The sequence below is a fragment of the Schistocerca gregaria genome, chromosome 10 (genome assembly GCF_023897955.1).
Source record: "Schistocerca gregaria isolate iqSchGreg1 chromosome 10, iqSchGreg1.2, whole genome shotgun sequence".
Taxonomy (NCBI): Eukaryota; Metazoa; Arthropoda; class Insecta; order Orthoptera; family Acrididae; genus Schistocerca; species Schistocerca gregaria.
Genome location: NC_064929.1, coordinates 62,242,693 through 62,314,781, shown reverse-complemented (window position 1 = coordinate 62,314,781; position 72,089 = coordinate 62,242,693).

The window sequence follows — 72,089 nt, the reverse complement described above, 5'->3', positions numbered from 1 at the left end:
CTCTGAAGGTCCACAGATTACAAAATTATTAAACATGTGCTTCGGAACCTACTACTGGTCTTCCAGGTGACCATCAAAACGTAGACAGTTTGAGACATTACTCCCATAGAGAAAAGTCCGTATGGTGTCTGTTGTATTCAATCTCGATGCAATTATGTGTTCCATCAACACTCTGAAGGTCCAAAGCTTACAGAATGCCTCCAGATGTGCTTCGGAAACTACTACTGGTTTACAGGAGTCGATAAAAGCGTAGACAGTTCGAGACATTACTCTCATGGAGAAAAGTCCGTATGGTGTCTGTTAAATTCAATCCCGATGCAATATCTGTGTTTCATCAACACTCTGAAGGTCCACAGATTACCGAATGCCTCCAGATTTGTTTCCGAAACTACTACTTGCCTACCACATATCGGTCTAAAAGTAGAATGTTTGAGACATAACTCACATGGAGTAAAGTCCGCATGGTGCCTGTTGTTTTCAATCCCGGTGCAGTTTCTGTGTTTCATCAATACTCTGGAGGTCCACAGATTACTGGATGCCTCCTGATGGGCTTCGGAACCTACAACTGGTCTTCCAGGGAACGATCAAAGCGTAGGCAGTATGAGACATTACTCCCATGGAAAAACGTCCGCATGGTGCCTGTTGTATTCAGTCCCGATGTAATTTCTGTGTATCATCAACACTCTGAAGGTCCAAAGATTACAGAATGCCTCCAGATTTGCTTCCGAAACTACTACTTGGCTTCCAGTAATAGGTCAAAACGTATACTGTTTGAGACATAACTCCTATGGAGTAAAGTCCGCATGCTGCCTGTTGTATTCAAGCCCGATGCAATTTCTGTGTTTCATCAACACTCCGAAGGTCCACAGATTACAGAATGCCTCCAGATGTGCTTCGGAAGCTACTACTGATCTTCCATGGAACGATCAAAGCGTAGTCATTTCTAGACATTACTCCCACGGAGAAAGGTCTGCATGCTGCGTGTTGTAATCAATCCAGATGCAATTTCTGTGTTTCATCAACACTCTGAAGGTTCACAGATTACAGAATGCCTCCAGATGTGCTTCGGAAACTACTACTGGTCTTCAAGGGAGCGATCACTGCGTAGACAGTTAGAGACATTACGCCCATGGAGAAAAGTCCGCATGGTGCCTGTTGTATTCAATCCCGATGCAATAGTTGTGCTTCATCAACACTCTGAATGTTCACAGATTACTGAATGCCTCCAGATGAGATTCGGAAACTACTACTGGTCCTACAAACTTCGATCAAAACGTAGACAGTTTGTGACATTACTTCCATGGAGAATAGTCTGCATGGTGCCTGTTGTATTCAATCACGTTGCAATTTGAGTGTATTATCAACACTGCTAAAGTCCACAGATTACAGAATGTCAGATGTGCATCGGATACTAGTACTGGTCTTCCATAAATCGATAAAAGAGTAGGCAGTTTGGGACATTACTCCCATGGAGAAAAGTGCGCTATATGCCTGTTGTATTCAATCCCGATGCAATTTCTGTGTTTCATCAACACACTGAAGGTCCACAGATTACAGAATGCCTCCAGATTTGTTTCCAAAACTACTACTTGCCTTCCAGATATCGGTCAAAACGTGGACTGTTTGAGACATAAGTCCCATGGAGTAAAGTCCGCATGGTGCCTGTTGTATTCAATACCGATGCAATATCTGTGTATCATCAACACTCTGAAGGTCCACAGATTACAGAGTGCCTCCAGATGTGCTTCGGAAACTACTACTGGACATCCAGGGAACGATCAAAACGTAATTATTTCTAGACATTACTCCCATGGAGAAAGGTCTGCATGTTGCCTGTTGTAACCAATCCCAATGCAGTTTCAGTGTTTCATCAACACTCTTACGGTCCGCAGATTACAGAATGCCAGATGTGCTTCGGAAACTACTACTGGTCTTCCAGATATCGATCAAAGCGGAGACAGTTTGAGACATTACTCCGATGGAGAAATGTCCACATGTTTCCTGTTGTATTCAATCCCGATGCAATTTCTGTGTTTTATCAACACCCTAAAGGTATACAGAATACAGAATGCCTCCAGATGTGCTTCGGAAACTGCTACTGGTCTTACAGTTAACGATCAAATCGTAGACCGTTTGAGAGATTACTCCCATGGAGAAAAGTCCACATGGTGGCTGTTGTATTCAATCCCGATAGATTTTCTGTGTTTCATCAACACTTTGAAGGACCACAGACTACAGAATGCCTCCAGATGCGCTTCGGAATCTACTACTGGTATTTCAGGTATCGACCAAAGCGTAGACAGTTTGAGACATTACTCCCATTGAGAAAAGTCCGCATGTCGCCTGTTGTATTCAATCCCGATGCAATTTCTGTGTTTCGTCAACACTCTGAAGGTCCACACTGTACAGAATGCCTCCAGATGTACTTGCTTAACTACTACTGCTCTTCCAGGGAACGATCAAAGCGTAGACAGTTTGAGACATTACTCAAATGAGGGAATGTCCGCATGGTGACTGTTGTATTCATTCCCGCTGCAATTTCTGTGTTTCATGAAAACTCTGAAGGTCCACAGATTACAGAATGCCTCCAGATGTGCATCGGAAACTACTACTGGTCTTCCAGGGAACGATTAAAGTGTAGTGATTTGTAGACATTACTCCCATGGAGAAAAGTTAGCATGGTGCCTGTTGTAATCAATCATGATGCAATTTCTGTGTTTTGTCAAAACTCTGAAGGTCCACAGATTTCAGAATGAATCCAGATGTGCCTCTGAAACTACTACTGGTCTTCCAGAAATCTATCAAAACATAGACATTTAGAGACATTACTCCCATACAGAAAAGTCTGCATGGTGCCTGTTGTATTCAAGCCTTGTTCAATTTCTGTCTTTTATCAACACTCTAAAGGTATACAGATTACAGAATGCCTCCAGATGTCCTTCGGAAACTACTACTGGTCTTACAGTTAACGATCAAATCGTAGACAGTGTGAGAGATTACTCCCATGGAGAAAAGTCCACATGTTGGCTGTTGTATTCAAACCCGATACATTTTCTGTGTTTCATCAACACTCTGAAGGACCACAGACTACAGAATGCCTCCAGATATGCTTCGGAAACTACTACTGGTATTTCAGGTATCGACCAGAGCGGAGACAGTTTGAAACATTACTCCCATGGCGAAACGTCCGCATGGTGCCTGTTGTATGCAGTCTCGATGCAATTTCTGTGTTTCATCAACACTCTGAAGCTCCAAAGATTACAGAATGCCTCCGGATTAGCTTCGGAAACCACTACTGGTATTTCAGGTATCGACCAAAGCGTAGACAGTTTGAGACATTACTCCCATTGAGAAAAGTCCGCATGGCGCAAGTTGTATTCAATCCCGATGCAATTTCTGTGTTTCATGAACACTCTGTAGGTAGTTAGATTACAGAATGCCTACAGATGTGTTTCCGAAACTACTACTGGTCTTCCAGAAATCGATCAAAGCGTAGACAGTTGGAGATATTACTCCCAAGGGGAATAGTACGATTGGTGCCTGTTGTATTCAGTCCCGATGCAATTTCTGTGTTTCATCAACACTCTGAAGGTCCACAGTTTACAGAATGCCTCCAGATGTGCTTGCTAAACTACTACTGGTCTTCCAGGGAACGATCAAAGCGTAGACAGTTTGAGACATTACTGAAATGCGGGAATGTCCGAATGGTGCCTGTTGTATTCAATCCCGATGCAATTTCTGTGTTTCATGAAATCTCTGAAGGTCCACAGATTACAGAATGCCTCCAGATGTGCTTCGGAAACTACTACTGGTCTCCCAGGGGACGATCAAAGAGTAGTGATTTGTAGACATTACTCCCATGGAGAAAAGTTTGCATGGTGCCTGTTGTAATCAATCAAGATGCTATTTCTGTGTTTCGTCAACACACTGAAGGTCAACAGATTACAGAATGCATCCAGATGTGCCTCTGAAACTAGTACTGGTCTTCCAGAAATCCATCAATGCATAGACATTTTGAGACAGTACTCCAAGTGAGAAAAGTACGGATGGTGCCTTTGTATTCAATCCCGACGCAATTTCTGTCTTTCATCAACACTCTGAAGCTCCACAGGTTACAGAATGCCTCCAGATGTGCTTCGGAAACTACTACTATTCTTCCAGAATTCGTTCAAAGCATAGACACTTTTGACATTACTCTCATGGAGAAAAGTCCACATGATGCCTGTTGGATTTAATCCCAATGCAATTTCTGTGTTTCATCAACACTCTGAAGGTCCACAGATTACAGAATGCCTCCAGATTTGTTTCCGAAACTACTACTTGCCTACCAGATATCGGTCAAAACGTGGACTGTTTGAGACATAAGTCCCATGGAGTAAAGTCCGCATGGTGCCTGTTGTATTCAATACAGATGCAAATTCTGTGTTTCATAAACACTCTGAAGGTCCACAGATTACAGAATGCCTCCAGATGTGCTTCGGAAACTAGTCCTTGTCTTCCAGAAATCGATAAAAGAGTAGGCAGTTTGGGACATTACTCGCATGGAGAAAAGTGCGCAATATGCCTGTTGTATTCAATCCCGATGCAATTTCTGTGTTTCATCAACACTCTGAAGGTCCACAGATTACAGATTGCCTCCAGATTTGTTTCCGAAACTACTACTTCCAGATATCGGTCAAAACGTGGACTGTTTGAGACATAAGTCCCATGGAGTAAAGTCCGCATGGTGCCTGTTGTATTCAATACCGATGCAATTTCTGTGTTTCATCAACACTCTGAAGGTCCACAGATTACAGAGTGCCTCCAGATGTGCTTCGGAAAGTACTACTGGTCTTCCAGGGAACGATCAAAGCGTAGTTATTTCTAGACATTAGTCCCATGGAGAAAGGTCTGCATGATGCCTGTTGTAATCAATCCCAATGCAGTTTCAATGTTTCATCAACACTCTTACGGTCCACAGATTACAGAATGCCAGATGTGCTTCGGAAACTACTACTGGTCATCCAGATATCGATCAAAGCGGAGACAGTTTGAGACATTACTCCCATGGAGAAATGTCCACATGTTTCCTGTTGTATTCAATACCGATGCAATTTCTGTGTTTTATCAACACTCTAAAGGTATACAGAATACAGAATGCCTCCAGATGCGCTTGCTTAACTACTACTGGTCTTCCAGGGAACGATCAAAGCGTAGACAGTTTGAGACATTACTCAAATGAGGGAATGTCCGCATGGTGCCTGTTGTATTCAATCCCGCTGCAATTTCTGTGTTTCATGAAAACTCTGAAGGCCCACAGATTACAGAATGCCTCCAGATGTGCTTCGGAAACTACTACTGGTCTTCCAGGGAACGACTAAATTGTAGTGATTTGTAGACATTACTCCCATGGAGAAAAGTTAGCATGGTGCCTGTTGTATTCAATCCCTGTTCAATTTCTGTACTACATGAACACTCTGAAGATCCATAGATTACAGAATGCCTACAAATGTGCTTCGGATACTACTACTGGTCATCTAGTAATCGATCAAAACGTAGACAGTTTGAGGCATTACTCCCATGGAGAAATGTCCACATTGTTCCTGTTGTATTCAATCCCGATGCAATTTCTGTGTTTTATCAACACTCAAAAGGTATACAGATTACAGAATGCTCCCAGATGTGCTTCGGAAACTACTACTGGTCTTACAGTTAACGATCAAATCGTAGACAGTTTGAGAGATTACTCCCATGGAGAAAAGTCCACATGTTGGCTGTTGTATTCAAACCCGATGCATTTTCTGTGTTTCATCAACACTCTGAAGGACCACAGACTACAGAATGCATCCAGATGTGCTTCGCAAACTATTACTGGTATTTTAGGTATCGTCAAAAGCGGAGACAGTTTGAAACATTACTCCCATGGCGAAACGTCCGCATGGTGCCTGTTGTATTCAGTCCCGATGCAATTTCTGTGTTTCATCAACACTCTGAAGCTCCAAAGATTACAGAATGCCTCCAGATTTGCTTCCGAAACTACTACATGTCTTCCAGAAATAGGTCAAAACGAAGACAGTTTGAGACACTACTCCCATGGAGAAAAGTCCGCATGGTGCCTGTTGTATTTATTCCCGATGCATTTTCTGTGTTTCATCAACTCTCTGAAGGTCCACAGTTTACAGAATGATTCCAGATATGCTTGCTAAACTACTACTGGTCTTCCAGAGAACGAACAAAGCGTAGACAGTTTGAGACATTACTCAAATGGGGGAATGTCCGCATGGTGCTTGTTGTATTCAATCCCGATGCAATTATTATGTTTCATGAAAACTCTGAAACTCCACAGATTATAGCATGCCTCCAGATGTGCTTCGGAAACTACTACTATTCTTCCAGAATTCGATCAAAGCGTAGACACTTTGTCACATTACTCTCATGGAGAAAAGTCCGCATGGTGCTGTTGGATTCAATCCAGATGCAATTTCTGTGTTTCATCAACACTCTGAAGGTCCACATCAAACAGACTGCATCCAGATATGCTTCGGAAACTATTACTGGACTTCCAGGGAACTATCAGAGCGTAGACCGTTTGAGACAGTAGTCCCAGTGAGAAAAGTACGCATGGTGCCTTTTGTATTCAATCCCGATGCAATTTCTGTGTTTCATCGACACTCTGAATGTTCACAGATTACTGAATGTTTCCAGATGAGATTCGGAAACTACTACTGATCTTCCAGAATGCGATCAAAACGTAGACAGTTTCTGACATTACTTCCATGGAGAATAGTCTGCATGATGCCTGTTGTATTCAATCACGTTGCAATTTCAGTGTATCATCAACACTGCTAAGGTCCTCAGATTACAGAATTACAGACGTGCTTCCGAAACTAGTACTCTTCTTCCAGAAATCGATAAAAGCGTAATCAGTTTGGGACATTACTCCCATGGAGAAAAGTGCGCAATATGGCTGTTGTATTCAATCCTGATGAAAATTCTGTGTTTCATTAACAATCTGGAGGTCCACAGTTTACGGGATGCCTCCAGATGGGCTTCGGAACCTACTAATGGACTTCCAGGGAACGATCAAAGCGTAGGCAGTTTGAAACATTACTCCCATGGAGAAATGTCCACATGGTTCCTGTTGTATTCAATCCCGATGCAATTGCTGTGTTTCATCAACACTCTGAAGGGCCAAAGATTACTGAATGCCTCCAGATTTGCTTCCGACACTACTACTTGTCTTCCAGAAATAGGCCAAAACGAAGCAGTTTGAGATACTACTCCCATGGAGAAAAGTCGGCATTGGGCCTGTTGTATTTAATCCCGATGCAATTTCTGTGTTTCATCAACACTCTGAAGGTCCACAGATTACAGAGTGCCTCCAGATGTGCTTCGGAAAGTACTACTGGTCTTCCAGGGAACGATCAAAGCGTAGTTATTTCTAGACATTAGTCCCATGGAGAAAGGTCTGCATGATGCCTGTTGTAATCAATCCCAATGCAGTTTCAGTGTTTCATCAACACTCTTACGGTCCACAGATTACAGAATGCCAGATGTGCTTCGGAAACTACTACTGGTCATCCAGATATCGATCAAAGCGGAGACAGTTTGAGACATTACTCCCATGGAGAAATGTCCACATGTTTCCTGTTGTATTCAATACCGATGCAATTTCTGTGTTTTATCAACACTCTAAAGGTATACAGAATACAGAATGCCTCCAGATGCGCTTGCTTAACTACTACTGGTCTTCCAGGGAACGATCAAAGCGTAGACAGTTTGAGACATTACTGAAATGAGGGAATGTCCGCTTGGTGCCTGTTGTATTCAATCCCGCTGCAATTTCTGTGTTTCATGAAAACTCTGAAGGCCCACAGATTACAGAATGCCTCCAGATGTGCTTCGGAAACTACTACTGGTCTTCCAGGGAACGATTAAAGTGTAGTGATTTGTAGACATTACTCCCATGGAGAAAAGTTAGCATGGTGCCTGTTGTATTCAAACCCTGTTCAATTTCTGTACTACATGAACACTCTGAAGGTCCATAGATTACAGAATGCCTACAAATGTGCTTCGGATACTACTACTGGTCATCCAGTAATCGATCAAAACGTAGACAGTTTGAGGCATTACTCCCATGGAGAAATGTCCACATTGTTCCTGTTGTATTCAATCCCGATGCAATTTCTGTGTTTTATCAACACTCTAAAGGTATACAGATTACAGAATGCTCCCAGATGTGCTTCGGAAACTACTGCTGGTCTTACAGTTAACGATCAAATCGTAGACAGTTTGAGAGATTACTCCCATGGAGAAAAGTCCACATGTTGGCTGTTGTATTCAAACTCGATGCATTTTCTGTGTTTCATCAACACTCTGAAGGACCACAGACTACAGAATGCATCCAGATGTGCTTCGCAAACTATTACTGGTATTTTAGGTATCGTCAAAAGCGGAGACAGTTTGAAACATTACTCCCATGGCGAAACGTCCGCATGGTGCCTGTTGTATTCAGTCCCGATGCAATTTCTGTGTTTCATCAACACTCTGAAGGTCCACAGATTACACAATGCCTCCAGATTTGATTCCGAAACTACTACTTGCCTTCCAGATATCGGTCAAAACGTAGACTGTTAGAGACATAACTCCCATGGAGTAAAGTCCGCATGGTGCCTGTTGTATTCAATCCCGATGGAATTTCTGTGTTTCATCAACACTCTGAAGGTCCACAGATTACAGAATGCCTCCAGATGTGCTTCGGAAACTACTACTGGTCTACCAGGGAACGATCAAAGCGTAGTCATTTCTAGACATTACTCCCATGGAGAAAGGTCTACATGGTGCCTGTTGTAATCAATCCCGATGCAATTTCTGTCTTTCATCAACACTCTGAAGATTTACAGATTACAGAATGCCTCCAGATGTGCTTCGGAAACTACTACTGGTATTAAATGGAAATTTCAAAGCGTAGACCGTTTGAGACAGTACTCCCAGTGAGAAAAGTACGGATGGTGCCTTTTGTACTCAATCCTGATGCAATTTCTGTCTTTCATCAACACTGTGAAGCTCCACAGGTTACAGAATGCCTCCAGATTTTCTTCGGAAACTACTACTATTCTTCTAGAATTCGATCAAACCTTGACACTTTGTGACATTACTGTCATGGAGAAAAGTCCGCATGGTGCCTGTTGGATTTAATCCCGATGCAATTTCTGTGTTTCATCAACACTCTGAAGGTCCACAGATTACAGAATGCCTCCAGATTTGTTTCCGAAACTACTACTTGCCTTCCAGATATCGGTCAAAATGTGGACTGTTTGAGACATAAGTCCCATGGAGTAAAGTCCGCATGGTGCCTGTTGTATTCAATCCCGATGCAATTTCTGTGTTTCATTAACACTCTGGAGGTCCACAGATTACGGGATTCCTCCTGATGGGCTTCGGAACCTACTACTGGTCTTCCAGGGAACGATCAAAGCGAAGGCAGTTTGAGACATTACTCCCATGGAGATATACGTCCGCATGGTGCCTGTTGTATTCAATCCCGATGCAGTTTCAGTGTTTCATCAACACTCTTATGGTCCGCAGATTATAGAATGCCAGATGTGCTTCGAAAACTACTACTGGCCTTCCAGAAATCGATCAAAACGTAGAAAGTTTTAGACATTACTCCCATGGAGAAATGTCCACATGTTTCCAGTTGTATTCAATCCCGATGCAATTTCTGTGTTTCATCAACACTCTGAAGGTCCACAGTTTACAGAATGCCTCCAGATGTGCTTGCTAAACTACTACTGGTCTTCCAGGGAACGATCAAAGCGTAGAGAGTTTGAGACATTACTCAAATGCGGGAATGTCCGCATGGTGCCTGTTGTATTCAATCCCTATGCAATTTCTGTGTTTCATGAAAACTCTGAAGGTCCACAGATTACAGAATGCCTCCAGATGTGCTTCGGAAACTACTACTGGTCTCCCAGGGAACGATCAAAGAGTAGTGATTTGTAGACATTACTCCCATGGAGAAAAGTTTGCATGATTCCTGTTGTAATCAATGAAGATGCTATTTCTGTGTATCGTCAACACACTGAAGGTCAACAGATTACAGAATGCATCAAGATGTGCCTCTGAAACTAGTACTGGTCTTCCAGACATCCATCAATGCATAGACATTTTGAGACATTACGCCCAATGCAGAAAAGTCTGCATGATGCCTGTTGTATTCAATCCCTGTTCAATTTCTGTACTACATCAACACTCTGAAGGTCCATAGATTACAGAATGCCTCCAGATGTGCTTCGAAACTACTACTGATCTTCCAGAATGCGATCAAAACGTAGACAGTTTGTGACATTACTTCCTTGGAGAATAGTCTGCATGATGCCTGTTGTATTCAATCACGTTGCAATTTCAGTGTATCATCAACACTGCTAAGGTCCTCAGATTACAGTATGACAGATGTGCTTCGGAAACTAGTACTCATCTTCCAGAAATCGATAAAAGCGTAGGCAGTTTGGGACATTACTCCCATGGAGAAAAGTGCGCAATATGGCCTTTGTATTCAATCCTGATGAAAATTCTGTGTTTCATCAACAATCTGGAGGTCCACAGATTACGGGATGCCTCCTGATGGGCTTCGGAACCTACTAATGGTCTTCCAGGGAACGATCAAAGCGTAGGCAGTTTAAACATTACTCCCATGGAGAAATGTCCACATGGTTCCTGTTGTATTCAATCCCGATGCAATTTCTGTGTTTCATGAACACTCTGTAGGTCATTAGATTACAGAATGCCTCCAGATGTGTTTCCGAAACTACTACTTGTCTTCCAGAAATCGATGAAAGCGTAGACAGTTGGAGACATTACTCCGAAGGAGAATAGTCCGATTGGTGCCTGTTGTATTCAGTCCCGATGCAATTTCTGTGTTTCATCAACACTCTGAAGGTCCACAGTTTACAGAATGTCTCGAGATATGCTTGCTAAACTACTACAGGTCCTCCGGGGAACTATCAAAGCCTAGTCAGTTTGAGACATTACTCAAATGGGGGAATGTTCGCATGGTGCCTGTTGTATTCAATCCCGATGGAATTTCTGTGTTTCATGAAAACTCTGAAGGTCCACAGATTACAGAATGCCTCCAGTTGTGCTTCGGAAACTACTACTGGCCTTCCAGTGAACGATCAGGTGTAGAGGGTTTGTGACATTATTCCAATGGGGAAAAGTCAGCATGGTGCCTGTTGTATTCAATCACGATGCAATTTCTGTGTTTCAACAACACTCTGAAGGACGACAGGTTACAGAATGCCTCCAGATGTGCCTCTGAAACTAGTACTAGTCTTACAGAAATCCATCAAAGAATAGACAGTTTGGGACATTACTCCATGGAGAAAAGGCCGTATGGTGAAAGTTGTATTCAATCCCGATGCAATTTTGTGTTCCATCAACACTCTGAAGGTCCACAGCTTACAGAATGCCTCCAGATGTGCTCCGGAAACTACTACTGGTCTACAGGAATCGATCAAAGCGTAGACAGATTGAGACATTACTCCCATGGAGAAACGTCCGCATGGTGCCTGTTGTATTCATTCCCGATGCAATTGCTGTGTTTCATCAACACTCTGAAGGGCCAAAGATTACTGAATGCCTCCAGATTTGCTTCCGACACTACTACTTGTCTTCCAGAAATAGGCCAAAACGAAGACAGTTTGAGACACTACTCCCATGGAGAAAAGTCGGCATTGGGCCTGTTGTATTTAATCCCGATGCAATTTCTGTGTTTCATTAACACTCTGGAGGTCCACAGATTACCGGATTCCTCCTGATGGGCTTCGGAACCTACTACTGGTCTTCCAGGGAACGATCAAAGCGTAGGCAGTTTGAGACATTACTCCCATGGAGATACGTCCGCATGGTGCCTGTTGTATTCAATCCCGATGCAGTTTCAGTGTTTCATGAACACTCTTATGGTCCGCAGATTATAGAATGCCAGATGTGCTTCGTAAACTACTACTGGCCTTCCAGAAATCGATCAAAATTTCTGTGTTTCATCAACACTCTGTAGGTCCACATTAAACAGACTGCATAAAGATATGCTTCGGAAACTACTACTGGTCTACCAGGGAACGATCAAAGCGTAGTCATTTCTAGACATTACTCCCTTGGAGAAAGGTCTGCATGGTGCCTGTTGTAATCAATCCCGATGCAATTTCTGTCTTTCATCAACACTCTGAAGATTTACAGATTACAGAATGCCTCCAGATGTGCTTCGGAAACTACTACTGGTCTTCCAGGGAAATTTCAAAGCGTAGACAGTTTGAGACAGTACTCCCAGTGAGAAAAGTACGGATGGTGCCTTTTGTACTCAATCCTGATGCAGTTTCTGTCTTTCATCAACACTGTGAAGCTCCACAGTTTACAGAATGCCTCCAGTTGTGCTTCGGAAACTACTTCTGGTTTTCCAGGGAACGATCAAAGCGTAGTCACTTCTAGACATTACTCCCATATAGAAATGTCCACATGGTTCCTGTTGTATTCAATCCCGATGCAATTTCTGTGTTTTATCAACACTCTAAAGGTATACAGATTACAGAATGCCTCCAGATGTGCTTCGGAAACTACTACTGCTCTTACAGTTAACGATCAAATCGTAGACAGTTTGAGAGATTACTCCCATGGAGAAAAGTCCACATGGTGGCAGTTGTATTCAATCTCGAAGCATTTTCTGTGTTTCATCAACACTCTGAAGGACCACAGACTACAGAATTCCTCCAGATGTGCTTCGGAAACTACTACTGGTATTTCATGTATCGACGAAAGCGTAGACAGTTTGAAACGTTACTCTCATGGCGAAACGTCCGCATGGTGCCTGTTGTATTCAGTCTGGATGCAATTTCTGTGTTTCATCAACACTCTGAAGCTCCAAAGATTGCAGAATGCTTCCAGATTTGTTTCCGAAACTACTACTTGTCTTCAGGAAATAGGGCAAAACGAAGACAGTTTGAGACACTACTCCCATGGAGAAGAGTCTGCATGGTGCCTGTTGTATTTAATCCCGATGCAATTTCTGTGTTTCATCAACACTCTGAAGGTCCACATTAAACAGACTGCATCCAGATATGCTTCGGAAACTACGACTGGTCTTCCAGGGAACTATCAAAGCGTAGACAGTTTGAGACATTATTCCCATGGAGAAAAGTCCGCATGGTGCCTGTTTTATTCAGTCCCGGTGCAATTGCTGTGTTTCATCAACACTCTGAAGGTCCAGAGATAATAGAATGCCTCCAGATGTGCTTCGGAAACTACTACAGATCTTCCAGAATTCGATTAAAACATAGACAGTTTGTGACATTACTTCCATGGAGAATAGTCTGCATGGTGCCTGTTGTATTCAATGACGTTGCAATTTCAGTGTATCATCAACACTGCTAAGGTCCTCCGATTACAGAATGACAGATGTGCTTAGGAAACTAGTACTGTTCTTCCAGAAATCGATAAAAGCGTAGGCAGTTTGGACATTACTCCCATGGAGAAACGTCCGCATGTTGCCTGTTGTATTCAATCCCGATGCAGTTTCAGTGTTTCACCAACACTCTTATGGTCCGCAGATTATAGAATGCCAGATGTGCTTCGGAAACAACTACTGGTCTTGCAGAAATCGATCAAAGCGTAGACAGTTTGAGACATTACTCCCATGGAGAAATGTCCACATGGTTCCTGTTGTATTCAATCCCGATGCAATTTATGTGTTTCATGAACACTCTGTAGGTCATTAGATTACAGAATGCCTCCAGATGTGTTTCCGAAACTACTACTTGTCTTCCAGAAATCGATGAAAGCGTAGACAGTTGGAGACAGTACTCCGAAGGAGAATAGTCCGATTGGTTCCTGTTGTATTCAGTCCCGATGCAATTTCTGTGTTTCATCAACACTCTGAAGGTCCACAGTTTACAGAATGACTCGAGATATGCTTGCTAAACTACTACTGGTCTTCCGGGGAACTATCAAAGCGTAGTCAGTTTGAGACATTACTCAAATTGGGGAATGTTCGTATGGTGCCTGTTGTATACAATCCCGATGGAATTTCTGTGTTTCATGAAAACTCTGAAGGTCCACAGATTACAGAATGCCTCCAGTTGTGCTTCGGAAACTACTACTGGTCTTCCAGGGAACGATCAAAGCGTAGTTATTTCTAGACATTACTCCCATGGAGAAAGGTCTGCATGATGCCTGTTGTAATCAATCCCAATGCAGTTTCAGTGTTTCATCAACACTTTTACGGTCCGCAGATTACAGAATGCCAGATGTGCTTCGGAAACTACTACTGGTCTTCCAGATATCGATCAAAACGTAGACAGTTTGAGGCATTACTCCCATGGAGAAATGTCCACATTGTTCCTGTTGTATTCAATCCCGATGCAATTTCTGTGTTTTATCAACACTCTAAAGGTATACAGATTACAGATTTCTCTCAGATGTGCTTCGGAAACTACTACTGGTCTTACAGTTAACGATCAAATCGTATACAGTTTGAGAGATTACTCCCATGAGAAAAGTCCACATGTTGGCTGTTGTATTCAAACCCGATGCATTTTCTGTGTTTCATCAACACTCTGAAGGACCACAGACTACAGAATGCATCCAGATGTGCTTCGCAAACCATTACTGGTATTTTAGGTATCGTCAAAAGCGGAGACAGTTTGAAACATTACTCCCATGGCGAAACGTCCGCATGGTGCCTGTTGTATTCAGTCCCGATGCAATTTCTGTTTTTCATCAACACTCTGAAGCTCCAAAGATCACAGAATGCCTCCAGATTTGCTTCCGAAACTACTACATGTCTTCCAGAAATAGGTCAAAACGAAGACAGTTTGAGACACTACTCCCATGGAGAAAAGTCCGCATGGTGCCTGTTGTATTTATTCCCGATGCATTTTCTGTGTTTCATCAACTCTCTGAAGGTCCACAGTTTACAGAATGATTCCAGATATGCTTGCTAAACTACTACTGGTCTTCCAGAGAACGAACAAAGCGTAGACAGTTTGAGACATTACTCAAATGGGGGAATGTCCGCATGGTGCCTGTTGTATTCAATCCCGATGCAATTTCTATGTTTCATGAAAACTCTGAAACTCCACAGATTATAGCATGCGTCCAGATGTGTTTCCGAAACTACTACTTGTCTTCCAGAAATCGATGAAAGCGTAGACAGTAGGAGACATTACTCCGAAGGAGAATAGTCCGATTGGTGCCTGTTGTATTCAGTCCCGATGCAATTTCTGTGTTTCACCAACACTCTGAAGGTCCACATTAAACAGACTGCATCCAGATATGCTTCGGTAACTAGTACTGGTCTTCCAGGGATCTATCAAAACGTAGACCGTTTGAGACAGTACACCCAGTGAGAAAAGTCCGCATTGTGCCTGTTGTATTCAATCCCGATGCAATTTCTGTGTTATATCAACACCCTAAAGGTATACAGATTACAGAATGCCTCCAGATGTGCTTCGGAAACTACTACTGGTCTTACAGTTAACGATCAAAGGAGAATAGTCCGATTGGTGCCTGTTGTATTCAGTCCCGATGCAATTTCTGTGTTTCATCAATACTCTGAAGGTCCACAGTTTACAGAATGACTCGAGATATGCTTGCTAAACTACTACTGGTCTTCCGGGGAACTATCAAAGCCTAGTCAGTTTGAGACATTACTCAAATGGGGGAATGTTCGCATGATGCCTGTTGTATTCAATCCCGATGCAATTTCTGTGTTTCATGAAAACTCTGAAGGTCCACAGATTACAGAATGCCTCCAGTTGTGCTTCGGAAACTACTACTGGTCTTCCAGTGAACGATCAGGGGTAGACGGTTTGCGACATTATTCCAATAAAGAAAAGTCAGCATGGTGCCTGTTGTATTCAATCACGATGCAATTTCTGTGTTTCATCAACACTCTGAAGGACGACAGGTTACAGAATGCCTCCAGATGTGCCTCTGAAACTAGTACTAGTCTTCCAGAAATCCATCAAAGCATAGACAGTTTGGGAGATTACTCCATGGAGAAAAGGCCGTATGGTGCCAGTTGTATTCAATCCCGATGCAATTTTGTGTTCCATCAACACTCTGAAGGTCCACAGCTTACAGAATGCCTCCAGATGTGCTCCGGAAACTACTACTGGTCTACAGGAATCGATCAAAGCGTAGACAGTTTGAGACATTACTCCCATGGAGAAACGTCCGCATGGTGCCTGTTGTATTCATTCCCGATGCAATTGCTGTGTTTCATCAACACTCTGAAGGGCCAAAGATTACAGAATGCCTCCAGATTTGCTTCCGACACTACTACTTGTCTTCCAGAAATAGGCCAAAACGAAGACAGTTTGAGACACTACTCCCATGGAGAAAACTCGGCATTGGGCCTGTTGTATTGAATCCCGATGCAATTTCTGTGTTTCATCAACACTCTGAAGGTCAACATTAAACAGACTGCATAAAGATATGCTTCGGAAACTACTACTGGTGTTCCAGGGAAATATCAAAGCGTAGACCGTTTGAGGCAGTACTCCCAGTGAGAAAAGTAGGCATGGTGCTTTTTGTATTCTATCCCGATGCAATTTCTTTCTTTCATCAACACTCTGAACTCCACAGGTTACAGAATGCCTCCAGACGTGCTTCGGAAACTACTACTCATCTTCCAGAATTCGATCAAAGCGTAGACACTTTGTAACATTACTCCCATGGAGAAATGTCTGCATGGTGCCTGTTGTAATCAATCCCGATGCAATTTCTGTGTTTCATTAACACTCTGGAAGTCCACAGATTACGGGATTCCTCCTGATGTGCTTCGGAAACTACTACTGGTCTCCCAGGGAACGATCAAAGAGTAGTGATTTGTAGACATTACTCCCATGGAGAAAAGTTTGCATGGTGCCTGTTGTAATCAATGAAGATGCTATTTCTGTGTTTCGTCCACACGCTGAAGGTCAACAGATTACAGAATGCATCCAGATGTGCCTCTGAAACTAGTACTGGTCTTCCAGACATCCATCAATGCATAGACATTTTGAGACATTACTCCCATGCAGAAAAGTCTGCATGGTGCCTGTTGTATTCAATCCCTGTTCAATTTCTGTACTACATCAACACTCTGAAGGTCCATAGATTACAGAATGCCTCCAGATATGCTTCGGAAACTACTACTGATCTTCCAGAATGCGATCAAAACGTAGACAGTTTGTGACATTACTTCCATGGAGAATAGTCTGCATGATGCCTGTTGTATTCAATCACGTTTCAATTTCAGTGTATCATCAACACTGTTAAGGTCCTCAGATTACAGAATGACAGATGTGCTTCGGAAACTAGTACTCATCTTCCAGAAATCGATAAAAGCGTAGGCAGTTTGGGACATTACTCCCATGGAGAAAAGTGCGCAATATGGCTGTTGTATTCAATTCTGATGAAAATTCTGTGTTTCATCAACAATCTGGAGGTCCACAGATTACGGGATGCCTCCTGATGGGCTTCGGAACCTACTAATGGTCTTCCAGGGAACGATCAAAGCGTTGGCAGTTTAAACATTACTCCCATGGAGAAATGTCCACATGGTTCCTGTTGTATTCAATCCCGATGCAATTTCTGTGTTTCATGAACACTCTGTAGGTCATTAGATTACAGAATGCCTCCAGATGTGTTTCCGAAACTACTACTTGTCTTCCAGTGAACGATCAGGTGTAGACGGTTTGTGACATTATTCCAATGGGGAAAAGTCAGCATGGTGCCTGTTGTATTCAATCACGATGGAATTTCTGTGTTTCATCAACACTCTGAAGGTCCACAGATTACAGAATGCCTCCAGATGTGCTTCGGAAACTACTACTGGTCTACCAGGGAACATTCAAAGCGTAGTCATTTCTAGACATTACTCCCATGGAGAAAGGTCTGCATGGTGCCTGTTGTAATCAATCCCGATGCAATTTCTGTGTTTCATCAACACTCTGAAGCTAAACAGGTTACAGAATGCCTCCAGATTTTCTTCGGAAACTACTACTATTCTTCTAGAATTCGATCAAACCTAGACACTTTGTGACATTACTCTCATGGAGAAAAGTCCGCATGGTGCCTGTTGGATTTAATCCCGATGCAATTTCTGTGTTTCATCAACACTCTGAAGGTCCACAGATTACAGAATGCCTCCAGATTTGTTTCCGAAACTACTACTTGCGTTCCAGATATCGGTCAAAACGTGGACTGTTTGAGACATAAGTCCCATGGAGTAAAGTCCGCATGGTGCCTGTTGTATTCAATCCCGATGCAATTTCTGTGTTTCATCAACACTCTGAAGGTCCACAGATTACAGAATGCCTCCAGATGTGCGTCGGAAACTACTTCTGGTTTTCCAGGGAACGATCAAAACGTAGTCACTTCTAGACATTACTCCCATGGAGAAATCTCTGCATGGTGCCTGTAGTAATCAATCCCGATGCAATTTCTGTGTTTCATTAACTCTCTGGAGGTCCACAGATCACGGGATTCCTTCCTGATGGGCTTCGGAACCTACTACTGGTCTTCCAGGGAACGATCAAAGCGTAGGCAGTTTGAGACATTACTCCCATGGAGATACGTCCGCATGGTGCCTGCTGTATTCAATCCCGATGCAGTTTCAGTGTTTCATCAACACTCTTATGGTCCGCATATTATAGAAAGCCAGATGTGCTTCGAAAACTACTACTGGTCTTCCAGAAATCGATCAAAACGTAGAAAGTTTGAGACATTACTCCCATGGAGAAATGTCCACATGTTTCCAGTTGTATTCAATCCCGATGCAATTTCTGTGTTTCATCAACACTCTGAATGTCCACAGTTTACAGAATGCCTCCAGATGTGCTTGCTTAACTACTACTGGTCTTCCAGGGAACGATCAAAGCGTAGACAGTTTGAGACATTACTCAAATGGGGGAATGTCCGCATGGTGCCCGTTGTATTCAATCGCGATGCAATTTCTGTGTTTCATGAAAACTCTGAAGGTGCACAGATTACAGAATGCCTCCAGATTTGCGTCGGGAACTACTTCTGGTTTTCCAGGGAACGATCAAAGCGTAGTCACTTCTAGACATTACTCCCATGGAGAAATGTCCACATGGTTCCTGTTGTATTCAATCCCGATGCAATTTCTGTGTTATATCAACACTATAAAGGTATACAGATTACAGAATGCCTCCAGATGTGCTTCGGAAACTACTACTGCTCTTACAGTTAACGATCAAATCGTAGACAGTTTGAGAGATTACTCCCATGGAGAAAAGTCCACATGGTGGCAGTTGTATTCAATCTCGAAGCATTTTCTGTGTTTCATCAACACTCTGAAGGACCACAGACTACAGAATTCCTCCAGATGTGCTTCGGAAACTACTACTGGTATTTCATGTATCGACGAAAGCGTAGACAGTTTGAAAATTACTCTCATGGCGAAACGTCCGCATGGTGCCTGTTGTATTCAGTCTTGATGCAATTTCTGTGTTTCATCAACACTCTGAAGCTCCAAAGATTGCAGAATGCTTCCAGATTTGTTTCCGAAACTACTACATTTCTTCCAGAAATAGGGCAAAACGCAGACAGTTTGAGAAACTACTCCCATGGAGAAGAGTCTGCATGGTGCCTGTTGTATTTAATCCCGATGCAATTTCTGTGTTCCATCAACACTCTGAAGGTCCACATTAAACAGACTGCATCCAGATATGCTTCGGAAACTTCGACTTGTCTTCCAGGGAACTATCAAAGCGTAGACAATTTGAGACATTATTCCCATGGAGAAAAGTCCGCATCGTGCCTGTTTTATTCAATCCCGATGCAATTGCTCTGAAGGTCCAGAGATAACAGAATGCCTCCAGATGTGCTTCGGAGACTACTACTGATCTTTCAGAATTCGATTAAAACATAGACAGTTTGTGACATTACTTCCATGGAGAATAGTCTGCTTGGTGCCTGTTGTATTCAATGACGTTGCAATTTCAGTGTATCATCAACACTGCTAAGGTCCTCCGATTACAGAATGACAGATGTGCTAAGGAAACTAGTACTGTTCTTCCAGAAATCGATAAAAGCGTAGGCAGTTTGGGACATTACTCCCATGGAGAAAAGTGCGCAATATGGCTGTTGTATTCAATCCCGATGAAATTTCTGTGTTTCATCAACACTCTGGAGGTCCACAGATTAAGTGATGCCTCCTGATAGGCTTCGGAACTACTGGTCTTCCAGGGAATTATCAATGCGAAGGCAATTTGAAACATTACTCCCATGGAGAAACGTCCGCATGGTGCCTGTTGTATTCAATCCCGATGCAGTTTCAGTGTTTCATCAACACTCTAATGGTCCGATGATTACAGAATGCCAGATGCGCTTCGGAAAATACTACTGGTCTTCCAGAAATCGATCAAAGCGTAGACAGTTTGAGACATTACTCCCATGGAGAATAGTCTACATGGTGACTGTTGTATTCAATGACGTTGCAATTTCAGTGTATCATCAACACTGCTAAGGTCCTCCGATTACAAAATGACAGATGTGCTTAGGAAACTAGTACTGTTTTTCCAGAAATCGATGAAAGCGTAGACAGTTGGAGACATTACTCCGAAAGAGAATAGTCCGATTGGTGCCTGTTGTATTCAGTCCCGATGCAATTTCTGTGTTTCATCAACACTCTGAAGGTCCACAGTTTACAGAATGACTCGAGATATGCTTGCTAAACTACTACTGGTCTTCCGGGGAACTATCAAAGCGTAGTCAGTTTGAGACATTACTCAAATGGGGGAATGTTCGCATGGTGCCTGTTGTATTCAATCCCGATGGAATTTCTGTGTTTCATGAAAACTCTGAAGGTCCACAGATTACAGAATGCCTCCAGTTCTGCTTCGGAAACTACTACTGGTCTTCCAGTGAACGATCAGGGGTAGACGGTTTGTGACATTATTCCAATGGAGAAAAGTCAGCATGGTGCCTGTTGTATTCAATCACCATGCAATTTCTGTGTTTCATCAACACTCTGAAGGACGACAGGTTGCAGAATGCTTCCAGATGTGCCTCTGAAACTAGTACTAGTCTTCCAGAAATCCATCAAAGCATAGACAGTTTGGGACATTACTCCATGGAGAAAAGGCCGTATGGTGCCAGTTGTATTCAATCCCGATGCAATTTTGTGTTCCATCAACACTCTGAAGGTCCACAGCTTACAGAATGCCTCCAGATGTGCTCCGGAAACTACTACTGGTCTACAGGAATCGATCAAATCCTAGACATTTTGAGACATTACTCCCATGGAGAAAAGTCCGCATGGCGCCTGTTGTAATCAATCAAGATTCAATTTCTGTGTTTCGTCAACACTCTGAAGGTCCACAGGTTACAGAATGCCTCCAGATTTGTTTCCGAAACTACTACTTGCCTTCCAGATATCGGTCAAAACGTAGACTGTTTAAGACATAACTCCCATGGAGTAATGTCCGCATGGTGCCTGTTGTATTCAATCCCGATGCAATTTCTGTGTTTCATCGACACTCTGAAGGTCCACAGATTACAGAATGCCTCCAGATGTGCTTGGGAAACTAATACTGGTCTTCCAGGGAACGATCAAAGCGTAGTCATTTCTAGACATTACTCCCATGGAGAAACGTCTGCATGGTGCCTGTTGTAATCAATCCCAAAGCAATTTCTGTGTTTCACAACACTCTGAAGTTTCACAGACTACAGAATGCCTCCAGATATGCTTCGGAAATTACTACAGGTCTTCCAGAGAGCGATCAAAGCGTAGACAGTTTGAGACATTACGCCCATGGAGGAAAGTCCGCATTGTGGCTGTTGTATTCAATCCCGATGCAATTTATGTGTTTCATCAACACTCTGAATGTTCACAGACTACGGAATGCTTCCAGATGAGATTCCTAAACTACTACTGATCTTCCAGAGTTCGATCATAACGTAGACAGTTTGTGACATTACTTCCAATGAGAATAGTCTGCATGATGCCTGTTGTATTCAATCAATTTGCAATTTCAGTGTATCATCAACACTGCTAAGGTCCTCAGATTACAGAATGACAGATGTGCTTCGGAAACTAGTACTGTTCTTCCAGATATCGATAAAAGCGTAGGCAGTTTGAGAGATTACTCCCATGGAGAAAAGTGCACATGGTGGCTGTTGTATTCAATCCCGATGCATTTTCTGTGTTTCATCAACACTCTGATGGACCACAGACTACAGAATGCCCCCAGATGTGCTTCGGAAACTACTACTGGTATTTCAGGTATCGATCAAAGCGTAGACAGTTTGAGACATTACTCCCATAGAGAAAAGTCCGCATGGTGCCTGTTGTATTCAATCCCGATGCAATTTCTGTGTTTCATGAACACTCTGTAGGTCATTAGATTACAGAATGCCTCCAGGTGTGTTTCCGAAACTACTACTTGTATTCCAGAAATCGATCAAGGAGTAGACAGTTGGAGACATTACTCCCAAGGGGAATAGTCCGATTGGTGCCTGTTGTATTCAGTCCCGATGCAATTTCTGTGGTTCATCAATACTCTGAAGGTCCACAGTTTACAGAATGCCTCGAGATGTGCTTGCTAATCTATTACTGGTCTTCCAGGGAACCATCAAAGCGTAGTCAGTTTGAGACATTACTCAAATGGGGGAATGTTCGCATGGTGCCTGTTGTATTCAATCCCGATGCAATTTCTGTGTTTCATGAAAACTCTGAAGGTCCACAGATTACAGAATGCCTCCAGTTGTGCTTCGGAAATTACTACTGGTCTTCCAGGGAACGATCAAGTGTAGACAGTTTGCGACATTACTCCAATGGAGAAAAGTCAGCATGGTGCCTGTTGTATTCAATCCCGATGCTATTTCCGTGTTTCATCAACACTCTGAAGGTCCAAAGATTACAGAATGCCTCCTGATGTGCTTTGGAAACTACTACTGGTCTTGCAGGAATCGATGAAAGCGTAGACAGTTTGAGACACCACTCCCATGGAGAAAAGTCTGCATGTTGCCTGTTGTATTTAATCCCGATGCTATTTCCGTGTTTCATCAACACTCTGAAGGTCCAAAGATTACAGAATGCCTCCAGATTTGCTTCCGACACTATTACTTGTCTTCCAGAAATAGGTCAAAACGAAGACAGTTTGAGACAATACTCCCATGGAGAAAAGTCTGCATGGTGCCTGTTGTATTTAATCCCGATGCAATTTCCGTGTTTCATCAACACTCTGAAGGTCCACATTAAACACACTGCATCCAGATATGCTTCGGAAACTACTACTGGTCTTCCAGGGAACTATAAAAGCGTAGACCGTTTGAGACAGTACTCCCAGTGAGAAAAGTACGCATGGTGCCTTTTGTATTCAATCCCGAAGCAATTTCTTTCTTTCATCAACACTCTGAACTCCACAGGTTACAGAATGCCTCCAGATGTGCTTCGGAAATTACTACTGGTCTTCCAGGGAACGATCAAAGCGTAGTCATTTCTAGACATTACTCCCATTTAGAAAGGTCTGCATGGTGCCTGTTGTAATCAATCCCGATGCAATTAATATGTTTCATCAACACTCTGAATGTTCACAGATTACTGAATGCTTCCAGATGAGATTCGGAAACTACTACTGATCTTCCAGAATTCGATCAAAACGTAGACAGTTTGTGACATTACTTCCATGGAGAATATTCGGCATGGTGCCTGTTGTATTCAATCACGTTGCAATTTCAGTCTATCATCAACACTGCTAAGTTCCTCAGATTAGAGAATGACAGACGTGCTTCGGAAACTAGTACTGTTCTTCCAGAAATCGATAAAAGCATAGGCAGTTTGGGACATTACTCCGAAGGAGAAAAGTGCGCAATATGGCTGTTGTATTCAATCCCGATGTGAATTCTGTGTTTCATCAACACTCTGGAGGTCCACAGATTACGGGATGCCTCCTGATGGGCTTCGGAACATCAACACTCTGAATGTTCACATATTACTGAATGCTTCCAGATGAGATTCGGAAACTACTACTGATCTTCCAGTATTCGATCAAAACGTAGACAGTTTGTGACATTACTTCCATGAAGAACAGTCTGCATGATGCCTGTTGTATTCAATCACGTTGCAATTTCAGTGTATCATCAACACTCTGAAGGTCCACAGATTACAGAATGCCTCCAGTTTTGTTTCCGAAACTACTACTTGCCTTCCAGATACCGGTCAAAACATAGACAGTTTGAGACTTTACTCCCATGGAGTAAAGTCCGAATGGTGCCTGTTTTATTCAAACCCGATGCAAATTCTGTGTTTCATCAACACTCTATAGGTCCACAGATTACAGAATGCCTCCAAATGTGCTTCAGAAACTACTACTGGTCTTCCAGGGAACGATCAAAGAGTAGTGATTTGTAGACATTACTCCCATGGAGAAAAGTCTGCATGGTGCCTGTTGTAATCAATCAGGATGCAATTTCTGTGTTTCTTCAACACTCTGAAGGTCCACAGACTACAGAATGCCTCCAGATGTGCCTCTGAAACTAGTACTAGTCTTCCAGAAATCCATCAAAGCATAGACAGTTTGGGACATTACTCCCATGAAGAAAAGTTCGTATGGTGCCTGTTTTATTCAATCCCGATGCAATTTTGTGTTCCATCATCACTCTGAAGGTTTACAGCTTACAGAATGCCTCCAGATGTGCTTCTGAAACTACTACTGGTCTACAGGAATCGATCAAAGCGTAGACAGTTTGAGACATTACTCCCATGGAGAAACGTCCGCATGGTGCGTGTTGTATTCATTCCTGATGCAATTTCTGTGTTTCATCAGCACACTGAAGGTCCAAAGATTACAGAATGCCTCCAGATTTGCTTCCGACACTACTACTTGTCTTCCAGATATAGGTCAAAACGAAGACAGTTTGAGACAATACTCCCATGGAGAAAAGTCCGCATGGTGCCTGTTGTATTTAATCCCGATGCAATTTCCGTGTTTCATCAACACTCTGAAGGTCCACATTAAACAGACTGCATCCAGATATGCTTCGGAAACTACTACTGGTCTTCCAGGGAACTATAAAAGCGTAGACCGTTTGAAACAGTACTCCCAGTGAGAAAAGTACGCATGGTGCCTTTGGTATTAAATCCCGATGCAATTTCTTTCTTTCATCAACACTCTGAACTCCACAGGTTACAGAATGCCTCCAGATGTGCTTCGGAAACTACTACTGGTCTTCCAGGGAACGATCAAAGCTTAGTCATTTCTAGACATTACTCCCATGGAGAAAGGTCTGCATGGTGCCTGTTGTAATCAATCCCGATGCAATTTATGTGTTTCATCAACACTCTGAATGTTCACAGATTACTGAATGCTTCCAGATGAGATTCGGAAACTAATACTGATCTTCCAGAATTCGATCAAAACGTAGACAGTTAGTAACATTACTTCCATGGTGAATAGTCGGAATGGTGAATGTTGTATTCAATCACATTGCAATTACAGTGTATCATCAACACTGCTAAGGCCCTCAGATTACAGAATGACAGATGTGCTTCGGAAACTAGTACTGTTCTTCCAGAAAACGATAAAAGCGTAGGCATTTTGATACATTACTCCCATGGTGAAAAGTGCGCAATATGGCTGTTGTATTCAATCCTGATGAAAATTCTGTGTTTCATCCACACTCTGGAGGTCCACAGATTACGGGATGCCTCCTGATGGGCTTCGGAACCGACTACTGGTCTTCAAGGGAACGATCAAAGCGTAGGCAGTTCGAAACTTTACTCCCATGGAGAAATGTCCACATGGTTCCTGTTGTATTCAATCCCGATGCAATTTCTGTGTTTTATCAACACCCTAAAGGTATACAGATTACAGAATGCCTCCAGATGTGCTTCGGAAACTACTACTGGTCTTACAGTTAACGATCAAAGCGTAGACAGTTTGAGAGATTACTCCAATGGAGAAAAGTCCACATGGTGGCTTTTGTATTCAATCCCGATGCAATTTCTGTGTTTCGTGAACACTCTGTAGGTCCTTAGATTACAGAATTCCACCAAATGTGTTTCCGAAACTACTACTACTCTTCCAGAAATCGATCAAAGCGTAGACTGTTGGAGACATTACTCCCAAGGGGAATAGTCCGATTGGTACCTGTTGTATTCAGTCCCGGTGCAATTTCTGTGTTTCATCAACACTCTGAAAGTCCACAGTTTACAGAATGATTCCAGATGTGCTTGCTAAACCACTACTGGTCTTCCAGAGAACGAACAAAGCGTAGACAGTTTGAGACATTACTCAAATGCGTGAATGTCCGCATGGTGCCTGTTGTATTCAATCCCGATACAATTTCTATGTTTCATGAAAACTCTGAAGGTCCACAGATTACAGAATGCCTCCAGATGTGCTTCGGAAACTACTACTGGTCTTCCAGGGATCGATCAAAGAGTAGGATTTGTAGACATTACTCCCATGGAGAAAAGTTTGCATGGTGCCTGTTGTAATCAATCAAGATGCAATTTATGTGTTTCGGCAACAGTCTGAAGGACCACAGATTACAGAATGCATCCAGGTGTTCCTCTGAAACTAGTACTGGTCTTCCAGAAATCCATCAAAGCATAGACATTTTTAGACATTACTACCATGCAGAAAAGTCTTCATGGTGCCTGTTGTACTTAATCCCCGTTCAATTTCTGTGCTTCATCAACACTCTGAAGGTCCACAGATTACAGAATGCCTGCAGATGTGCTTCGGATACTACTACTGGTCATCCAGGAATCGATCAAATAGTAGACAATCCCAATGCAATTTTGTGTTCCATCAACACTCTGAAGGTCCACAGCTTACAGAATGCCTCCAGATGTGCTTCGGAAACTACTACTGGTCTACAGGAATCGATCAAAGCGTAGACAGTTTGAGACATTACTCCCATGGAGAAACGTCCGCATTGTGCCTGTTGTATTCATTCCCGATGCAATTTCTGTGTTACATCAACAGTCTGAAGGTCCACAGATTACAGAATGCCTCCAGATTTGTTTCCGACACTAATTCATGTCTTCCAGAAATAGGTCAAAAAAGAAGACAGTTTGAGACACTACTCCCATGGAGAAAAGTCCGCATGGTGCCTGTTGTATTTAATCTCGATGCAATTTCTGTGTTTCATCAACACTCTGAGGTCCACATTAAACAGACTGTCTCCAGATATGCTTCGAAAACTACTACTGGTCTTCCAGGGATCTATCAAAACGTAGACCGTTTGAGACAGTACTCCCAGTGAGAGAAGTGCGCATAGTGCCTGTTGTATTCAATCCCGATGCAATTTCTGTGTTTTATCAACACCCTAAAGGTATACAGATTACAGAATGCCTCCAGATGTGCTTCGGAATCTACTACTGGTCTTACAGTTAACGATCAAATCGTAGACACTTTGAGAGATTACTCCCATGGAGAAAAGTCCGTATGGTACCTGTTGTATTCAATCCCGATGCAATTTTGTGTTCCATCAACACTCTGAAGGTCCACAGTTTAGAGAATGCCTCCAGATGTGCTTGCTAAATTACTACTGGTCTTCCAGAGAACGATCAAAGCGTAGACAGTTTGAGACATTACTCAAATGGGGGAATGCCGCATGTTGCCTGTTGTATTCAATCCCGATGCAATTACTGTGTTTCATGAAAAATCTGAAGGTCCACAGATTACAGAATGCCTCCATATGTGCTTCGGGAACTACTACTGGTCTTACAGGGAATGATCAAAGAATAGTGATTTGTAGACATTACTTCAATGGAGAAAATTTTGCGTGGTGAATGTTGCAATCAATCAAGATATAATTTCTATGTTTCTTCAACACTCTGAAGGTCCACAGATTACAGAATGCATCCAGGTGTGCCTCTGAAACTAGTACTGGTCTTCCAGAAATCCATTAAGGCATAGACATTTTGAGACATTACTCCCATGCAGAAACGTCTGCATGGTGCTTGTTGTATTCAATCCCCGTTCCATTTCTGTGCTTCATCAACACTCTGAAGGTCCACAGATTACAGAATGCCTCCAGATGTGCTTCGTAAACCACTACTGTGCTTCCAGGGAACGATCAAACCGTAGACCGTTTGAGACAGTACTCCCAGTGAGAGAAGTGCGCATAGTGCCTGTTGTATTCAGTCCCGATGCAATTTCTGTGTTTTATCAACACCCTAAAGGTATACAAATTACAGAAGGCCTCCAGATGTGCTTCGGAATCTACTACTGGTCTTACAGTTAACGATCAAATCATAGACACTTTGAGAGATTACTCCCATATAGAAAATTCCGTATGGTGCCTGTTGTATTCAATCCCAATGCAATTTTGTGTTCCATCAACACTCTGAAGGTCCACAGTTTACAGAATGCCTCCAGATGTGCTTGCTAAACTACTACTGGTCTTCCAGAGAACGATCAAAGCGTAGACAGTTTGAGACATTACTCAAATGGGGGAATGCCTGCATGTTGCCTGTTGTATTCAATCCCGATGCAATTTCTGTGTTTCATGAAAACTTTGAAGGTCCACAGATTACAGAATGCCTCCATATGTGCTTCGGGAACTACTACTTGTCTTACAAGGAATGATCAAAGAATAGTGATTTGTAGACATTACTCCCATGGAGAAAAGTTAGCATGGTGCCTGTTGTAATCAATAAACATATAATTTCTATGTTTCCTCAACACTCTGAAGGTCCACAGATTACAGAATGCATCCAGGTGTGCCTCTGAAACTAGTACTGGTCTTCCAGAAATCCATTAAAGCATAGACATTTTGAGACATTACTCCCATGCAGAAAAGTCTGCATGGTGCTTGTTGTATTCAATCCCTGTTCCATTTCTGTGCTTCATCAACACTCTGAAGGTCCACAGATTACAGAATGCCTACAGATGTGCTTCGGATACTACTACTGGTCATCCAGGAATCGATCAAATCGTAGACAGTTTGAGACATTACTCAAATGGGGGAATGCCTGCATGTTGCCTGTTGTATTCAATCCCGATGCAATTTCTGTGTTTTATCAAGACTCTAAAGGTATACAGATTACAGAATGCCTCCAGATGTGCTTCGGAAACTACTACTGGTCTTACAGTTAACGATCAAATCGTAGACAGTTTGAGAGATTACTCCCTTGGTGAAAAGTCAACATGGTGGCTGTTGTATTCAATCCCGATGCATTTTCTGTGTTTCATCAACACTCTGAAGGACCACAGAATACAGAATGCCTCCAGACGTGCTTCGGAAACTACTACTGGTCTTCCAGGAATCGATCAAAAACTATACAGTTTGAGACATTAATCACATGGAGAAAAGTACGCAAGGTGCTTCTTGTATTCAATCCCGATGCAGTTTCTGTGTTTCTACAACACTCTGAATGTCCACAGATTACAGAATGCCTCCAGATGTGCTTTGGAAAACACTAGTGGTCTTCCAGGGAACGATGAAACCGTAAACAGTTTGAGACTTTATTCCCATGGAGAAAAGTCCGCATGGTGCCTGTTGTATTCGATCCCGATGGAATTTCTTTGTTGCATCAACACTCTGAAAGCTCACAGATTACAGAATCCATGCAGAAGTTCATCGGAAAGTAGTACTGGTAATCCAGGAACCGATCAAACCGTAGACAGTTTGAGACATTACTCCCATGGAGAAAAGTCCGCATGTTGCCTGTTGTATTCCATCCCGGTGCAATTTCATTGTTTCATCAACACTCTGAAGGTCCACAGATTACAGAATGCCTCCAGATGTCCTTCGGAAACTACTACTGGTCTTTCAGGAATCGATGAAAGCGTTGACAGTTTGAGACATTACACCGATGGAGAAAAGAACTCATGGTGCCTGTTGGATTCAATCCCGATGCAATTTCTGTGTTTTATCAACACCCTAAAGGTGTACAGTTTATAGAATGCCTCCAGATGTGCTTCGGAAACTACTACTGGTCTTACAGTTAACGATCAAAGCGTAGGCAGTTTGAGATATTACTCCAATGGAGAAAAGTCCACATGGTGGCTATTGTATTCAATCCCGATGCAATTTCTGTGTTTCGTGAACACACTGTAGGTCCTTAGATTACTGAATTCCACCAAATGTGTTTCCGAAACCACTACTACTCTTCCAGAAATCGATCAAAGCGTAGACTGTTGGAGACATTACTCCCAAGGGGAATAGTCCGATTGGTGCCTGTTTTATTCAATCCCGATGCAATTGCTGTGTTTCATCAACACTCTGAAGGTCCAGAGATAACAGAATGCCTCCAGATGTGCTTCGGAAACTACTACTGATCTTCCAGAATTCGATTAAAACATAGACAGTTTGTGACATTACTTCCATGGAGAATAGTCTGGATGGTGCCTGTTGTATTCAATGACGTTGCAATTTCAGTGTATCATCAACACTGCTAAGGTCCTCAGATTACAGAATGACAGATGTGCTTAGGAAACTAGTACTGTTCTTCCAGAAATCGACAAAAGCGTAGGCAGTTTGGGACATTACTCCCAAGGAGAGAAGTACGCAATATGGCTGTTGTATTCAATCCCGATGAAATTTCTGTGTTTCGTCAACACTCTGGAGGTCCACAGATTAAGTGATGCCTCCTGATAGGCTTCGGAACCTACTACTGGTCTTCCAGGGAATTATCAAAGCGAAGGCAATTTGAAACATTACTCCCATGGAGAAACGTCCGCATGGTGCCTGTTGTATTCAATCCCGATGCAGTTTCAGTGTTTCATCAACACTCTAATGTTCCGCTGATTACAGAATGCCAGATGCGCTTCGGAAAATACTACTGGTCTTCCAGAAATCGATCAAAGCGTAGACAGTTTGAGACATTACTCCCATGGAGATACGTCCGCATGGTGCCTGTTGTATTCAATCCCGATGCAGTTTCAGTGTTTCACCAACACTCTTATGGTCCGCAGATTATAGAATGCCTTTTGTGCTTCGGAAACTACTACTGGTCTTGCAGAAATCGATCAAAGCGTAGACAGTTTGAGACATTACTCCCATGGTTCCTGTTGTATTCAATCCTGATGCAATTTCTGTGTTTTATCAACACCCTAAAGGTGTACAGATTATAGAATGCCCCCAGATGTGCTTCGGAAACTACTACTGGTCTTACATTTAACGATCAAAGCGTAGACAGTTTGAGAGATTACTCCAATGGAGAAAAGTCCACATGGTGGCTATTGTATTCAATCCCGATACAATTTCTGTGTTTCGTGAACACTCTGTAGGTCCTTAGATTACTGAATTCCACCAAATGTGTTTCCGAAACTACTACTACTCTTCCAGAAATCGATCACAGCGTAGACTGTTGGAGACATTACTCCCAAGGGGAATAGTCCGATTGGTGCCTGTTTTATTCAATCCCGATGCAATTTATGTGTTTCATCAACACTCTGAATGTTCACAGATTACGGAATGCTTCCAGATGAGATTCGGAAACTACTACTGATCTTCCAGAGTTCGATCAAAACGTAGACAGTTTGTGACATTACTTCCAATGAGAATAGTCTGCATGATGCCTGTTGTATTCAATCACTTTGCAATTTCAGTGTATCATCAACACTGCTAAGGTCCTCAGATTACAGAATGACAGATGTGCTTCGGCAACTAGTACTGTTCTTCCAGAAATCGATAAAAGCGTAGGCAGTTTGGGAGATTACTCCCATGGAGAATAGTGCACATGGTGGCTGTTGTATTCAATCCCGATGCATTTTCTGTGTTTCATCAACACTCTGATGGACCACAGACTACAGAATGCCCCCAGATGTGCTTCGGAAACTACTACTGGTATTTCAGGTATCGATCAAAGCGTAGACAGTTTGAGACATTACTCCCATAGAGAAAAGTCCGCATGGTGCCTGTTGTATTCAATCCCGATGCAATTTCTGTGTTTCATGAACACTCTGTAGGTCATTAGATTACAGTATGCCTCCAGGTGTGTTTCCAAAACTACTACTTGTATTCCAGAAATCGATCAAAGTGTAGACAGTTGGAGACATTACTCCCAAGGGGAATAGTCCGATTGGTGCCTGTTGTATTCAGTCCCGATACAATTTCTGTTTTTTATCAACTCTCTGAAGGTCCACAGGTTTCAGAATGCCTCCAGATGTGCTTTGGAAACTACTACTGGTCTTGCAGGAATCGATGAAAGCGTAGACAGTTTGAGACATTACTCCCATGGAGAAAAGTCTGCATGGTGCCTGTTGTATTTAATCCCGATGCAATTTCCGTGTTTCACCAACACTCTGAAGGTCCAAAGATTACAGAATGCCTCCAGATTTGCTTCCGACACTACTACTTGTCTTCCAGAAATAGGTCAAAACGAAGACAGTTTGAGACAATACTCCCATGGAGAAAAGTCTGCGTGGTGCCTGTTGTATTTAATCCCGATGCAATTTCCGTGTTTCATCAACACTCTGAAGGTCCACATTAAACAGACTGCATCGAGATATGCTTCGGAAACTACTACTAGTCTTCCAGGGAACTATAAAAGCGTAGACCGTTTCAGACAGTACTCCCAGTGAGAAAAGTACGCATGGTGCATTTTGTATTCAATCCCGATGCAATATCTTTCTTTCATCAACACTCTGAACTCCACAGGTTACAGAATGCCTCCAGATGTGCTTCGGAAACTACTACTGGTCTTCAAGGGAACGATCAAAGCGTAGTCATTTCTAGACATTACTCCCATTTAGAAAGGTCTGCATGGTGCCTGTTGTAATCAATCCCGATGCAATTAATGTGTTTCATCAACACTCTGAATGTTCACAGATTACTGAATGCTTCCGGATGAGATTCGGAAACTACTACTGATCTTCCAGAATTCGATCAAAACGTAGACAATTTGGGACATTACTCCTATGGAGAAAAGTGCGCAATATGGCTGTTGTATTCAATCCCGATGTGAATTCTGTGTTTCATCAACACTCTGGAGGTCCACAGATTACGGTATGCCTAATGATGGTCTTCGGAACCTACTACTGGTCTTCAATTGAACGATCAAAGCGTAGGCAGTTCGAAACTTTACTCCCATGGAGAAATGTCCACATGGTTCCTGTTGTATTCAATCCCGATGCAATTTCTGTGTTTCATCAACACTCTGAAGGTCCACAGGTTACAGAATGCCTCCAGATGTGCTTCGGAAACTACTACTGGTCTTACAGTTAACGATCAAAGCGTAGACAGTTTGAGAGATTACTCCCATGGAGAAAAGTCCACATGGTGGCTGTTGTATTCAATCCCGATGCAATTTCTGTGTTTTATCAACACCCTAAAGGTATACAGATTATAGAATGGCTCCAGATGTGCTTCGGAAACTACTACTGGTCTTACAGTTAACGATCAAAGCGTAGACAGTTTGAGAGATTACTCCAATAAATAAAAGTCCACATGGTGGCTATTGTATTCAATCCCCATGCAATTTCTGTGTTTCGTGAACACTCTGTAGGTCCTTAGATTACAGAATTCCACCAAATGTGTTTCCGAAACTACTACTACTCTTCCAGAAATCGATCAAAGCGTTAGACCGTTGGAGACATTACTCCCAAGGGGAATAGTCCGATTGGTGCCTGTTGTATTCAGTCCCGATGCAATTTCTGTGTTTCATCAACACTCGGAAGGTCCACAGATTATAGAATGTCTCCAGTTGTGCTTCGGAAACCGCTACTGGTCTTCCAGGGAACGATCAAAGAGTAGTGATTTGTAGACATTAATCCCATGGAGAAAAGTTTTCATGGTGGCTGTTGTAATCAATCAAGATGCAATTTCTATGTTTCGTCAACACTCTGAATGTCCACAGATTACAGAATGCATCCAGATGTGCCTCTGAAACTAGTACTGGTCTTCCAGAAATCCATCAAAGCATAGACATTATGAGACATTACTCCCATGCAGAAAAGTCTGCATGATGCCTGTTGTATTCAATCCCTGTTCAATTACTGTGCTTCATCAACACTCTGACGGTCAACAGATTACAGAATGCCTACAGATGTGCTTCGGATACTACTACTGGTCATCCAGTAATCGATCAAAACGTAGACAGTTTGAGTCATTACTCCTATGGAGAAATGTCCACATGGTTCCTGTTGTATTCAATCCCGATGCAATTTCTGTGTTTTATCAACACTCTAAAGGTATACAGATTACAGATTGCCGCCGGATGTGCTTCGGAAACTACTACTGGTCTTACAGTTAACGATCAAATCGTAGACAGTTTGAGAGATTACTCCCATGGAGAAATGTCCACATGTTGGCTGTTGTATTCAAACCCGATGCATTTTCTGTGTTTCATCAACACTCTAAAGGACCACAGACTACAGAATGCCTCCAGATGTGCTTCGGAAACTACTACTGGTATTTCAGGTATCGACCAAAGCGGAGACAGTTTGAAACATTACTCCCATGGCAAAACGTCCGCATGGTGCCTGTTGTATTCCGTCCCGATGCAATTTCTGTGTTTCATCAACACTCTGAAGCTCCAAAGATTACAGAATGCCTCCAGATTTACTTCCGAAACTACTTCATGTCTTCCAGAAATAGGTCAAAACGAAGACAGTTTGAGACACTACTCCCATGGAGAAAAAACCGCATGGTGCCTGATGTATTTAATCCCGATGCAATTTCTGGGTTTCATCAACACTCTGAAGGTCCACATCAAACAGACTGCATCCAGATATGCTTCGGAAACTACTACTGGTCTTCCAGGGAACTATAAATGCGTAGACCGTTTGAGACAGTACTTCCAGTGAGAAAGGTACGCATGGTGCCTTTGGTATTCAATACCGATGCAATTTCTTTCTTTCATCAACACTCTGAACTCCACAGGTTACAGAAGGCCTCCAGATGTGCTTCGGAAACTACTACTGGTCTTCCAGGGAACGATCAAAGCTTAGTCATTTCTAGACATTACTCCCATGGAGAAAGGTCTGCATGGTGCCTGTTGTAATCAATCCCGATGCAATTTATGTGTTTCATCAACACTCTGAATGTTCACAGATTACTGAATACTTCCAGATGAGATTCGGAAACTACTACTGATCTTCCAGAATTCGATCAAAACGTAGACAGTTAGTGACATTACTTCCATGGTGAATAGTCGGCATGGTGAATGTTGTATTCAATCACATTGCAATTACAGTGTATCATCAACACTGCTATGGCCCTCAGATTACAGAATGACAGATGTGCTTCGGAAACTAGTACTGTTCTTCCAGGAAACGATAAAAGCATAGGCAGTTTGGGACATTACTCCCATGGTGAAAAGTGCGCAATATGGCTGTTGTATTCAATCCCGATGAAAATTCTGTGTTTCATCCAAACTTTGGAGGTCCACAGATTACGGGATGGCTCCTGATGGGCTTCGGAACCTACTACTGGTCTTTAAGGGAACGATCAAAGCGTAGGCAGTTCGAAACTTTACTCCCATGGAGAAATGTCCACATGGTTCCTGTTGTATTCAATCCCGATGCAATTTCTGTGTTTTATCAACACTCTAAAGGTATACAGATTACAGAATGCCTCCAGATGTGCTTCGGAAACTACTACTGGTCCTACAGTTAACGATCAAAGCGTAGACAGTTTGAGAGATTACGACCATGGAGAAAAGTCCACATGGTGGCTGTTGTATTCAATCCCGATGCAATTTCTGTGTTTTATCAACACCCTAAAGGTATACAGATTACAGAATGCCTCCAGATGTGCTTCGGAAACTACTACTTGTCTTACAGTTAACGATCAAAGCGTAAACAGTTTGAGAGATTACCCCAATGGAGAAAAGTCCACATGGAGGCTTTTGTATTCAATCCAGATGCAATTTCTGTGTTTCGTGATCACTCTGTAGGTCCTTAGGTTACAGAATTCCACCAAATGTGTTTCCGAAACTACTACTACTCTTCCAGAAATCGATCAAAGCGTAGACTGTTGGAGACATTACTCCCAAGGGGAATAGTCAGATTGGTGCCTGTTGTATTCAGTCCCTATGCAATTTCTGTGTTTAATCAACACTCGGAAGGTCCACAGATTATAGAATGTCTCCAGTTGTGCTTCGGAAACTACTACTGGTCTTCCAGGGAACGATTAAGGGTAGACAGTTTGCGACATTACTCCAATGGAGGAAAGTCAGCATGGTGCCTGTTGTATTCAATCCCGATGCAATTTCTGTGTTTCATCAACACTCTGAAGGTCCACAGGTTACAGAATGCCTCCAGATGTGCTTCGGAAACTACTACTGGTCTTTCAGGAATCGATGAAAGCGTAGACAGTTTGAGACATTACTCCAATGGAGAAAAGTCCTCATTGTGCCTGTTGGATTCAATCCCATTGCAATATCTGTGTTTCATCGACACTCTGAATCTCCACAGATTACAGTATGCCTCCAGATTTGTTTCCGAAACTACTACTTGCCTTCCAGATATCGGTCAAAACATAGACATTTTGAGACATAACTCCCATGGAGTAAAGTCCGCATGGTGCATGTTTTATTCAAACCCGATGCAACGTCTGTGTTTCATCAACACTATGAAGGTATACAGATTACAGAATGCCTCCAGATGTGTTTCAGAAACTACTACTGGTCTTCCAGGGAACGATCAAAGAGTAGTGATTTGTAGACATTACTCCCATGGAGAAAAGTCTGCATGGTGCCTGTTGTAATCAATCAGGATGCAATTTCTGTGTTTCTTCAACACTCTGAAGGCCCACAGATTACAGAATGCCTCCAGATGTGCCTCTGAAACTAGTACTAGTCTTCCAGAAATCCATTAAAGCATAGACAGTTTGGGACATTACTCCCATGGAGAAAAGTCCGTATGGTGCCTGTTGTATTCAATTCCGATGCAATTTGGTGTTCCATCAACACTCTGAAGGTCCACAGCTTACAGAATACCTCCACATGTGCTTCGGAAAATACTACTGGTCTACAGGAATCGATGAAAGCGTAGACAGTTTGGGACACTACACCCATGGAGAAAAGTCCGCATGGTGCCTGTTGTATTTAATCACGATGCAATTTCTGTGTTTCATCAACACTCTGAAGGTCAACATTAAACAGACTGCATCCAGATATGCTTCGGAAACTACTACTGGTCTTCCAGGGATCTATCAAAACGTAGACCGTTTGAGACAGTTTGCGAGATTACTCCAATGGAGAAAAGTCAACATGGTGGCTTTTGTATTCAATCCCGATGCAATTTCTGTATTTCGTGAACACTCTGTAGGTCCATAAATTACAGAATTCCTCGAAATGTGTTTCCGAAACTACAACTACTCTTTCAGAAATCGATCAAAGCGCAAACAGTTTGAGACATTACTCCCAAGGGGAATAGTCCGATTGGTACCTGTTGTATTCAGTCCCGGTGCAATTTCTGTGTTTCATCAACACTCTGAAAGTCCACAGTTTACAGAATGATTCCAGATGTGCTTGCTAAACTACTACTGGTCTTCCAGAGAACGAACAAAGCGTAGACAGTTTGAGACATTACTCAAATGGGTGAATGTCCGCATGGTGCCTGTTGTATTCAATCCCGATGCAATTTCTGTGTTTCATGAAAACTCTGAAGGTCCACAGATTACAGAATGCCTCCAGATGTGCTTCGGAAACTACTACTGGTCTTCCAGGGAACGATCAAAGTGTAGGATTTGTAGACATTACTCCCATGGAGAAAAGTTTGCATGGTGCCTGTTGTAATCAATCAAGATGCAATTTATGTGTTTCGGCAACAGTCTGAAGGACCACAGATTACAGAATGCATCCAGGTGTTCCTCTGAAACTAGTACTGGTCTTCCAGAAATCCATCAAAGCATAGATATTTTTAGACATTACTACCATGCAGAAAAGTCTGCATGGTGCCTGTTGTATTTAATCCCCGTTCAATTTCTGTGCTTCATCAACACTCTGAAGGTCCACAGATTACAGAATGCCTATAGATGTGCTTCGGATACCACTACTGGTCATCCAGGAATCGATCAAATAGTAGACAGTATGAGACATTACTCCCATGGAGAAATGTCCAGATGGTTCCTGTTGTTTTCAATCCCGATGCAATTTCTGAATTTTATCAACATTCTAAAGGTATACAGATTACAGAATGCCTCCAGATGTGCTTCGGAAACTACTATTGGTCTTCCAGGGAACGATCAAGGGTAGACAGTTTGCGACATTACTCCAATGGAGAAAAGTCAGCATGGTGCCTGTTGTATTCAATCACGATGTAATTTCTGTGTTTCATCAACGCTTTGAAGGTCCACAGGTTATTGAATGTCTCCAGATGTGCTTCGGAAACTACAACTGGTCTTCCACGAGTCGATGAAAGCGTAGAAAGTTTGAGACATTACTCCAATAGAGAAAAGTCCTCATGGTGCCTGTTGGATTCAATCCCGTTGCAATTTCTGTGTTTCATCAACACTCTGAAGGTCCACAGATTAAAGAATAAATCCAGATTTGTTTCCGAAACTACTACTTGCCTTCCAGATATCGGTCTAAACATAGACAATTTGAGACATAACTCCCATGGAGTAAAGTCCGCATGGTGCCTGTTTTATTCAAAACCCGATGCAAATTCTGTGTTTCATCAACACTTTGAAGGTCCACAGATTACAGAATGCCTGCAAATGTGGTTTAGAAACTACTACTGGTCTTCCAGGGAACGATCAAAGAGTAGTGATTTGTAGACATTTCTCCCATGGAGACAAGTCTGCATGGTGCCTGTTGTAATCAATCAGGATGCAATTTCTGTGTTTCTTCAACACTCTTAAGGCCCACAGATTACAGAATGCCTCCAGATGTGCCTCTGAAACTAGTACTAGTCTTCCAGAAATCCATCAAATCATAGACAGTTTGGGACGTTACTCCCATGGAGAAAACTCCGTATGGTGCCTGTTGTATTCAATCCCAATGCGATTTTGTGTTCCATCAACACTCTGAAGGTCCACAGCTTACAGAATGCCTCCAGATGTGCTTTGGAAACTACTACTGGTCTACAGGAATCGATCAAAGCGTAGACAGTTTGAGACATTACTCCCATGGAGAAACGTCCGCATAGTGCCTGTTGTATTCATTCCCGATGCAATTTCTGTGTTTCATCAACACTCTGAAGGTCCAAAGATTACAGAATGCCTCCATAATTGCTTCCGACACTACTACTCGTCTTCCTGAAATAGGTCAAAACGAAGACAGTTTGAGACACTACTTCCATGGAGAAAAGTCCGCATGGTGCCTGTTGTATTTAATCCCGATGCAATATTTGTGTTTCATCAACACTCTGAAGATCCACATTAAACAGACAACATCCAGATGTGCTTCGGAAACTACTACTGGTCTTCCAGGGATCTATCAAAACGTAGACCGTTTGAGACAGTTCTCCCAGTGAGAAAAGTATGCATGGTGCCTTTTGTATTCAATCCCGATGCCATTTCTGTGTTTCATCAACACTCTGAAGGTCCACAGATAACAGAATGCCTCCAGATTTGTTTCCGACACTATTACATGTCTTCCAGAAATAGGTCAAAAAAGAAGACAGTTTGAGACACTACTCCCATGGAGAAAAGTCCGCATGGTGCCTGTTGTATTTAATCCCGATGCAATTTGTGTGTTTCATGAAAACTCTGGAGGTCCACAGATTACAGAATGCCTCCATATGTGCTTCGGGAACTACTACTGGTCTTACAGGGAATGATCAAAGAATAGTGATTTGTAGACATTACTTCAATGGAGAAAATTTTGCATGGTGCCTGTTGTAATTAATCAAGATATAATTTCTATGTTTCTTCAACACTCTGAAGGTCCACAGATTACAGAATGCATCCAGGTGTGCCTCTGAAACTAGTACTGGTCTTCCAGAAATCCATTAAAGCATAGACATTTTGAGACATTACTCCCATGCAGAAAAGTCTGCATGGTGCTTGTTGTATTCAATCCCCGTTCCATTTCTGTGCTTCATCAACACTCTGAAGGTCCACAAATTACAGAATGGCTACAGATGTGCTTCGGATATTACTACTGGTCATCCAGGAATCGATCAAATCGTAGACAGTTTGAGACATTACTCCCATGGAGAAATGTGAACATGGTTCATGTTGTATTCAATCCCGATGCAATTTCTGTGTTTTATCAAGACTCTAAAGGTATACAGATTACAGAATGCCTCCAGATGTGCTTCGGAAACTACTACTGGTCTTACAGTTAACGATCAAATCGTAGACAGTTTGAGAGATTACTCCCATGGTGAAAAGTCAACATGGTGGCTGTTGTATTCAATCCCGATGCATTTTCTGTGTTTCATCAACACTCTGAAGGACCACAGAGTACAGAATCCCTCCAGACGTGCTTCGGAAACTACTACTGGTCTTCCAGGAATCGATCAAAGCCTATACAGTTTGAGACATTAATCACATGGAGAAAAGTACGCAAGGTGCTTCTTGTATTCAATCCCGATGCAGTTTCTTTGTTTCTACAACACTCTGAATGTCCACAGATTACAGAATGCCTCCAGATGTGCTTTGGAAAACACTAGTGGTCTTCCAGGGAACGATCAAACCGTAGACAGTTTGAGACTTTACTCCCATGGAGAAAAGTCTGCATGGTGCCTGTTGTATTCTATCCCGATGCAATTTCTTTGTTGCGTCAACACTCTGAAAGCTCACAGATTACAGAATCCATGCTGAAGTGCATCGGAAAGTAGTACTGGTAATCCAGGAACCGATCAAAGCGTAGACAGTTTGAGACATTACTCAAATGGAGAAAAGTCCGCATGGTGACTGTTGTATTCCATCCCGGTGCAATTTCAGTGTTTCATCAACACTCTGAAGGTCCACAGATTACAGAATGTCTCCAAATGTGCTTCGGAAGCTACTACTGGTAATCCAGTTACCGATCAAAGCGTAGACAGTCTGAGACATTACTCCCATGGAGAAAAGTCCGCATGGTGCCTGTTGTATTCAATCCCGATGGAATTTCTGTGTTTCATCAACACTGTGAAGGTCCACAGGTTACTGAATGCCTCCAGATGTGCTTCGGAAACCACTACTGGGCTTCCAGGGAATGATCAAACCGTAGACAGTTTGAGACATTACTCGTTTGGAGAAAAGTCCGCATGGTAAATGTTGTATTCATTCCCGACGCAATTTCTTTTCTTCATCAACACTCTGAAGTTCCACATATTACAGAATTCTTCCAGATGTGCTTCGGAAAATACTACTGGTCTTCAGGGGAACGATCAAAGCTTAGACAGTTTGATACATTACTCGCATGGAGAAACGTCCGCATGGTGAATGTTGTATTGAATGCCGATACAATTTCTGTGTTTCATCAACACTCTGAAGGTCCACAGATTACAGGATGAATCCAGATGAGCTTCGGAAACTAGTAATGGTATTCCAGGAACCCATCAAAGCGTAGACAGTTTGAGTCATTACTCCAATGGAGAAAAGATCGCATATTGCCTGTTTTATTCAATCCCGCTGCCATTTTTTTTTTTGTTTGATCGACACTCTGAAGGACCACAGATTACACAACTCCTCTAGATGTGCTTCGGAAACTACCACTGGTCTTCCGGGGAAGGATGAAAGCGTAGACAGTTTGAGACACTACTCCCATGAAGAAAAGTCCGATTGGTGGCTCCTGTTTTTTATCCCAAAACAATTTCTGTGTTTTATCAACACTCTGAAGGTCTACAGATTACAGAATGCCTAGAGATGTGCTTCGGAAACTGCTACTGGTATTACAGGGAACGATCGAAACGTAGACAGTTTGAGACATTATCCCCATGGAGAAAAGTCCGCATGATGCCTGTTGTATTCTGTCCCGATGCAATTTCTGTGTTTCTTCAACAGTCTGAAGGTCCACAGATTACAGAATGCCTCCAGATGTGCTTCGGAAACTACTACTTGTCTCCCAGGAATCGATCAAATCGTAGACAGTTTGATACATTATTCCCATGAAGAAAAGTCCGAATGGTGTTTGTTGTCTTCAATCCCGATGCAATTTCTGTGTTTCATGAACTTTGTGAAGGTCCACAGGTTACAGAATGCCTTCAGATGTGCTTCGGAAACCACTACTGGGCTTCCAGTTAACGATCAAACCGTAGAGAGTTCGAGACATTACTCCTATGTAGATACGTCAGTATGGTGCCCGTTGAATTTAATCCCGATGCAATTTCTGTGTTATATCAACACTCTGAAGGTGCAAAGATTACAGATTGCCTCCAGATATGCTTCGGAAACTACTACTGGTCTTGCGGGAAACCGATCAAAAGGTAGAAAGTTTGAGACATTACTCCCATGGAGAAAAGTCCGCATGGTGCCTGTTGTATTCAATCCCGAAGTAATTTCTGTGTTTCATCAACACTCTGAAGGTCCACAGCTAACAGAATGCCTCCGGATGTGCTTCGGAATCTACTACAGGTTTTTCAGGGAACGATCAAAGCGTAGACAGTTGGAAAGATTACTCCCATGGAGAAAAGTCCGCATGGAGCCTGTTTTATTCAATACCGATACAATTTCTGTGTTTTTTCAACAGTCTGAAGGTCCACAGATTACAGAATGCCTCCAGATGTGCTTCCGAAACTACTACTTATCTTTCAGAAATCGATCAAAGCGTAACTAGTTTGAGACATTACTTTCATGGAGAAAAGTCCGCATGGTGCCTGTTGTATTCAATCCCGATGCAATTTCTGTGTTTCATCAACACAGTGATGGTCCACAGGTACAGAATACCTCCAGATGTGCTTCGGAAACCTCTACTGGTCTTCCAGGGAACGATCAAAGCGTAGACAGTTTGAGACATTACTCCCATGGAGTAAATTGCGCATGGTGCCTTTTGTATTCAATCCCGATGCAATTTCTGTGTTTCATCAACACTCTGAAGGTCCACAGATTACAGAATGCCTCCAGATGTTCTTTGGAAACTGATACTGGTCTTCCAGGGAACAATCAAATCGTAGACAATTTGAGACATTACTCTCTTGGAGAAAAGTCCGCATGGTGCATGTTGTATTCAATCCTGATGCAATTTCTGTGTTTCAGCAACACTTTGAAGGTCCACAGGTTGCAGAATGCCTCCAAATGTCCTTCCGAAACTACTACTGGTCTTCCAGGTAACGATCAAAGCGTAGAGAGTTCGAGACATTACTCCTATGTAGAAAAGTCAGTATGGTGACTGTTGTATTCAATTCCAAAGCAAATTCTCTGTTTGATAAACACTCTGAAGGACCACAGATTACACAACGCCTCCAGATGTGCTTCGGAAAGTACCACTGGTCTTCCGGGGAACGATGAAAGCGTAGACAGTTTAATATATTTCTCCCATGGAGAAATGTCCGCATGGTGCCTGTTGTATTCAATCCCGATTCAATTTCTGTGTTTCATCAACACTCTGAAGGTCCAAAGATTACAGAATGCCTCCAGATGTGCTTCGGAAACTACTACTGGTTTTCGAGGAATCGATCAAAGCGTAGACAGTTTGAGACGTTAATCACATGGAGATAAGTACACAAGGTGCCTGTTGTATTCGATCCCGATGCAATTTCTGTGTTTCATCAACACTCTGAAGTTCTACAGATTACAGAATGCCTCCAGATGTGCTTCGGAATCTGCTACTGGTCTTCCAGGGAACGATCGAATCGTAGACAGTTTGACACATTACTCCCATGAAGAAAAGTCCGCATGGTGCCTGTTGTATTCTATCCCGATGCAATTTCTGTGTTTCATCAACAGACTGAAGGTCCACAGATTACAGAATGCCTCCAGATGTGCTTCCGAAACTACTACTGGTCTTCCAGGGAACGATCAAAGCGTAGACAGTTTGATACATTACTCCCATGGAGAAATGTCCGCATGGTGCCTGTTGTATTGAATGCCGATGCAATTTCTGTGTTTCATCAACACTCTGAGGGTCCACATGTAACGTTCCCTCTTTTGTTTATTTAGGTTTGATTTGTTTGATTGTTATTCTTTATTTCTATTATTCGGAATCTTTTTTTTTTATTAAATTGAGCCTCAAACTTACGTAATAAATACTTCGCGTGAAGTACGATTTGCAGCATAATCAAAAATTAATTTCGGAAATGTAATCCACTGAATATTAAAAGTAAAGCTTTTGAACAACGCGCGTGACTGACTAGATACATTCAGAGTGTACGTACATTCGCGTGCGAGTGGTTGCGGAGTGATGAGAAATTTTCATTGTGAAATAATTTCGTCGTAACACACTCGGAGATTGCGAACGTACATTCAAAGTAGAGTCACGTACGTTCTATCATTCCCCGTGGCCTGGGTAAAAGAATGGCAATTATTTAAATCTAAGAGTATTTCTTTTGCATCGGACTAGTATTTTTATAAGAAAAAGAAGATTTCAGGTTCTGAATGTCTCGGCAAAACGAATCGGAAGTAATTTTAGCGGTCACGAAAGGAAAGTAGAGAGCACAATCACGTGCGTCTATTGTTGAGCAGCGCCGTTTTGAAGATCTTCAGTTCCATCTAAAACTCGCCTTCTCTGCTTAACATAAATACTCCATAGGCATGGGTTTAAGGCTTGTTGTGCGATGAAAATAATATAAAACACATCTTGCGTCTTTTAACTCATTCATTTACCAAACACACACACACACTAGTAATTAGACAGTACGACATCCCACCAGCCCATCAGGACAAAAAAGTTGTCGTTCAAACAAGACATAAAAAACTAAGAGCGAAATTGTTCCTATGTCTCTCAAAGATAAAACGTTTACCAGATATTTCTCTGGTGTGTCACTGGAACAACTTTTCAGCACCTAGGCGATTAAATCACAATATTTTCAATTCCTTTACACACAGATTACAGGATGCCTCCAGATGTGCTTCGGAAGCTACTACTGGTCTTGCAGGAATCGATCTAAACGTAGACAGTTTGAGACATTACTGCCATGGAGAAAAGTCCGGATGGTGCCCGTTGTATTCAATCCCGGTGCAATTTCAGTGTTTCATCAACACTCTGAAGGTCCACAGATTACAGAATGCCTCCAGATGTGCTTCGAATCTAATACAGGCTTATCAGGGAACGATCAATGCGTAGACAGTTTGAAAGATTACTCCCACGGAGATGAGTCCGCATGGTGCCTGTTTTATTCAATACCGATGCAATTTCTGTGTTTCATCAACATTCTGAAGGTGCACAAATTACAGAATGCCTCCTGATGTGCTTCCGAAACTACTACTTGTCTTCCAGAAGTCAATCAAAGCGTAGACAGTTTGAGACATTACTCCCATGGAGAAAAGTCCGCATGGTGCCTGTTGTATTCAATCCCGATCCAATTTCTGTGTCTCATCAACACTGTGAAGGTCCACAGGTTACAGAATGCCTCCAGATGTGCTTCGGAAGCCACTACTGGGCTTCCTGGGAACGATAAAACCGTAGACAGTATGAGACATTACTCCCTTGGAGAAAAGTCCGCATGGTGAATGTTGTATTCAATCCCGACGCAATTTCTTTGCTTCTTCAACACTCTGAAGTTCAACAGATTACAGAATGCCTCCAGATGTGCTTCGGAAACTACTACTGGTCTTCCATTAACCGATCAAAGCTTAGACAGTTTGAGACATTACTCCCTTGGAGGAAAGTCCCATGGTGAATGTTGTATTCAATCCCGATGCAATTTCTTTGCTTCATCAACACTCTGAAGTTCCACAGATTACAGAATGCCTCCAGATGTCCTTCGGAATCTGCTACTGGTCTTCCAGGGAACGATCAAAGCGTAGACAGTTTGATACATTACTCCCATGGACAAATGTCCTCATGGTGCCTGTTGTATTGAATGCCGATGCAATTTCTTTGATTCATCAACACTCTGAAAGTCCATATATTACAGGATGTCTCAAGATGTGCTTCGGAAACTACTACTGGTAATCCAGGTACCGATCAAAGCGTAGACAGTTTGAGACATTACTTTCATGGAGAAAAGTCCGCATGGTGCCTGTTGTATTCAATCCCTATGCAATTTCTGTGTTTCATCAACACTCTGAAGGTCCAAAGATTACAGATTGCCTCCAGATATGCTTTGGAAACTACTACAGGTCTTCCAGGGAACGATCAAAGCGTAGACAGATTGAGACATAACTCCCATGGAGAAAAGTCCGCATGTTGCGTGATGTATTCAAACCCGATGCAATTTCTGTGTTTCATCAACACTCTGAAGGTCCACAGATTTCAGAATGGGACCAGATGTGCTTCGGAAACTACTACTGGTCTTCCAGGGAACGATTAAAGCGTAGACAGTTTGAGACATTACTCCCTTGAAGATAAGTCCGAATGGTTCCTGTTGTATTCAATCCCGATGCAATTTCTGTGTTTCATCAACGCTCTGAACGTAGACAGATTTCAGAATGCCTCCAGATGTGCTTCGGAAACTACTACTGGTCTTCCAGGAATCGCTCAAATCGTAGACAGTTTGAGACATTATTCCCATGAAGAAAAGTCCGAATGGTGTTTGGTGTATTAAATCCCGATGCAATTTCTGTGTTTCATCTATTTTCTGAAGTTCCAAAGAATACAGAATGCCTCCAGATCTGCTTCGGAAAATACTACTGGTCTTCCAGGAATCGATCAAAGCGTAGACAGTTTGAGACATTACTCCCATGGAGCAAAGTCCGCATGGTGCCTGTTTTCGATTCAATCCCGATGCAACTTCTCTGTTTCATCAACACTCTGAAGGACCACAGATTACACAACACCTCCAGATGTGCTTCAGAAACTACCACTGGTCTTCCGGGGAACGATCAAAGCGTTGACAGTTTGAGACATTACTCCCATGGAGAAAAGTCCGCATGGTGCGTGATGTATTCAAACCCATTACAATTTCTGTGTTTCATGAACACTCTAAAAATCCACAGATTTCAGAATGCCTCCAGATGTGCTTCGGAAACTACTATTGGTCTTCCAGGAATCGATGAAATCGTAGACATTTTGTGACATTATTCAAACGAATAAAAGTCCGAATGGTGTTTGCTGTATTAAATCCCGATGCAATGTCTGTCTTTCATCAACACTCTGAAGGTCCAAAGATTACAGAATGCCTCCAGATGTGCTACGGAAACTGCTACTGGTCTTCCAGGAATCGATCAAAGCGTAGACAGTTTGAGACATTAATCACATGGAGAAAAGTACGCAAGGTGCTTTTTGTATTCAATCCCGATGCAGTTTCTGTGTTTCTTCAACACTCTGAATGTCCACAGATTACAGAATTCGTCCAGATGGGCTTTGGAAAACACTAGTGGTCTTCCAGGGAACGATCAAACCGTATACAGTTTGAGACTTTACTCCCATGGAGAAAAGTCCGCATGGTGCCTGTTGTATTCTATCCCGATGCAATTTCTGTGTTGCATCAACACTCTGAAAGCTCACAGATTACAGAATCCATGCAGAAGTGCATCGGAAATAAGTACTGGTAATCCAGGAACCGATCAAATCGTAGACAGTTTGAGACATTACACCCATGGAGAAAAGTCCGCATGGTGCCTGTTGTATACCATCCCGGTGCAATTTCAGTGTTTCATCAACACTCTGAAGGTCCACAGATTACAGATTGCCTCCAGATGTGCTTCGGAAGCTACTACTGGTAATCCAGTAACCGATCAAAGCGTAGACAGTCTGAGACATTACTCCCATGGAGAAAAGTCCGCATGGTGCCTGTTGTATTCAATCCCGATGCAATTTCTGTGTTTCATCAACACTGTGAAGGTCCACAGGGTACAGAATGCCTCCAGATGTGCTTCGGAAACCACTACTGGGCTTCCAGGGAACGATGAAACCGTAGACAGTTTGAGACATTAGTCCTTTGGAGAAACGTCCGCATGGTGAATGTTGTATTAAATGCCGATACAATTTCTGTGTTTCATCAACACTCTGAAGGTCCACAGATTACAGGATGAATCCAGATGAGCTTAGGAAACTAGTACTGGTATTCAGGGACCCATCAAATCGTAGACAGTTTGAGTCATTACTCCAATGGAGAAAAGATCGCTTATTGCCTGTTTTATTCAATCCCGCTGTCATTTTTTTTTGTTTGATCAACACTCTGAAGGACCACAGATTACACAACGCCTCTAGATGTGCTTCGGAAACTACCACTGGTCTTCCGGGGAAGGATGAAAGCGTAGACAGTTAGAGATATTACTCCCATGGAGAAAAGTCCGATTGGTGGCTGTTGTTTCCAATCCCAAAACAATTTCTGTGTTTTATCAACACTCTGAAGGTCTACAGATTACAGAATGCCTAGAGATGTGCTTCGGAAACTGCTACTGGTATTACAGGGAACGATCGAAACGTAGACAGTGTGAGACATTACTCCCATGAAGAAAAGTCTGCATTGTGCCTGTTGTATTCAATCCCGATGCAATTTCTGTGTTTCATCAACACTCTGAAATTCTAGAGATTACAGAATGCCTCCATATGTGCTTCTGCATCTGCTATTGGTCTTCCAGGGAGCGATCGAAGCGTAGACAGTTTGACACATTACTCAAATGTAGAAAAGTCCGCATGCTGCCTGTTGTATTCTATCCCGATGCAATTTCTGTGTTGCATCAACACACTGAAAACCCACAGACTACAGAATCCATGCAGAAGTGCATCGGAAACTATTACTGGTAATCCAGGAACCGATCAAAGCGTAGACAGTTTGAGACATTACTCCCATGGAGAAAAGTCCGCATGGTGCCTGTTGTATTCTGTCCCGATGCAATTTCTGTGTTTCATCAACAGTCTGAAGGTCCACAGATTACAGAATGCCTCCAGATGTGCTTCGGAAACTACTACCTGTCTCCCAGGAATCGATCAAATCGTAGACAGTTTCAGACATTATTCCCATGAAGAAATGTCCGAATTTTGTTTGTTGTCTTCGATCCCGATGCAATTTCTGTGTTTCATCAACACTGTGAAGGTCCACAGGTTACAGAATGCCTTCAGACGTGCTTCGGAAACCACTACTGGGCTTCCAGGGAACGATCAAACCGTAGACAGTTTGAGACATTACTCCCTTGGAGAAAAGTCCGCATGGTGAATGTTGTATTCATTCCCGATGCAATTTCTTTGCTTCATCAACACTCTGAAGTTCCACAGATTACAGAATGCCTCCAGATGTGCTTCGGAAACTACTACTGGTCTTCCAGGGAACGATCAAAGCGTAGACAGTTTGATACATTACTCGCATGGAGAAATGTCCGCATGGTGCCTGTTGTATTCAATGCCGATGCAATTTCTGTGTTTCATCAACACTCTGAAGGTCCACAGATTACAGGATGACTCCAGATGTCCTTCGGAAGCTACTGCTGGTCTTCCAGGGAACGATCAAAGCGTAGAGAGTTCGAGACATTACTCCTATGTAGAAACGTCAGTATGGTGCCCGTTGAATTTAATCCCGATGCAATTTCTGTGTTATATCAACACTCTGAAGGTCCAAAGATTACAGATTGCCTCCAGATATGCTTTGGAAACTACTACAGGTCCTCCATGGAACTATCAAAAAGTAGACAGATTGAGGCATTACTCCAATGGAGAAAAGTCCGCATGGTGTGTGATGTATTCTAACCCGATGCAATTTCTGTGTTTCATCAACACTCTGAAGGTCCACAGATATCAGAATGCCTCCAGATGTGCTTCGGAAACCACTACTGGTCCTCTAGATAACGATAAAGCGTAGACAGTTTCAGACATTACTCCCATGGAGAAATGTCCGCATGGTGCCCGTTCTATTCAATCCCTATGCAATTTCTGTTTTTCATCAACACTCTGTAGGACCACAGGTTACAGAATGCCTCCAGATGTGCTTCGGAAACTACTACTGGTCTTGCAGAAATCGATCAAAGCGTAGACAGTTTGAGTTATTACATTCATGGAGAAAAGTCCGCATGGTGCCCGTTGTATTCAATCCCGAAGCAATATCTGTGTTTCATCAACACTCTGAAGGTCCACAGCTAACAGAATACCTCCAGATGTGCTTCGGAATCTACTACAGGTTTTTCAGGGAACGATCAAAGCGTAGACAGTTGGAAAGATTACTCATATGGAGAAAAGTCCGCATGGTGCCTGTTTTATTCAATAGCGATACAATTTCTGTGTTTTTTCAACAGTCTGAAGGTCCACAGATTACAGAATGCCTCCAGATGTCCTTCGGAAACTGCTGCTGGTCTTTCAGGGAGCGATCAAAGCGTAGACAGCTTGAGACACTAGTCTCTTGAAGAAAAGTCGGCATGGTGCCTGTTCTATTTAATCCCTATGCAATTTCTGTGTTTCATCAACAGTCTGAAGGTCCACAGATTACAGAATGCCTCCAGATGTGCTTCCGAAACTACTACTGGTCTTCCAGGGAACGATCAAAGCGTAGACAGTTTGATACATTACTCCCATGGAGAAATGTCCGCATGGTGCCTATTGTATTGAATGCGGATGCAATTTCTGTGTTTCATCACCGCTCTGAGGGTCCACATGTAGCGTTCCCTCTGTCTGTTTATGTATGTTTGATTTGTTTGATTGTTATTTTTTATTTCTATTATTCGGAATCTTTTTTTTTTTTTTTATTAAATTGAGCCTCAAACTTACGTAAGAGATACTTCGCGTGGAGTACGATTTGCAGCATAAACAAAAATTAATTTCGGAAATGTAATCCACTGAATATTAAAAGTAAAGCATTTGAACAACGCGAGTGACTGACTAGATACATTCAGAGGGTACGTACATTCGCGTGCGAGTGGTTGCGGTCTGATGAGAAATTTTCATTGTGAAATAATTTCGTCGTAACATATTTGGAAATTGCGAACGTACATTCAGAGTAGAGTCACGTACGTTCTATCATTCCTCGTGGCCTGGGTAAAAGAATGGCCATTATTTAAATCTAAGAGTATTTCTTTTGCATCGGACTAGTATTTTTATAAGAAAAAGAAGATTTCAGGTTCTGAATGTCTCGGCAAAACGAATCGGAAGTAATTTTAGCGGCCACGAAAGGAAAGTAGAGAGCACAATCACGTGCGTCTATTGTTGAGCAGCGCCGTTTTGAAGATCTTCAGTTCCATCTAAAACTCGCCTTCTCTGCTTAACATAAATACTCCATAGGCATGGGTATAAGGCTTGTTGTGCGATGAAAATAATATAAAACAAATCTTGCGTCTTTTAACTCATTCATTTACCAAACACACACACACACTAGTAATTAGACAGTACGACATCCCACCAGCCCATCAGGACAAAAAAGTAGTCGTTCAAACATGAAATAAAAAACTAAGAGCGAAATTGTTCCTATATCTCTCAAAGATAAAAAGTTTACCAGATATTTCACTGGTGTGTCACTGGAACAACTTTTCAGCACCTCTGCGATTAAATCACAATATTTTCAGTTCCTTTACACACGTTTTACAGGATGCCTCCAGATGTGCTTCGGAAGCTAGTACTGGTAATCCAGTAACCGATCAAAGCGTATACAGTTTGAGACATTACTCCCATGGAGAAAAGTCCGCATGGTGCCTGTTGTATTCAATCCAGATGCAATTTCTGTGTTTCATCAACACTCTGAAAGTCCACAGATTTCAGAATGCCTCCAGATGTGTTTCGGAAACTACTATTGGTCTTCCAGGAATCGATCAAAGCTTAGACAGTTTGAGACATTACTCCCTTGGAGGAAAGTCCGCATGGTGAATGTTGTATTCTATCCCGATGCAATTTCTTTGCTTCATCAACACTCTGAAGTTCCACAGATTACAGAATGCCTCCAGATGTCCTTCGGAATCTGCTACTGGTCTTCTAGGGAACGATCAAAGCGTAGACAGCTTGATACATTACTCCCATGGACAAATGTCCTCATGGTGCCTGTTGTATTTAATGCCGATGAAATTTCTTTGATTCATCAACACTCTGAAAGTCAATATATTACAGGATCCCTCAAGATGTGCTTCGGAAACTACTACTGGTCTTCCAGGAATCGATCAAAGCTTAGACAGTTTGAGACATTAATCCCTTGGAGGAAAGTCCGCATGGTGAATGTTGTATTCTATCCAGATGCAATTTCTTTGCTTCATCAACACTCTGAAGTTCCACAGATTACAGAATGCCTCCAGATGTCCTTCGGAATCTGCTACTGGTCTTCCAGGGAACGATCAAAGCGTAGACAGTTTGATACATTACTCCCATGGACAAATGTCCTCATGGTGCCTGTTGTATTGAATGCCGATGCAATTACTTTGATTCATCAACACTCTGAAAGTCCATATATTACAGGAACCCTCAAAATGTGCTTCGGAAAATACTACTGGTCTTCCTGGAATCGATCAAAGCGTAGACAGTTTGAGACATTACTCCCATGGAGCAAAGTCCGCATGGTGCCTGTTTTCGATTCAATCCCGATGCAACTTCTCTGTTTCATCAACACCCTGAAGGACCACAGATTACACAACGCCTCCAGATGTGCTTCGGAAACTACCACTGGTCTTCCGGGGAACGATCAAAGCGTTGACAGTTTGAAACATTATCCCCATGGAGAAAAGTCCGCATGGTGCGTGATGTATACAAACCCATTGCAATTTCTGGATTTTATCAACACTCTGAAGGCCCACAGATTACAGGATGAATCCAGATGAGCTTCGGAAACTAGTCCTGGTATTCCAGGAACCCATCAAAGCGTAGACAGTTTGAGTCATTACTCCAATGGAGAAAAGTCCGATTGGTGGCTGTTGATTTCAATCCCAAAACAATTTCTGTGTTTTATAAACACTCTGAAGGTCTACAGATTACAGAATGCCTCCATATGTGCTTCTGAATCTGCTATTGGTCTTCCAGGGAGCGATCGAAGAGTAGACAGTTTGAGACATTACTCAAATGAAGAAAGGTCCGCATGGTGCCTGTTGTATTCTGTCCCGATGCAATTTCAGTGTTTCATCAACAGTCTGAAGGTCCACAGATTACAGAATGCCTCCAGATGTGCTTCGGAAACTACTACTTGTCTCCCAGGAATCGATAAAATCGTAGACAGTTTGAGACATTATTCCCATGAAGAAAAGTCCGAATGGTATTTGTTGTCTTCGATCCAGATGCAATTTCTGTGTTTCATCAATTCTGTGAAGGTCCACAGGTTACAGAATGCCTTCAGATGTGCTTCGGAAACCATTACTTTTCTTCCAGGGAACGATCAAACCGTAGACAGTTTGTGACATTACTCCCTTGGAGAAAAGTCCGCATGGTGAATGTTCTATTCAATCCCGATGCAATTTCTGTGTTTCATCAACACTCTGAAGTTCCACAGATATCAGAATGCCTCCAGATGTGCTTCGGAAACAACAACTGGTCCTCCAGATAACGATAAAGCGTAGACAGTTTCAGACATTACTCCCATGGAGAAATGTCCGCATGGTGCCTGTTCTATACAATCCGTATGCAATTTCTGTTTTTCATCAACACTCTGTAGGACCACAGGTTACAGAATGCCTCCAGATGTGCTTCGGAAACTACTACAGGTTTTTCAGGGAACGATCAAAGCGTAGACAGTTGGAAAGATTACTCCCATGGAGAAAAGTCCGCATGGTGCCTGTTTTATTCAATACCGATACAATTTCTGTGTTTTTTCATCAGTCTGAAGGTCCACAGATAACAGAATGCCTCCAATTGTGCTTCCGAAACTACTACTTGTGTTTCAGAAATCGATCAAAGCGTAGACAGTTTGAGACATTACTTTCATGGAGAAAAGTCCGCATGGTGCCTGTTGTATTCAATCCCGAAGCAAATTCTGTGTTTCATCAACACTCTGAATGTCCACAGCTAACAGAATGCCTCCAGATGTGCTTCGGAATCTACTACAGGTTTTTCAGGGAACGATCAAAGCGTAGACAGTTGGAAAGATTACTCCCATGGAGAAAAGTCCGCATGGTTCCTGTTTTATTCAATACCGATACAATTTCTGTGTTTTTTCTACAGTCTGAAGGTCCACAGATTACAGAATGCCTGCAGATGTGCTTCCGAAACTACTACTTGTCTTTCAGAAATCGATCAAAGCGTAGAAAGTTTGAGACATTACTTTCATGGAGAAAAGTCCGCATGGTGCCTGTTGTATTCAATCCTGATGCAATTTCTGTGTTTCATCAACACTCTGAAGTTCCACAGGTTGCAGAATGCCTCCAGATGTCCTACCGAAACTACTACTGGTCTTCCAGGTAACGATCAAAGCGTAGAGAGTTCGAGATATTACTCCTATGTAGAAACGTCAGTATGGTGCCTGTTGTATTCAATCCCGATGCAAATTCTCTGTTTGATAAACACTCTGAAGGACCACAGATTACACAACGCCTCCAGATGCGCTTTGGAAAGTACCATTGGTCTTCCGGGGAAAGATGAAAGCGTAGACATTTTGAGACATTACTCCCATGGAGAAAAGTCAGCATTGTGCCTGTTGTATTCAATCCCAATGCAATTTCTGTGTTTCATCAACACTCTGAAGGTCCAAAGATTACAGATTTCCTCCACATATGCTTTGGAAAAAACTACAGGTCTTCCAGGGAACGATCAAAGCTTAGACAGTTTGATATATTTCTCCCATGGAGAAATGTCCGCATGGTGCCTGTTGTATTCAATCCCGATTCAATTTCTGTGTTTCATCAACACTCCGAAGGTCCAAATATTACAGAATGCCTCCAGATGTGCTTCGGAAACTACTACTGGTCTTCCAGGAATCGATCAATGCGTAGACAGTTTGAGACATTAATCACATGGAGATAAGTACACAAGGTGCCTGTTGTATTCAATCCCGATGCAATATCTGTGTTTCATCAACACTCTGAAGTTCTACAGATTACAGAATGCCTCCAGATGTGCTTCGGAATCTGCTACTGGTCTTCCAGGGAACGATCGAAGCGTAGGCAGTTTGAGACATTACTCCCATGAAGAAAAGTCCGCATGGTGCCTGTTGTATTCTATCCCGATGCAATTTCTGTGTTTCATCAACAGACTGAAGGTCCACAGATTACAGAATGCCTCCAGATGTGCTTCCGAAACTACTACTGGTCTTCCAGGGAACGATCAAAGCGTAGGCAGTTTGATACATTACTCCCATGGAGAAATGTCCGCATGGTGCCTGTTGTATTGAATGCCGATGCAATTTCTGTGTTTCATCAACACTCTGAGGGTCCACATGTAACGTTCCCTCTTTCTGTTTATTTAGGTTTGATTTGTTTGATTGTTATTCTTTGTTTCTATTATTCGGAATCTTTTTTTTTATTAAATTGAGCCTCAAACTTAAGTAAGAAATACTTCGCGTGAAGTACGATTTGCAGCATAAACAAAAATTAATTTCGGAAATGTAATCCACTGAATATTAAAAGTAAAGCTTTTGAACAACACGCGTGACTGACTAGATACATTCAGAGGGTTCGTACATTCGCGTGCGAGTGGTTGCGGTCTGATGAGAAATTTTCATTGTGAAATAATTTCGTCGTAACACACGCGGAGATTGCGAACGTACATTCAGAGTAGAGTCACGTACGTTCTATAATTCCCCGTGGCCTGGGTAAGAGAATGGCAATTATTTAAATCTAAGAGTATTTCTTTTGCATCGGACTAGTATTTTTATAAGAAAAAGAAGATTTCAGGTTCTGAATGACTCTTCAAAACGAATCGGAAGTAATTTTAGCGGCCACGAAAGGAAAGTAGAGAGCACAATCGCGTGCCTCTATTGTTGAGTAGCGCCGTTTTGAAGATCTTCAGTTCCATCTAAAACTCGCCTTCTCTGCTTAACATAAATACTCCATAGGCATGGGTAGGAGGCTTGTTGTGGGATGAAAATAATATAAAACACATCTTGCGTCTTTTAACTCATTCATTTACCACACACACACACACACTAGTAATTAGACAGTACGACATCCCACCAGCCCATCAGGACAAAAAAGTAGTCGTTCAAACAGGAAATAAAAAACTAAGAGCGAAATTGTTCCTATGTCTCTCTAAGATAAAACGTTTACCAGATATTTCTCTGGTGTGTCACTGGAACAACTTTTCAGCACCTCTGCGATTAAATCACAATATTTTCAGTTCCTTTACACACAGATTACAGGATGCCTCCAGATGTGCTTCGGAAGCTACTACTGGTAATCCAGTACCCGATCAAAGCGTAGACAGTTTGAGACATTACTCCCATGGAGAAAAGTCCGCATGGTGCCTGTTGTATTCAATCCCGATGCAATTTCTGTGTTTCATCAACACTCTGTAGGACCACAGGTTACAGAATGCCTCCAGATGTGCTTCGGAAACTACTACTGGTCTTGCAGGAATCGATCAAAACGTAGACAGTTTGAGACATTACTCCCATGGAGAAAAGTCCGCATGGTGCCCGTTGTATTCAATCCCGGTGCAATTTCAGTGTTTCATCAACACTCTGAAGGTCCACAGATTACAGAATGCCTCCAGATGTGCTTCGGAATCTAATACAGGATTTTCAGGGAACGATCAATGCGTAGACAGTTTGAAAGATTACTCCCACGGAGATGAGTCCGCATGGTGCTTGTTTTATTCAATACCGATACAATTTCTGTGTTTCATCAACAGTCTGAAGGTGCACAAATTACAGAATGCCTCCAGATGTGCTTCCGAAACTACTACTTGTCTTCCAGAAGTCAATCAAAGCGTAGGCAGTTTGAGACATTACTCCCTTGGAGAAAGGCCCGCATGGTGAATGTTGTATTCAATCCCGACGCAATTTCTTTGCTTCATCAAGACTCTGGAGTTCCACAGATTACAGAATGCCTCCAGATGTGCTTCGGAAACTAGTACTGGTCTTCTAGGAATCGATCAAAGCTTAGACAGTTTGAGACATTACTCCCTTGGAGGAAAGTCCGCATGGTGAATGTTGTATTCAATCCCGATGCAATTTCTTTGCTTCATCAACACTCTGAAGTTCCACAGATTACAGAATGTCTCCAGATGTCCTTCGGAATCTGCTACTGGTCTTCCAGGGAACGATCAAAGCGTAGACAGTTTGATACATTACTCCCATGGACAAATGTTCTAATGGTGCCTGTTGTATTGAATGCCGATGCAATTTCTTTGATTCATCACCACTCTGAAAGTCCATATATTACAGGAGGCCTCAAGATGTGCTTCGGAAACTACTACTGGTAATCCAGGTACCGATCAAAGCGTAGACAGTTTGAGACATTACTCCCATGGAGAAATGTCTGCATGGTGCATGTTGTATTCAATCCCTATGCAATTTCTGTGTTTTATCAACACTCTGAAAGTCCAAAGATTACAGATTGCCTCCAGATATGCTTTGGAAACTACTACACGTCTTCCAGGGAACGATCAAAGCGTAGACAGATTGAGACATAACTCCCATGGAGAAAAGTTCGCATGTCGCGTGATGTATTCAAACCCGATGCAATTTCTGTGTTTCATCAAAACTCTGAAGGTCCACAGATTTCAGAATTGCACCAGATGTGCTTCGGTAACTACTACTGGCCTTCTAGGGAACAATTAAAGCGTAGACAGTTTGAGACATTACTCCCTTGAAGATAAGTCCGAATGGTTCCTGTTGTATTCAATCGCGATGCAATTTCTGTGTTTCATCAATGCTCTGAAAGTCCACAGATTTCAGAATGCCTCCAGATGTGCTTCGGAAACTACTACTGGTTTTCCAGGAAGCGATCAAATCGTAGACAGTTTGAGACATTATTCCCCTGAAGAAAAGTCCGAATGGTGTTTGTTGTATAAAATCCCGATGAAAGTTCTGTGTTTCATCTACTCTCAGAAGGTCCAAAGAATACAAAATGCCTCCAGATGTGCTTCGGAAAATACTACTGGTCTTCCTGGAATCGATCAAAGCGTAGACAGTTTGAGACATTACTCCCATGGAGCAAAGTCCGCATGGTGCCTGTTTTCGATTCAATCCCGATGCAACTTCTCTGTTTCATCAACACTCTGAAGGACCACAGATTACACAAAGCCTCCAGATGTGCTTCGGAAACTACCACTGGTCTTCCGGGGAACGATCAAAGCGTTGACAGTTTGAGACATTACTCCCATGGAGAAAAGTCCGCATGGTGCGTGATGTATACAAACCCATTGCAATTTCTGGATTTCATGAACACTCTGAAGGTACACAGATTTCAGAATGGCACCAGATGTGCTTCGGAAACCACTACTGGGCTTCCAGGGAACGATCAAACCGTAGACAGTTTGAGACATTACTCCTTTGGAGAAAAGTCCGCATGGTGAATGTTATATTCATTCCCGACGCAATTTCTTTTCTTCATCAGCACTCTGAAGTTCCACATATTACAGAATTCCTCCAGATGTGCTTCGGAAAATACTACTGGTCTTCCGGGGAACGATCAAAGCTTAGACAGTTTGATACATTACTCGCATGGAGAAACGTCCGCATGGTGAATGTTGTATTGAATGCCGATACAATTTCTGTGTTTCATCAACACCCTGAAGGTCCACAGATTACAGGATGAATCCAGATGAGTTTCGGAAACTAGTCCTGGTATTCCAGGAACCCATCAAAGCGTAGACAGTTTGAGTCATTACTCCAATGGAGAAAATATCGCTTATTGCCTGTTTTATTCAATCCCGCAGCCATTTTTTTTTTGTTTGATCAACACTCTGAAGGACCACAGATTACACAACGCCTCTAGATGTGCTTTGGAAACTACCACTGGTCTTCCGGGGAAGGATGGAAGCGTACACAGTTTGAGACATTACTCCCATGGAGAAAAGTCCGAATGGTGGCTGTTGGTTTCAATCCCAAAACAATTTCTGTGTTTTATAAACACTCTGAAGGTCTACAGATTGCAGAATGCCTCCATATGTGCTTCTGAATTTGCTATTGGTCTTCCAGGGAGCGTTCGAAGCGTAGACAGTTTGAGACATTACTCAAATGAAGAAAAGTCCGCATGGTGCCTGTTGTATTCTGTCCCTATGCAATTTCAGTGTTTCATCAAAAGTCTGAAGGTCCACAGATTACAGAATACCTCCAGATGTGCTTCGGAAACTACTACTTGTCTCCCAGGAATCGATCAAATCGTAGACAGTTTGAGACATTATTCCCATGAAGAAAAGTCCGAATGGTATTTGTTGTCTTCGATCCCGATGCAATTTCTGTCTTTCATCAACACTGTGAAGGTCCACAGGTTACAGAATGCCTTCAGGTGTGCTTCGGAAACCACTACTTAGCTTCCAGGGAACGATCAAACCGTAGACAGTTTGTGACATTACTCCCTTGGAGAAAAGTCCGCATGGTGAATGTTGTATTCAATCCCGATGCAATTTCTTTGCTTCATCAACACTCTGAAGTTCCACAGATTACAGAATGCCTCCAGATGTGCTTCGGAAACTACTACTGGTCATCCAGGGAACGATCAAAGCTTAGACAGTTTGATACATTAGTCGCATGGAGAAATGTCCGCATGGTGCCTGTTGTATTGAATGCCGATGCAATTTCTGTGTTTCATCAACACTCTGAAGGTCCACAGATTACAGGATGACTCCAGATGTGCTTCGGAAGCTACTTCTGGTCTTCCAGGGAACGATCAAAGCGTAGACAGTTTGAGTCATTACTCCTATGTAGAAACGTCAGTATGGTGCCCGTTGAATTTAATCCCGATGCAATTTCTGTGTTATATCAACACTCTGAAGGTCCAAAGATTACAGATTGCCTCGAGATATGCTTTGGAAACTACTACAGGTCTTCCAGGGAACTATCAAAGCGTAGACAGATTGAGGCATTACTCCCATGGAGAAAAGTCCGCATGGTGTGTGATGTATTCCAACCCGATGCCAATTCTGTGTTTCATCAACACTCTGAAGGTCCACAGATATCAGAATGCCTCCAGATGTGCTTCGGAAACAACTACTGGTCCTCCAGATAACGATAAAGCGTAGACAGTTTCAGACATTACTCCCATGGAGTAATGTCCGCATGGTGCCTGTTCTATTCAATCCCTATGCAATTTCTGTTTTTCATCAACACTCTGTAGGACCACAGGTTACAGAATGCCTCCAGATGTGCTTCGGAAAATTCTACTGGTCTTGCAGAAATCGATCAAAACGTAGAAAGTTTGAGACATTACTCCCATGCAGAAAAGTCCGCATGGTGCCTGTTTTATTCAATACCGATACAATTTCTGTGTTTTTTCATCAGTCTGAAGGTCCACAGATTACAGAATGCCTCCAGATGTGCTTCCGAAACTACTACTTGTCTTTCAGAAATAGATCAAAGCGTAGACAGTTTGAGACATTACTTTCATGGAGAAAAGTCCGCATGGTGCCTGTTGTATTCAATCCCGAAGCAATTTCTGTGTTTCATCAACACTCTGAATGTCCACAGCTAACAGAATGCCTCCAGATGTGCTTCGGAATCTACTACAGGTTTTTCAGGGAACGATCAAATCGTAGACAGTTGGAAAGATTACTCCCATGGAGAAAAGTCCGCATGGTTCCTGTTTTATTCAATACCAATACAATTTCTGTGTTTTTTCTACAGTCTGAAGGTCCACAGATTACAGAATGCCTCCAGATGTGCTTCCGAAACTACTACTTGTCTTTCAGAAATCGATTGAAGCGTAGACAGTTTGAGCCATTACTTTCATGGAGAAAAGTCCGCATGATGCCTGTTGTATTCAATCCCGATGCAAATTCTGTGTTTCATCAACACCGTGAAAGTCGACAGTTTACAGAACACCTCCAGATGTGCTTCAGAAACCTCTACTGGTCTTCCAGGGAACGATCAAAGCGTAGACAGTTTGAGACATTACTCCCATGAAGTAAATTGCGCATGGTGCCTTTTGTATTCAATCCCGAAGCAATTTCTGTGTTTCATCAACACTCTGAAGGTCCACAGATTACAGAATGCCTCCAGATGTCCTTCGGAAACTGCTACTGGTCTTTCAGGGAACGATCAAATCGTAGACAGTTTGAGACATTACTCTCATGGAGAAAAAGTCCGCATGGTGCCTGTTGTATTCAATCCTGATGCAATTTCTGTGTTTCATCAACACTCTGAAGGTCCACAGGTTGCAGAATGCCTCCAGATGTCCTTCCAAAACTACTACTGGTCTTCCAGGTAACGATCAAAGCGTAGAGAGTTCGAGACATTACTCCTATGTAGAAAAGTCAGTATGGTGAATGTTGTATTCAATCCCGATGCAAATTCTCTGTTTGATAAACACTCTGAAGGACCACAGATTACACAACGCCTCCAGATGTGCTTCGGAAAGTACCATTGGTCTTCCGGGGAAAGATGAAAGCGTAGACATTTTGAGACATTACTCCCATGGAGAAAAGTCAGCATTGTGCCTGTTGTATTCAATCCCAATGCAATTTCTGTGTTTCATCAACACTCTGAAGTTCCAAAGATTACAGATTGCCTCCACATTTGCTTTGGAAAAAACTACAGGTCTTCCAGGGAACGATCAAAGCGTAGACAGTTTGATATATTTCTCCCATGGAGAAATGTCCGCATGGTGCCTGTTGTAGTCAATCCCGATTCAATTTCTGTGTTTCATCAACACTCTGAGGGTCCAAAGATTACAGAATGCCTCCAGATGTGCTTCGCAAACTACTACTCGTCTTCCAGGAATCGATCAAAGCGTAGACAGTTTGAGACATTAATCACATGGAGATAAGTACACAAGGTGCCTGTTGTATTCAATCCCGATGCAATTTCTGTGTTTCATCAACACTCTGACGTTCTACAGATTACAGAATGCCTCCAGATGTGCTTCGGAATCTGCTACTGGTCTTCCAGGGAACGATCGAAGCGTAAACAGTTTGAGACATTACTCCCATGAAGAAAAGTCCGCATGGTGCCTGTTGTATTCTATCCCGATGCAATTTCTGTGTTTCATCAACAGTCTGAAGGTCCACAGATTACAGAATTCCTCCTGATGTGCTTCCGAAACTACTACTGGTCTTCCAGGGAACGATCAAAGGGTAGACAGTTTGATACATTACTCCCATGGAGAAATGTCCGCATGGTGCCTGTTGTATTCAATCCCGATTCAATTTCTGTGTTTCATCAACACTCTGAAGGTCCAAAGATTACAGAATGCCTCCAGATGTGCTTCGGAAACTACTATTGGTCTTCCAGGAATCGATCAAATCGTAGACAGTTTGAGACATTATTCCCATGAAGAAAAGCCCGAATGGTGTTTGCTGTATTAAATCCCGATTCAATGTCTGTGTTTCATCAACACCCTGAAGGTCCACAGGTTGCAGAATGCCTCCAGATGTGGTTCGGAAACTACCACTGGTCCTCCGGGGAACGATGAAAGCGTAGACATTTTAAGACATTACTCCCATGGAGAGAAGTCCGCATGGTGCCTGTTGTATTCAATCCCTATGCAATTTCTATGTTTCATCAACACTCTGAATGTCCAAAGATTACAGAATGCCTCCAGATGTGCTTCGGAAACTGCTACTGGTCTTCCAGGAATCGACCAAAGCGTATACAGTTTGAGACATTAATCACATGGAGAGAAGTACGCAAGGTACTTCTTGTATTCAATCCCGATGCAGTTTCTGTGTTTCTTCAACACTCTGAATGTCCACAGATTACAGAATTCCTCCAGATGTGCTTTGGAAAACACTAGTGGTCTTCCAGGGAACGATCAAACCGTAAACAGTTTGAGACTTTACTCCCATGGAGAAAAGTCCGCATGGTGCCTGTTACATTCCATCCCGATGCAATTTCTGTGTTGCATCAACACTCTGAAAGCTCACAGATTACAGAATCCATGCAGAAGTGCTTCGGAAGCTACTACTGGTAATCCAGTAACCGATCAAAGCGTAGAGAGTTTGAGACATTACTCCTATGGAGAAAAGTCCGCATGGTGCGTGTTGTATTCCATCCCGGTGCAATTTCAGTGTTTCATCAACACTCTGAAGGTCCACAGATTACAGAATGCCTCCAGATGTGCTTCGGAAGCTACTACTGGTAATCCAGTAACCGATCAAAGCCTAGACAGTCTGAGACATTACTCCCATGGAGAAAAGTCCGCATGGTGCCTGTTGTATTCAATCACGATGCTATTTCTGTGTTTCATCAACACTGTGAAGGTCCACAGGTTACAGAATGCCTCCAGATGTGCTTCGGTAACCACTACTGGGCTTCCAGGGAACGATCAAACCGTAGACAGTTTGAGACATTACTCCTGTGGAGAAAAGTCCGCATGGTGAATGTTGTATTCATTCCCGACGCAATTTCTTTTCTTCATCAACACTCTGAAGTTCCACATATTACAGAATTCCTCCAGATGTGCTTCGGAAACTACTACTGGTTTTGCAGGAATCGATCAAAACGTAGACAGTTTGAGACATTACTCCCATGGAGAAAAGTCCGCATGGTGCCTGTTGTATTCAATCCCGGTGCAATTTCAGTGTTTCATCAACACTCTGAAGGTCCACAGATTACAGAATGCCTCCAGATGTGCTTTGGAATCTAATACAGGTTTTTCAGGGAACGATCAATGCGTAGACAGTTTGAAAGATTACTCCCACGGAGAAAAGTCCGCATGGTGTCTGTTTTATTCAATACCGATAAAATTTCTGTGTTTCATCAACAGTCAGAAGGTCCACAGATTACAGAATGCCTCCAGATGTGCTTCGGAAACCACTACTGTGCTTCCAGGGAACGATCAAACTGTAGACAGTTTGAGACATTACTCCCTTGGAGAAAAGTCCGCATGGTGAATGTTGTATTCAATCCCGACGCAATTTCTCTGCTTCATCAACACTCTGAAGTTCCACAGATTACAGAATGCCTCCAGATGTGCTTCGGAAACTACTACTGGTCTTCCGGGGAACGATCAAAGCGTAGAAAGTTTGATACATTACTCGCATGGAGAAATGTCCGCATGGTGCCTGTTGTATTGAATGCCGATACAATTTCTGTGTTTCACCAACACTCTGAAGGTCCACAGATTACAGGATGCCTCCAGATGAGCTTCGGAAACTACTACTGGTAATCCAGGAACCGATCAAAGCGTAGAGAGTTTGAGACATTACTCCTATGGAGAAAAGTCCGCATGGTGCGTGTTGTATTCCATCCCGGTGCAATTTCAGTGTTTCATCAACACTCTGAAGGTCCACAGACTACAGTATGCCTCCAGATGCGTTCGGAAACTACTACTGGTCATCCAGGAAACGATCAAATCGTAGACAGTTTGAGACATTATTTCCATGAAGAAAAGTCCGCATAGTGCCTGTTGTATTCAATCCCGATGCAATTTCTGTGTTTCGACAACACTCTGAATTTCCACAGATTACAGAATTCCTCCAGATGTGCTTTGGAAACTACTACTGGTCTTCCAGGAATCGATCGAAGCGTACATACATTGAGGCATTACTCCGTTGGAGAAAAGTCCACATGGTGACTGTTGTATTCAATCCCGATGCAATTTCTGCGTTTCATCAACACTCTGAAAGTCCACAGATTACGGAATGCCTCCAGATGTGCTTCGGAAACTACTACTGTTCTTCAAAGGAATGATCAATGCGTAGACAGTTTCAGGCATTACTCACTCGGAGAAAAGTCCGCATGCTGCCTGTTGTTTCCAATCCCGATGCAATTTCTGTGTTTCATCAACACGCTGAAGGTCTACAGTTTACAGAATGCCTCCAGATGTCCTTCGGAATCTGTTACTGGTCTTACAGGGAACGATCGAAACGTAGACAGTTTGAGACATTACTCCCATGAAGAAAAGTCCGCATTATGAATGTTGTATTCAATCCCGATTCAGTTTCTGTGTTGCATCAACATTCTGATGGCCCACAGATTACAGAATCCCTCCAGGTGTGCATCGGAAACTACTACTGTTCTTCCAGGAATCGATCAAAGCGTAGACACTTAGAGACATTACTCCCGTGGAGAAAAGTCCGCATGGTGCCTGTTGTATTCTGTCCCGATGCAATTTATGTGTTTCATCAACACTCTGAAGGTTTACAGATTACAGAATTCCTCCAGATCTGCTTCGGACACTACGACTGCTCCAACAGGGAACGATCGAAACGTAGACAGTTTGAGACATTACTCCCATGCAGAAAAGTCGGCATGGTGCCTGTTGAAGTCAATCCTGAAGATATTTCTGTGTTTCATCAACACTCTGAAGTTCCATTGATTATAGAGTGCCTCCAGATGAGCTTCGAAAACTACTACTGGTCTTCAGGAATCGATCGAAACGTAGACACTTTGAGGCATTAGTCCGTTGGAGGAAAGTCCACATGGTGACTGTTGTATTCAATCTCAATGCAATTTCTGTGTTTGGACAACACTCTGAAGGTCCAAAGGTTACGGAATGCCTCCAGATGCGCTTCGGAAACTACTACTTTCTTCCAGGCAATGATCAATGCGTAGACAGTTTCAGGCATTACTCCCTTGGAGAAAAGTCCGCATGGTGCCTGTTGTATTCAATCCCGATGCAATTTCTGTGTTTCATCAACACTCTGAAGGTCCAAAGATTACAGAATGCCTCCAGACATGCTTCGGAAACCACTACTGGTCTTCCAGGGAAAGATCGAATCGTAGACACTTTGAGACATTACTCCCATGAAGAAAAGTCCACATTGTTCCTGTTGTAATCAATCCCGATGCAAATTCTGTGTTTCATCTCCACTCTGAAAGTCACAGATTTCAGAATGCCTCCAAATGTGCTTCGGGAACTACTAGCGCTTCCAGACAACAATCAAAGCGTAGACAGTTTGAGACATTATTCCCATGAAGAAAAATCCGAGTGGTGCTTGTTGTATTCAATCCCGATGCAATTTCTGCGTTTCATCAACACTCTGAAGGTCCAAAGATTACAGAATGGCTCCCGATGTGCTTTCGGAAACTACTACTGGTCTTCCAATGAACGATCAAAGCGTAGACTGTTTGAGACATTACTCCCATGCAGAAAAGTCCGCATGGTGCTTTATGAGGTCAATCCCGAAACAATCTCAGTGTTTCATCAACACTCTGAAGGTCCACAGATTACAGAAGGGTTCTAGATGTACTTCGGAAGCTACTAGTGGTCTTATAGGGAACGATGGAAGCGTAGGCAGTTTAAGACATTACTTGCATGAAGAAAAGTCTACATGGTGCCTGTTGAATTCAATCCCGATGCAATTTCTGTGTTTCATCAACACTCTGAACGTCCACAGATTATAGAGTGCCTCCAGATGTGCTTCGGAATCTACTACTGCTCTTCCAGGAATCGATCAAAGCGTAGACACTTTGAGCCATTACTCCAGTGGCGAAAATTTGGCATGGTGAATATTGTATTCAATCACGATGCAATTTCTGTGTTTCGACAACACTCCGTAGGCTCACAGATTACAGAATGAATCCAGATGTGCTTCGGAAACTACTACTGTTCATCCAGGGAATGATCAATGCGTAGACAGTTTGAGACATTACTCACTTGGAGAAAGGTCCAAATGATATCTGTTGTATTCAATCCCTATGAAATTTCTGTGTTCCGACAACACTGAATTACCACAGATTACAGAATTCCTCCAGATGTGCTTTGGAAACTACTACTGGTCTTAAAGGGAACGAACAAAAGCGTAGACAGTTTGACACATTACTCTCATGAAGAAAAGTCCGCATAGTGCCTGTTGTGTTCAAACATAATGCAATTTCTGTGTTTCATCTACACTATGAAGGTCCACAGATTACAGTATGCGTCCAGGTGTGCTTCGGAAACTACTACTGGTCTTCCAGAAATCTATCAAAGCGTAGACAGTTTGAGACATTACTCCCATTAAGAAAGGTGCGCGTGGTGCCTGCTGTATTGAATCCCGATGCAATTTCTGTGTTTCATCACCACTCTGAAAGTCCACAGATTACAGAATGCCTCCAAATGTGCTTCGGAAACTACTACATCCTTCCCAGGGAACGATCAAAGCGTAGACAGTTTGAGACATTATCCCCATGAAGTAAGTCCGAATGGTGCCTGTTGTATTCAATCCAGATGCAATTTCTGTGTTTCATGAACCCTCTGAAGGTCCAAAGATTACAGAATGCCTCCTGATGTGCTTCGAAAACTACTACTCGTTTTCCAGGAATCGATCAAAGTGTAGTCAGTTTTAGACATTACTCCCATGGAGAAAACTCCGCATGGTGCTTGTTGTTTTCAATCCCGATTCAATTTCTGTCTTGCATCAACACACTTAAAGCCCCTAGATTACAGAATCCCTCCAGATGTGCATCGGAAACTACTACTGGTCTTCCACAGAACGATCGAAGCGTAGACAGTTTGGGACATTACTCCCATGAAGAAAACTCCGCATAGTGCCTGTTGTATTCAATCCCGATGCAATTTCTGTTTTGCATCAACACACGTATAGCCCACAGATTACAGAATCCCTCGAGATGTGCATCGGAAACTACTACTGGTCTTCCAGGAATCGATCAAAGCGTAGACAGTTTGAGACATTACTCCCATGGAGAAAAGTCCGCATAATGCCTGTTGTATTCAATCCCAATGCAATTTCTGTGTTTCATCAACACTCTGAAGGTCTACAGAATACAGAATGCCTCCAGATGTGCTTCTGAAACTACTACTGGTCTTCCAATCAACGATTGAAGCGTAGACAGTTTGAGACATTAGTCACATGAAGGAAAGTCCGCATATTGCCTGTTGTATTCAATCACTATGCAATTTCTGTGATTCGTCAACACTCTGAATGTCCACAGATTACTGAATGCCTCCAGATGTGTTTCGGAAATTAATACTGGTCTTCCAGGAATCGATCAAAGCGTAGACACTTTGAGACATTACTCCCATGAAGAAAAGTCCGCATGATTCCTGTTGTATTCAATCCCGATGCAATTTCTGTGCTTCATCAGCACTCTGAATGTCCACAGATTACACAATGCCTCCAGATGTGCTACGGAAACTGCTACTGGTCTTCCTGGGAACGATCGAATCATAGACAGTTTGTGACATTACTCCTATGGAGAAAGGTCTGCATGGTGCCTGTTGTATTCAATCCCTATGCAATTTCTGTGTTCCATCAACACTATGAACGTAAACAGATTACAGAATGCCTCCAGATGTGCTTCGGAAACTGCTACTGGTCTACCAGGGAACGATTGAAGCGCAGACAGTTTGAGACACTAGTCTCATGAAGAGAAGTCCGCAAGGTGCCTGTTGTATTTTATCCCTATGCAATTTCTGTGTTCCATCAACAGTCTGAAGGTCCAGAGATTACAGAATGCCTCCAGATGTGCTTCGAAAACTGCTACTGGTCTTCCAGGGACGATCGAAGTGTAGATAGTTTCTGACATTACTCTCATGGAGAAACGTCTGCATGGTGGCTGTTGTGTTTAATCCCTATGCAAATTCTATGTTTCGACAACACTCAGAAGGTCCACAGATTACAGAATTCCTCCAGATGTGCATTGGAAACTACCACTGGTCTTTCAGGGAACGATTAAAGCGTAGAGAGTTTGAGACATTATTGCCATGAGGAAAAGTCCGCATGGTGCCTGTTGTATTTAATCCCGGTGCAATTTCTGTGCTTCATCAACACTCTGAAGGTCTACAGATTACAGATTGTATGCAGATGTGCTTCGGAAACTGCTACTGGTCTTCCAGGGACCGATCGAAACGTACACAGTTTGAGACATTAGTCTCATAAAGAAAAGTCCATATGGTGCCTGTTGTATTCAATACCGATGCATTTTCTGTGTTTCATCAACACTCTGAAGGTCTACAGATTACAGAATGCCTCCAGATGTGCTTCGGAAACTGCTACTGGTCTTCCAATCAACGATCGAAGCGTAGACAGTTTGAGACTTTAGTCACATGAAGGAAAGTCCGCATAGTGCCTGTTGTATTCAATCACTATGCAATTTCTGTGTTTCGTCAACACTCTGCATGTCCACAGATTACTGAATGCCTCCAGATGTGCTTCGGAAACTAATACTGGTCTTGCAGGAATCGATTATAGCGTAGACACTTTGAGACATTACTCCCATGAAGAAAAGTCCGCATGGTGCCTGTTGTATTCAATCCCGATGCAATTTCTGTGCTTCATCAACACTCTGAAAGTCCACAGATTACAGAATGCCTCCAGATGTACTTCGGAAACTACTACTGGTCTTCCAGAAATCGATCAAAGCGTAGACAGTTTGAGTCATTTCTATTATGGAGAAAAGAACTGATAATGCCTGTTATATTCAATCCCGATGCAATTTCTGTGTTTCATCAACACTCTGGAGGTCTACAGACTACAGAATGCCTACAGATGTGCTTTGGATACTGCTACTCGTCCTCCAGGGAAAGATCAAAACGTAGACAGTTAGAGACATTCCTCCCATTAAGAAAAATCCGCATGGTGCCTGTCGTATTCAATCCCTATGCAATTTTTGCGCATCATCAACACTCTGAAGGTCTACAATTTTCAGAATGCCTTCAGATGTGCTTCGAAAACTGCTGCTGGTCTTCCAGGGAACGATCGAATCATAGACAGTTTGTGACATTACTCCTATGGAGAAAGGTCTGCATGGTGCCTGTTGTATTCAATCCCTATGCAATTTCTGTGTTCCATCAACACTCTGAAGGTAAACAGATTACAGAATGCCTCCAGATGTGCTTCGGAAACTGCTACTGGTCCTCCAGGGAACGATCGAATCATAGACAGTTTGTGACATTACTCCTATGGAGAAAGGTCTCCATGGTGCCTGTTGTATTCAATCCCTATGCAATTTCTGTGTTCCATCAACACTCAGAAGGTCCACAGATTACAGAATTCCTCCAGATGTGCATTGGAAACTACCACTGGTCTTTCAGGGAACGATTAAAGCGTAGACAGTTTGAGACATTACTCCCATGGAGAAAAGTCCGCATGGTGCCTGTTGTATTCAATCACTATGCAATTTCTGTGTTTCGTCAACAGTCCGAAGGTCCAAAGATTACAGAATGCCTCCAGATGTGCTTCAGAAACTACTACTGTTCTTCCAGGACACGATCAAAGAGTAGATAGTTAGAGATATCAAACCCATATTGAAAATTCCGCATGGTGCCTGTTTTATTCAATCCCGATTGCCTTTTTGTGTTTCATAAACACTCGGAAGCACTACAGACTACAGAATGTCTACAGATGTGCTTCGGGAACTATTACTGGTCTTTCAGTTAAGAATCAAAGCGCAGACAGTTTGAGACATTACTCCCTTGGAGAAAATTCCGCATAGTGCGTGTTGTGCTCAAGCCCAATGCAATTTCAGTGTTTCATCTACACTCTGAAGGTCTACAGATTACAGAATGCCTCTAGATGTGCTTCGGAAACTGCTACTGGTCTTTCAGGGATCGATTAAAGCGTAGACAGTTTGAGGCATTACTCCCATGGAGAAAAGTCCGCATGATGCCTGTTGTTTTCAATCCTGATGCACTTTCTGTGTTTCATAAACACTCTGAAGGTCTACAGATTACAGAATGATTCCAGATGAGCTTCGGAAACTGCTACTGGTCTTCCAAGGACCGATCAATGCGTACACAGTTTGAGACATTAGTCTCATGAAGAAAAGTCCGCATGGTGCCTGTTGTATTCAATCACTATGCAAATTCTGGGTTTCGTCAACACACCGAAGGTCCAAAGATTACAGAATGCCTGCAGATGTGCATCGGAAACTACTACTGGTCTTCCAGGGAACGATCAAAACGTAGACACTTAGAGATATCAAACCCATTGAGAAAATTCCGCATGGTGCCTGTTTCATTCAATCCCGATTCACTTTTAGTGTTACATCAACACTCTGAAGGAATACAGACTACAGAATGCCTCCAGATGTGCTTCGGAAACTGCTACTGGTCTACCAGGGAAGGATTTGAAGCGTAGACAGTTTTGAGACACTAGTCTCATGAAGAAAAGTCCGCGTGGTGCCTGTTGTATTTAATCCCTATGCAATTTCTGTGTTCCATCAACACTCTGAAGGTCCGCAGATTACAGAATGCCTCCAGATGTGCTTCGGAAACTGCTACTGGTCTTTCAACCAACGATCGAAGCGTAGACAGTTTTTTAGGCATTAGTCTCATAAAGGAAATTTTGCATGGTGCCTGTTGTATTCAATCCTGTTGCAATATCTGTGTTTCATCAACACTCTGAACGTCCACAGATTGCAGATTGCCTCCAGATGTGCTTCGGAAACTACTACTGGTCTTCCAGGGAACAATCAAATCGTCGACAGTTACAGATATCAAACCCATTGAGAAAAGTCTGCATGGTGCCTGTTTCATTCAATGCCGATGCACTTTTTGTGCTTCATCAACACTCTGAAGTACTACAGACTACAGAATGCCTCCAGATGTGCTTCGGAAACTAATACTGGTCTTGCAGGTATCGATTATAGCGTGGACAGTTTGAGACATTACTCCCATGAGAAAAAGTCCGCATGGTGCCTGTTTTATTCAATCCCGATTGACTTTTTGTGTTTCATCAACACTCGGAAGGACTACAGACTACAGAATGCCTACAAATGTGCTTCGGAAACTATTAGTGGTCTTTCAGGGAAGAATCAAACCGTAGACAGTTTGAGACATTACTCCCTTGCAGAAAATTCCGCATAGTGCGCGTTGTGTTCAATCCCGATGCAATTTCAGTGTTTCATCTACACTCTGACGGTCCACAGATTACAGAATGCCACCAGATGTGCTTCGGAAACTACTACATGTCTTCCAGGAGTCGATCAAAACTTAGACAGTTTGAGACATTACTCTTATGGAGAAAAGTAAGCATAATGCCTGTTGGATTCAAACCCGATGCAATTTCTGTGTTGCATCAACACTCTGAAGGTCTACAGATTACAGAATGCCTCCAGATGTGCTTCGGAAACTGCTACTGGTCTTCCAGGGAACGATTGAAGTGTAGACAGTTTCTGACATTACTCTCATGGTGAAAGGTCTGCATGGTGCCTGTTGTGTTCACTCCCGATGCAAATTCTATGTTTCGACAACACTCAGAAGGTCCACAGATTACAGAATTCCTCCAGATGTGCATTGGAAACTACTACTGGTCTTTCAGGGAACGATTAAAGCGTAGACAGTTTGAGACATTACTCCCATGGAGAAAAGTCCGCATGATGCCTGTTGTTTTCAATCCTGATGCAATTTCTGTG